At 40.8% G+C, this 72,089-nt stretch overlaps 2 protein-coding genes across 3 annotated transcripts; one reads left to right on the top strand and one right to left on the bottom strand.

Annotated features, from left to right (window-relative positions):
• Positions 1-12,695: 12,695 nt before the first annotated feature.
• kcns3a (potassium voltage-gated channel, delayed-rectifier, subfamily S, member 3a) lies at positions 12,696-34,590 on the bottom strand. 2 transcript variants are annotated; one of them, XM_080193262.1, is made up of 2 exons: positions 34,437-34,590; positions 12,696-14,675 (listed from the first exon to the last, which is right to left on the bottom strand). In XM_080193262.1, exon 2 carries the CDS (start codon positions 14,609-14,611, stop codon positions 13,136-13,138), a length of 1,476 nt encoding a protein of 491 aa, XP_080049388.1. In that variant the 5' UTR covers positions 14,612-14,675; positions 34,437-34,590; the 3' UTR covers positions 12,696-13,135. The 2 variants fall into 2 exon arrangements, with proteins under 2 accessions (XP_080049388.1, XP_080049389.1); XM_080193263.1 differs by lacking the exon at positions 34,437-34,590 and adding an exon at positions 18,552-18,627.
• An 18,297-nt stretch (positions 34,591-52,887) lies between these two features.
• On the top strand, positions 52,888-61,646 carry LOC145345585 (uncharacterized). Its single transcript, XM_080193422.1, has 19 exons — positions 52,888-52,910; positions 52,993-53,051; positions 53,145-53,237; positions 54,951-55,075; positions 55,842-55,982; positions 56,370-56,447; positions 57,607-57,774; positions 57,878-57,974; positions 58,227-58,444; positions 58,887-59,040; positions 59,554-59,765; positions 59,841-59,955; positions 60,037-60,242; positions 60,320-60,437; positions 60,518-60,684; positions 60,771-60,847; positions 60,921-61,048; positions 61,182-61,371; positions 61,451-61,646. The coding sequence occupies exons 1-19, from the start codon at positions 52,888-52,890 to the stop codon at positions 61,644-61,646; spliced, it is 2,565 nt and encodes an 854-aa protein (XP_080049548.1).
• The last annotated feature ends 10,443 nt before the right edge of the window (positions 61,647-72,089 follow it).

Below are 72,089 nucleotides of genomic sequence, written 5' to 3'. Positions count from 1 at the left end.
GTAAGAAGTCTCACAACACCAGGTTAAAGTACAACGGATTTATTTGATAGTAAACTCACAAGCTTTCGGGGTTTGCCCCTTTGTCAGGTGAATGGAGACTTCTGGCCTCAAACAGAGCATACAACAGCACACACAGTTTACAGAATACTGATTAGAACACACGTCTTTACAACTAACCTGCTATTCAAGTCTTAAAGAAGCAGACAATGTGAGTGGAAAGACATTAGGCAAAGGTTAAAGAGATGTGTATTGTCTCCAGGTAGTACAGTAAGTGAGCTTTTGCAAACCCAGGCAAGTTATGGGGTTACAGATAGTGCCAAGATCCCGGTTGAGACCGTCCTCATGTGTGTGGAACTTGGCTATCAGTCTCTGCTCAGCAACTCTGCGCTGTCATGTGTCGTGAAGGCTGCCTTGGAGAACACTTACCCGAAGGTCAGAGGCTGAATGCCCATGACCGCTGAAGTGTTCGCCAACAGGAAGGGAACAGTCTTGCCTGGAACGGTCTCAACCAGGTTCTTGGGTTCATGTCGCACTATCTGTAACCCCCATGACTTGCCTGGGTTTGCAAAACCTCACTTACTGTACTGTCTGGAGACAATACACATCCCTTTAACCTATGCCTAATGCTCTTTCCACTCACATTGTCTACATCTCACATTCTAATCAGTATTCTGTAAACTGTGTGCTGTAATATGCTCTGTCTGAGGCCAGAACTCTCCATTCACCTGACGAAGGGGCAAACTGTGTTTACCCCAGTCCAATGTCGGCATTTCCACATCACAGATTGGAACAGACAGACCAACAGGTCTGAAATATATCAAAGTACCTTTAATGCTGTTTTCACTATACTTCCAGTTATACTACTAATCGATTTTCAACACTGCTGCATAAAGATTTTAAAGTACAAAAGACAATGAAACCCTAAATATTAAAGTCCTGTTCTGTATTATTCACACTTAGGTCAGTTTTCCAGCCAATTCTTCATTTAAAGAGGCATTCTTTCATGAAATCATCTTTGGCAAGCTATTTCATTCATTGATTAAATAGATGGTATTGCAATGCATGATTTTGTCAATGTTCTGAATTTACTACTTCATCTTCCCCAAACAGTATTATTTAATTATGAAGATATGGGCCTGGATTTTTCCACAGTCGCGTTGGGTGGGTTCGGTAACGGGAATGGAAAATCTCGAGAAATCCCAAATCTCATTTCATGCCAACGTAAACACTGATACAATATTTGAATTTATTAGCATTTAATTATCATGCCTCTACGCCTGAATCTTCCCCCATTCCTCTCCACCCTCCTCCCCGCCACCTTTAGCAAATCCATTACATTGGCGTGAGGGTGGAACAGTGTGAATCACGACTGGTCTCCAAAGGTGTGCACCTGGCAAACTGACCTCCCGAGGAGCTCTGAGTGCATCATCACTTGCAGGGGGATTAGGGTCATGCCTTGGGCACTTCCTGGGTTCTGCTCCCTTTGACTGCAGCTAAGGCAAGGGAAGGAAGTGATGGAGGCAGTTGATCAGATTATGTCAATCATAATGAACCTTCCCCCCTTTCTGGAGGGGGATGTGGGGATGGGTGGTTAAACTATTAGCAGAGTCCACAGGGTCAGCAATGGGGATGCTGGGGGGGTGGGGGGGAGGTGGTGGGGGGATGGTGGGGGGATGGTGGTGAGTTGGGGAGAGGCAGAATGTCACCTATGACTGTACACTTAATGAACATCAAAGCTTTACTATTTTTTTCCCACTACTAGATAAATGGAAATATGAGGAAGTATATCTAAAGAGACTAAATGCACGCACTTGCAAGTGTGATGGAGAAGGATCGAAAAGGCAGAGTGAGAGGGTGGGGTGATACGCACAACAAGAAGTATGTGAAGGTGCAAAAATACTCACCATTCCTGATCTGGTTAGTCTGCTAAATCCAGAAACGTAACACAATGTTCCTGCTGCTAGTCCCTTCTGGCACGTGCCGCCACATCCTCTTTGTTGCAGCAGCGGGTTTCTTCATTCGTTGTGGGGGAAGATGATCTTTCTCTGACTCATCACTGCACTCAGTAGTGTATCAAAGAATACATTATTAAATATCGGTGTGGCCCGTGACCACTCTGAATCCATCACAATATTTCTCCCACACTTTGTTGCAATACCCAGCTCCACCAAATTCCATCCTTGGATTGACTTTTTAAATGCTGGAGTTGAGATTGCTTCTTGCAAGCCTGCACAATGCCTTCTGCTGTACTTTCAATGCCAAATGCAGAAATAATGTTAAGTGAGGTGACCCTGTGAAATTGCACAAACCGAGGCATTGAAACTTCATTGGGTTTCCGACCCAGTATCATTTCAAACATACTGTAGAGTTTTACTGTGACCAATATGAATATTTAACAGCCAAACCCTCATAATAATTTAACCTGATTTCAGACCTATTGAATGATGCCCATATAATTTTATGATTTAAATTCATATATCTAATCAAAGATGACCAATATTGTCATTGTCTATTTGAATGTCTAATGTTGAAGCTAAAATAACAAGGCACAGGAACTACAAAAAGTAATATTAGAGGATAATTACAGGCTGAAATGTTTTGATTAAACATGGTACTGAAAATTGCAAGGATACCTTAAAATTATCATAAAACCAATATGACCATAGTTTCTATGAAATACCTGGTGTTTCACATGAAAAATCGTAATTATGAAAAGCGTTGTGTTAATGTTACTGGGCTGGTAATCCAGAGGCCCAGGCTAGTGCGCTGGAGACACAAGTTCACGTCTCACCATAACAGCTTGTGGGATTTAAATTCAATTAATAAATCTTGCATTGCAAGCCCTTCAGTTGTATCAAATCACTACAAAAAATGGAATAACCAAACAGATGACATTGATCAATTACCTGGCATTAACATATTGGAAACAACAAAGGCACATCCTGTTCAGTAGACCCTGCAAAATCCTCCTCACTAATATCTGGGGACTTTGCAAACATTGGGAAAGCTGCCCCACAGTCATACTCATTGAAGCATAGCTCACAGCAGCAGATCCCAAAATGTAGAAATAGCATTTGGGGTTGTAGTCACTCCATTCTCCAATCAATAATGATGATTGTGGAAGGGAGACTCTGGATCCAATGGATCGATGGCACCAAACAGCAAAGGGGCAGTTGGTGAGCCCAAAGTGTTCTTTAGTCTTAGGAAACACTTTTAGCAGAGAGTGCCCTGTGGATCCAGGGTGCCAATGTACTGACTTGTCAGAGACAGAGGCATGTAAGTGTAACTTGGTGTGGAAATATCGGGGGGTAATGCGACTAAGCTGAGAAGGTGAGTGGCAGTTTCAAACTGTACTGTATTTCTGTTCTTGTTTGCTCGTTCTGCCGCTTGGACCACTGAGTTGCATACATCAGCAATTAGTTCAAACAAATGAAGAAATTAGCTTCCTGAGATATCTTGAAAGAGTAAAAGTGTTAATTAGTTAGAATGGAAGTGGGAATTTGGAATTCGTTACAGACCATTCACTGTTAAGTCTCTGTCAAAGGGCAGCACAGTGGCACACTGTTGCCTCACAGAGCCAGGCATCAAGGTTCAATTCCGGGCTTGGGTCACTTTCTGTGTGGAGTTTGCACGTTCTACCCATATCTGTGTGGGTTTCCTTCAGGTGCTCCGGTTGCCATCGTCCAAAAAATGTGCGGGTAAGGTGTGTTGGCCATACTAAATTGCCCCTTAATGTCAGGGGGGTTAGCTAGGGTAAATGCATGGGGTTATGGGGTAGAGCCTACGTGAGATTGTAGTCGGTGCAGACTCGATGGGCCAACTGGCTTCCTTCTGCACTGTAGGATTCTATGATTCAATGTACAGCTACCTCTGTGTACAAAGGTATTTCAGAATACATCTCAAGAACATTTGATTGTAGACCAAATCAAGCTATTTTGAGCTTATGTAGCTCAATGGAGCAGCCGATCTGAACTACTGTTCACAGTTTCCAGAACTCCTTGAAAGAACACTGATAACTTGGAAAGGATTGAGATAAGAGTGGCAAAGGTGATTAGAAATCTCTAAATTATAAAAAGAAATTTGAAGTTGAACTGGTTTCATTGAAGAAGAAAATTAGAGGCAATATATTGCAGATTTTTATTATTCTGGAAAAACAGCCAATGTGGAATATTGCCTGCAAGTGCATTATTAGATGTAAATATGAAGTGAACAAACATCAAATAAAATGAAGTTAGATTTTTTTTCCCAGAAAAGTAATATATATGTATGGGATATCGCCCCAGGAAAAACACTTGAGGTTTTGTAAATCAATAGCCATACAAATGAATGAAGAGCCAGGTAAATATTGAGTTGGTTATGCATGGAGATTATGGTGATAAGTACGAGGACTGAACACATCAGTTCAACAAAATGGTTTCCAAATAGTTTCTAGCCTGTGTCTTAGGATCTTAAAAAGAGTGGCTGTTGAGATAGCAGACTCATTGGTTATAATTTTCCAAAGTCCCTTAGACTGGAAAATAGCTAAAGTAACATTTGTATTCAAGAAGGGAGGGAGACAGAAGTCAGGAAACTCCAGGCCAGCCTATCATCTGTTAAAGGGAAATTGCTGGAATCCATTATCAAGGAGGTGAAAGCAGGATTCTTAGAAAATTACAATTTAATTGGTCAGAGTTAACACAGGTTTGTGAAAGAGAAGTTATGTTTAACTCATTTATTTTCTGAGGAAGTAACAAACAAGGTTAATTTCCAGAAAGCATTTCATAAGGTGCCATATCAAAGGCAACCACACAAGATCAGATTACATGGTGTCAGATGTAACATATTAGCATGGAGAAAGGATTAGTAACAGGAGGCAGAAAAGGATAAATTTATTTTTCAAGTTGGCAAGCTGCACAGGGTTCAGTGCTGGAGTCACAATTATTTATAATCTGCATCAATGAATTGGATAAGGGGACCAAATGTATGGTATATAAATTTGCTGTTGACATCAAGATGGGTAGGAAAGCAAATTGTCAAGAGGAGGTAGAGAGTCTGAAAATGAATTGGACAGGTTAGCAGGTGGGCTAGAATTTGGCAGATAAATTATACTGTGGGAAAATGTGAACTTGTCCATTTTGGCAAGAAGAATGGGAAAGCAAAATACTATTTAGGTTATGAGATTGCAGAACTTTGTGGCACAGATGAATCAGGGTGTCCTGGTACATGACTCACAAAAGGTTAGTGTGCAGGTATAGCAAGTGAATAAGAAGGTAAATGGAATGGGGATGCTGGCGAAGATTGTTTGGGGGTAGTGGAGTGGAGGTTTTTTTCCCTTTGTTCTCAGTGCATTTGGGCTTTGCTGATATGTTTAGACTCCACCTCTCAACATGACATCACAAAACAAGTGCTAATTTTTTTTGACGAACTGCCATAAGATCCGGAGAGAAAAACTGGCCCATTCATGCTAATTTTCAATCAGACCCTATCACTTTGATTTTTTGGTAAGATTCCACCACATGTCTGGAGTACTATGTACAGTTTTGGTTTCCTTACTTGCAAAATGAAAAAATTGCTTTAGAACAGTTCAGGGAAGGTTCACTTGACTAATTTCTGAGATGAAGAGCTTATTACATGAAGAAAGGTTGAAAAGGTTAAGCCTATACCCATTTGAGTTTATAACAATGAGGTGGTCAATTGAAACATATCCTAAGGGGATTTTACAGGATAGTTGCTGGGAAGACTTGTGAGAGAGACTAAAACTAGGGAGCTCAGTTCTGGGCATTAAATACCCTTAGGGATGGGCAGTAAAGAATTTGCTGTGGATCTTATGTCACTTAAACACCAGACCAGGTAAGGATGGCAAATTTCCTTCCCTTGGATGTTAGTGAAACAGATGGGTTTTTACAACAATCAACAATGGATTCATCATTAGGTTTTTATTTCCAGATTATCATTGAACTCAAATTTCATCACATGCCATGGTGGAATTCAAATTCAGACCCCAGAGCCTTACCTGTGTCTCTGAATTACTAGTCCAGCAACAATACCGCAGTGTCACTGCCTCACCCCATAGCATAATGTTATAACTTTTATATTAAGGAAAGTACTATAACAAGGATGAGCAAAAAGAACAGTGCTTCTTCTATAAAGGCTATAGAAGGAATAGACTTTTTATGTGCATGCTTAGGTAATATTCAAACACTTGATATGATTCTATTTTATCTTCTTCTGTGCAGTTGGCTTTGCTTTAAGGGGAATGTGGTGTTATTTCAGGGTATCTATTTAATTTATGCTAGTAAGCCATTTATGTCTATCACAGCATCCACTGTGATGAATGTCATGTACTTCAACAATGCAGTTTCTGCGAAATATATCAAGTAATAGAAATCACCCCCTTGCATCTACATGAACCGTACCCCTGCCAGCTGTATCAACTGTACTCTCTGCATCAACTGTCCTCTTCATGCTTCTCTGGTGTTAGTCTGAGTGGTTACACCCAACCCAGCTGCATTATCATTACAAAGACATACCAGTTGTGCCAGCTGGGATTCAGCACCCTGCTTTCTGTCAGCTATTCTTTACATTGAATATTTAAAAATACTTTAAAATATCATGTGGTATTCCATTATGAGTTTTCAGTTAACCTATCCAGAACAGCCAAAATACTGAATTGTTAAAAACTAAAATATTTGTTGATGGCATATTTGTTGCCTTACAATCCAATCTTTATATTAAAGAGAGTTTGCAATTCTCTCGTCAATTGTACATTAAAACAACATAAATATTACTTAACGGATGCATTCATTATAACATTTAACATTGGTAAAATAGAGAAAAAAATTGATATCAATTTCTTGGATACTGTAATTGAATTATATCAGTAAAAGAATTACAGAAAATTACTCAATATTAGAAGGGGAGGATTATGTAGGAGGGGTGGGGGTGTTGATGGAAGAAGTAATTTACTTTTGGATAGGACTTCAGAGGGTATTAACTGAAAGAGTGTGCATCTTTTGTCACCGACATGTTCCTGACCCAGAAGTCAGCCTGATTAGGAGCCTTCATTTCAGTTGAATAGAGAGGACACCAAAGCAAGCTGTAGGAGCAAGGCATAGAGCTAGGTATGTCCAATTCACAACCAGGGGATGAAGGGTGATGGTTTGGGAGGCTACTCCTCACTGAGGGTGGGATTTGATGCCTAGTTCAACGGAGATAGGGTAGTCTGGTCCCCGACAGCATGGGGGCACATTCGGCTTTGTGGCAGTGGGGAAGGAGAGAGGAGGGTGGTTCAATCTCCAGCCCTGGAGTAGAATGGATCTGGCTGGGCTCTGATCCTCAACGATTGGTGAGTACAATCACTGGCCCCAGAGTGAGTCTGATCCAAAAAGAGGTGGTCAAATCCCAAACCTTGATGGTCTTTGCACCTTGGTGTCGGGGGCAAGAGATCTGATAGTTTAGAGGAATTTGGGAGGGATCAAGGAAGTAATTCTGCATTAAAGGCACATATCTTTCACGCAAATTTCTCCTCACCTTCCTTCAAATGCCAAGGTTCATGAAGCACAGGAAGTGTGACCATTCACTATGAAACTTGCAAAGTTAAATCGCTGCTAAGAGTGAAATCTGTGGATGCTGGGAATCTAAACAAATTCAGCTCGTTTGGCAGCATCAATGGAGAGACAAACAGAGTTAACAGGTGGGATTTTATGACCGAGCTCTGGGGAGGCTCGTAAAATCCTACCCGAGACCAACGGAGAATTCCAATCTGCAAGCCGCGCATGCCACGATTTGGGGGCGAACGAAGCGGTAAAATTCCGGCCAAGGTTTCAAATCCATCTGATGCTGTTCCAGGAGAGTCATACGAATTCAAAATATCAACTCTGTTTCTCTCTCCACAGATGCTGCTGGACCAATAGTGTTTTTCAAACTTTTCTGTTCCTATTTTAAATCAGAGGCTACCAGTTTAATTAAAATATTTGAATTGCCAACCCGCCTCCTGGAAGCTTTTGGCAGCTCACCCTTTGCCCTGTTTTCATTAAACACAGAAGCAAGCAGATTGCAATCAAGGTTCAGATTTTTGAAATGTTACAGTTTGTTCGATTGCCATCCCACTCATCGAGGGATGAGTTTTCACCTAATTGTTTCTATCAACCAAAAAAGCAGAAAGAAGAAACTCACCCCAGCCATGTCAACCTGATTTGAGCCCAACACATGTTTATATTTGGGTCATTCCATCAGTGAACTGCTTATACATTTCCAAGTGGCAAATGTAGCAACTCCACCTTGCAAACTAGTTAGTCCAGGTGAGTTAAAACAGGAAGGAGACAATGTTGGGGGGGGTGGGCAGTGCAGAAGTTGGCTGGATGATAGGAAACAAAAGAGTGGGTAGTGAACTCTTGCTTTTTGAACTGGAGGTGGGGAGACACCATGGAGTCGACAGGACTCGGTACTCACTGCTTTTCTTGATCTATATCAGTGACTTGGAATTAATTGTGCAGGGCACAATTTCAAAATTTTCTGATGACTTGGAAGTCTTGTGAATTGTGAGGATAATGATTTCAAGAGATTGCAGCCTGGTTGACAGAACAGGCAGACATGTAGCAGATAAAATATAATGCAGAGAAGTGTGAAGTGACTAAGGAGAGACTTAAGGGATAATTTTACGTTTTCTTTTCCTAAGTGCTGGATGGACTTGAAACTGGGAGAGTTTCAGATCCGTCTTTTGGGCCTGTTTTCAGGCCCCACCCCCACGCCCGCTGCATACAGAATCAGCCTGCAAAATTTTGAGCAAGCCTGTTGCTTGCTGCAGAAGCTTGTGGGCGGGGCTTAATGCACCCAAAACCTTGCAGACAGAGGTACTGCACATGTGCAGGCCTCTGATGCAGCACATGCACATGAGCAGTAGCAGGGCCTGACAGAAAAGAGAGAGCTGTCAAGTCCCTTCTAGTGCAGGCAACCTGAAGCAGCTCCCTCCCTCTGGTATCACAGGGCTCTTGGTCCAGGATATAGTCCCCGCTGCCCTCCCCTGCCATCCAGGCTGATCACGGACACCGCCCACCCACTCCCTCCCCCCCCCCCCCCCCCCCCAGTAGCGATCGCTGCCCTTCCCTCACCAATCACATATCCTGCTGCCCTCTGCCCCACCAATCGATGCAGAGTAGCAGCAGGCCTCTCTTCCTCCATCTCTCCCTCCCACCCACCCCAACCGATTGATGCAGAGTGGCAGTGGGCCTCCTCTCCTTCCTTCCCTCCCTGCACCCCCCCCACAACCAGTCAATGCAGAGTAGCAGCAGGGCTCTCTCCTTCCCTCCCACCCTCCCCCCATCCGAACCGATCAATGCAGAGCAGCATCTTCTCCCTCCCTCCCTTCTCCCCACCAATAGCTGCAGAGTAGCAGCGGGCCCGTCTCCCTCCATCTCCCCCACTGATCCCTACAGAGTGACAGCAGGCCTCCTCTCTCCCATTAACCCCTCCCCCACTGGCCCCACCCCACTGACCCCTCCCCCTGGCACTGCCTGGTGAGCATTGCCCAGGTGTCAGGCTGGCATTGCCCAGGTGCCAGGGTGACACTGCCCAAAGGGCATCACCCCATGCCCCCCCGCACGGTTTTCTCGGGCGGGGCCTCAATGGCCTCCGGTTTCACTGGTGAGGCCAAGTCAACTGCTCCCTGTTCATGTGGAGCATGTCTATTTCTCGCTGGCGTGAACCTTTCTTGGTGAGGTCAGAAAGGGGGGTTGGGCCTGGACAATTGAGCACCGGGCTCACTAAGCAGATGTAAAACAACATTACAATAAATTTGAATGCATTAACCTGCCTCTCAGCCACTTCCTGCAAGAGGCTGACCACACCACAAATCCCTTGTAAAATGGCGCAGTTTGTGAAAACCAGCACCAATTATGCGAAGCTTTTAACACCCGACTTTATCACCACATTGCGCAATGCAATGGTAAAATCGCCCCTAGAGTACAAAAGCAAGGAGGTTATCATGAACCTTTACAGAACACTGGTTTGAACTCAGTTAAAGTATATAATCTTAAGGCTTGAGAGAGTATGCAGAATGTTTCAGAAGTGAGAGACGTCAGTCACGCTGATAGAGATAGCCAAAGCTGGGACTGGATTCCATTAGAGAAGGGAAGGTTGGTATATGTAAAAGAGGTATTCAAGATCATGGGGAGTCTGAACAGAATAGATATGGAAAAATTGTTCCCATTGGCAGAAGGGTCGAAAACCAAAGGGCACTGATTTAAGATGACCGAAAGACGAAATAAAGACAACGTAAGAAAAACCTTTTTATGCAGCAAGTGGTTAGGATCTGGAATGCACTGGCCAACAATGTGGCAAAGGCAGATTCAATTGTGGCTTTCAAAATTGAATTGGCTATTATCCAAGAGAAATAATTCCCAGGGTTACCGGGAAAGGGTAGGGGAGTGGGACCAGCTGGGTAGCACTGACAGAGAATTAGCACAGACATAATGGGACAAATGTATCCTTCTGTGCTGTAACCATTCCATGATTCTATGAATTGGGCTTCAACTCAGTGGCAGTGGAAATGGAGCATTTTCTTAGGACTTCCTACTCCCACATTTTTTACAAACCATTCCCCCCGCATCTTTTTTCCTAAGTGGGCTACAGGTCCTTTAACGCATGTGGATGAAATATGAAACATCAGATCACTCATTGAATGGTGGAGCAGACTTAATGGGCCAAATGGCCTATTTCTGCCCCTATATGTTATTTTCTTAATATGTGGGGCACACACTTCAACCATTGGTACTTCAAAATTACATTTGGGTCCTATTTACATCAAAGGATCCCGATTTCTATTTGCTAATGCATAGTTAATTTTGCACAAACACTAGGGTCACCCACTTCAAGGTCCTGGTCTAAATGATGGAGGCCTAACTATTGGCTAGGAATGGGGAGATACTGCTGTATCAATATTTTGGCCACAATACTGCCAAGTGGAGAATGTGAAAAATCTTCCTTATAAGTCATCTATGTTTTGGACTACTATTCTACTTGTTGCTTTTGGCTCTCAAAGTTGAAGGATTTCCTGTTTAAAACTATTTGCGTAGCTACTCAAATTTGAAGTTCATTCAGTACAGAAGGGGGTCATTCAGCCCTTCAAGTTTGTACCAACCACAATTCCACCCAAGCTCTATTCCTTTAACCCACACATTTACCCTGCTAATCCCCCTGATATTAGCATGGCCATTCTACCTAACCCAACCTAACAGTTTTAGACTGTTGGTCACAGAATTCTCAGTTGTATTTTGAGATTTTTTTTGCATTATTACCTAATTTTAACCTGGAAAATATGATGATGTACTGCATGTATGCAATATGACACTATTCTTCATTTTCTATTTTCCATTTAAAAATAAACTACTTGTTTAGTTTTATTAAAATGTTCTGGTTCAAATAGCATTTGCATTTTCATCTTTTCATGAAAAGAAATTATAATCCTTGTTTAGAGTAGGTTATAAGCTGCTTGTAGTTAATCCTACTCTCCATTTGCATGCTCTCTGTAGTTTAAACAGCTATTCAGGCACATAAGTTGTTGCATACCACAATACATTTGTTTAGGTGTGAAAGATGAAGCCATAAAAGCTCAGATGTTGTAAAATCTCTTTTTCAAATGCAATTTATTAATTAATGTTTTAAATTGCTGAGATTGAGCTAATAAATGACATACTAATCTCAGTCTTTGACCTTAGTTCTAATCAATCTAATAGTTGTAAACCAGGGTCAAAACATTGAGATAAATTGGCTAAGAAATCCCTATTTTTAATTGCAAAATTAAAAATGAAATATCTCCCAATTGGACCAAACTTATTTTACAAGGATTAAGCTTAATTCACTCTTTCATGCTTCCAGATACTGAGTTCCAATTGTCTTAGAATAGTCCAAATTTTAAGTGAATCCCAAGAGACTATACTAAGAAGATAGGAAAAGTTGATACATATTCCCAATTCTCAATTGCTTGCTCCAAATATGAACTAAGTTTTTGATTTTTTCCTGAATCTCTAGAAAATTTGTATTAAAAAAATGCACTTCTCTAGTATCTTTCATGACACTCCAAACACTTTACAGACATAGTCACTGTTGTAATGTAGGAAACTGCAGTAGCCAATTCATACACAGTGAAATCTCACAAGCAGCAATGAGATAATGATAAGAGAATTGTTACATTGATATTGGTGAGCAATAAATATTGGCCTGGACATCAGGACAATTCCCCCTTTTGTTTTCAAATAGTCTCTTGGGATGTTTTACATCCATCCAGGAGGTCATTATGGCATTGGTGCAATACATCAGTAGAAGGATGACGTTCTTTGCACTGTACTGAAGTGTTACCCTAATTATCTGTTCAAGTCTACAGGATTTGAGCTCTTGGCTTCTGCTTACCACTGAACCAACAATGGTAATCAGTTTTCTCCAAGTACCTTCCAAGTCCAAAGTCAAACTTTAGGTGAGTTGACTCTAAAGACAAAATAATCAATTAAGGTGAAATCAGCTGCAAATTTCAAATAAATGTAAAATTTCCTGAGTTAACTTTCAAATTATGATGATTACTTTTGTTCATTTTAACTGCCAATTTACAGTCTGCATTTTGAATAATTTCATTTTCATTATAAAAACTATTATTCTAGTAAAAACACTCTAGATATTTAAAATCAGTATTTGTTAAGTGCTTTATTACTTTAACCATTGTACAGAATATACGTATATTTTAAAATCCTATATTCTCTTTTTTCATGCAGTTTTATCTGCACACATATAAGAAATGGAAACTATTTCTAAACTGATGCAGTTATAATTTCTGCTGGTTTGCATCCCGTTCCTAAAATGAAAAATAAATCATATATTCCTGCAGGCATACAATCGGTGTCATATGTTTTCATTTTACTGAGTTTATTATTGCATTGTCATTTACTTTAGAAACAGACAAAACACTAACATGTATACTTGCATAAAGTAGAAGTCAGGAAATTAATTCACATGCTTCTTTCATTTCCATTTTGATACTACAATCATTTAAATAGCTATTGTATGTCAAACAAATAATACCCTGAGTATTTTAAAATGCAACAAATAAATAAATCATAGAACAGAACTTTGATTAAAAAGCAGTGAGACCAACCAACAAAATGATGTTTTATTTTGCTGAACAGTTCTCAAACGTTGTGGTGTTCTGAACAATTTCTAGATCTTGGATGCTAGAGGCATCTATGGTGCTATGGTCACTGGCATTGGTGCTAACCATGGAAGAGATACTAGCAATGAGGGAGTGCATATTTTTGGCATATATGTCTCGAATATTCATGTAAGGTAAATCAGAACAATCTTCTACAAGGTCTGCATTGCAACGGTCAATGTCCACCATTTTATGCTTCCTATAGTACTTGGAAAATTTATTGAAAATTATTGTAATGGGGAGAGCAACTACCAGAATCCCACATATAATGCAGATGCTTCCTACGAGTTTTCCTAATAAAGTGACAGGGTAAGTGTCCCCATACCCGACTGTGGTCATGCTGATGGTTGCCCACCACCAGCTCATAGGAATACTATGAAGCCCTGACTCAGTTTCATCTTTTTCAACAGAATAAGCAAGAACAGAAAATATGGAGATCCCAACTGTCAAGAACAACAGCAAGAGCCCAACTTCATGGTAGCTGTGCCTGAGTGTGGCTCCCAATGATCTTAGCCCCACTGAGTGCCTGGCCAGTTTCAGGATACGGAATATCCTCATTAGACGAAGGATTTGAATCACTTTACCCATGTTTTCTAACTCCTCGCTGTCTTCATCCATTGACTCCACACCCAGTGTGAAATAGAATGGTAGAATTGACACAAAATCAATTATGTTCAAAGGGCTTTTGAAGAATTTCTTTACACTTGGCGTGACCGAGAACCTTGCAATGAACTCCATGGTGAACCAAACTATGCATGCGATCTCTAGTCCTTCTAGTCCAGGATTAATTATCTCTTTGCCATCCTCATCAAATCGTTGGAACTCATGCATGCTGTGAACACACATAGCCACAATAGATGTAAGGACCACACTTAAAGATAAAATTGCCAAGACTTTGGCCAGGAGTGAGTGTCCAGGGTTTTCAAACCTGACCCAAACATTCTTTCTTATTTCTCCACACCACATATTGTTAAATTTATCCAAATCTTTATCGAAGGCTGACAGCTCTTCAAAGGAAGAATCAACACTTTCGTCACTTTTCTGCTCCCAATCTTTATCCACCTTCCTCTCTTGATACCTGTTGCTGCAGCAGGAATCAATGAAAAGTTCATTAATCCCCCAGTACTCGATCTCTTGGCTGAAAGAAAATGCACAAAGCTCTTCCATGACGTGCAGTTTCCCAGTGTAGTAGAAGTTCAAAATGTATCGAAACAAGCAGGGATTGCGATCAAAGTAATATTCTTTATCCACAACATTGTAATCATCACAAAGCTCTAAAATAGCTTCCTCAGTGTCACAGTTTAGTAGTTTTCCTAACCTGGTATGAGGAAACCGCAGCAGGGTACCCTGGTCGACTTTCTGTTTAAATCCTCCCACGTTTATGTTGATAAGTTCATGATCAGGCACTGTCCTCTCGAAAATCTGCCCATAAACCATGTCGACGAATCCTTATCGCTTTGTTGCTTCCATTTAATGTCTCCAAGTAATTGACACGTTACACCTAAAATACAACAATTGTTACTTAGCATCTTACAGTTGAAAACATAAAAGAACACTGCAAGAAATATCTGTTATCATTCTAAAACAGAGGTCATGGGGGACCCACAGTACAAAATAAGCACTAAATCATGCATGATACCAATAGCAATGACCTGTATTGTAATTTACAGTATTTACTGAAATTCCCTCAAAACATTTATTTTCACTGGTTATTTATGATGCATGACATGAAGATAGACTGCAAATTAACTATATATCCCAGAATCCAATGAATCAAGACCCACAAATCACACAGGGTCCAAAAGGTTCAAAAGCTTATCTTCTGGAACAGTCAGACTAACAGTGGAAATGAGAGCTCCAAAGTTTGAGCATTGTTTACAATATTTCAACAAGAGAAAATAAAATATGGATTTAAAAAGTATTTATTGGTTATATTAGCAACTGAAATTTGTGTTTTTTTAGTACAGAATTAACAGACATTAGATTTGTACAGAATTAACACTGACATTAAATTTGAGGAATGTCATTGAGTACACCAGGCATTTATCTACTGATATTACTAATTGAAGTTTCTAAACAATAATATTAATATATATCAAGCTGTGGTAGGAATAGATTCAGAATTCATCACAGGGTATGGTGATTTGTTAGAACGGACTGACCAAGGAGTCTTTGAAACGGAAAGCACGATAAATTTAAGAGGGTGCTAAATAAAACCTAAATTATGCATTCGAGAGTACATTGGGGTATTTTTCAAACTTTTAGGCTAGCCAGATAAAGCACACCAGCTTTCTCTAGTGTAAAAACAGAAATACATAGCAACTGGGGTGTGAGGAGAAACAGAGCTAACATTTCGAGTTGAATGTGGCTCATCGTCACAGTCTCTTCCATTTCTAACCCAATGCCCTTTCCAGTATCCCACAAGGTGCCTCATGCCCATGTGTGAGTGAAACAATCTTTGCTGGGATACAAAACCCAGCGAATGCCAGTGCAGAGCATCTCAACAGTCAGAGCAGGGGCCTGAGCTGCCTCTCTGTCTGTCATGAAGTCACAGGGATTGCACATGTGATAGGAAAAGAGTAAATGTTGGTAGTTGTAGAAAGGTATGCATGAGTCCTTCACTTATTGTTAGAATGTTAAGTTTCTGTTTTAGATGAGAGTCACATAAATACTATTGTCTTATGCCACTTTGCAATCTTGGTTACTGGCTGGAAAGTGGCTTTTTCAGTTGTGCAATAATGGAAAAATGTGAATTTACAGCGTGCTTTGACAGGGTGTTGCAAAAAAAAAGTTTAGTTGTTTGTAGTCGTTGCTTGGGAGGACAAAAGTGGCTTCTGCATGTGGCTGTTAAATGGCTGAATCGGTAGGACTATGTAAACCCCAGGATAATGTGAGCGTTTCTGACAGCAATGTGTGCCACTGGTGATGCGCTGCCCAAATCACTTTCTACTTCTTCCTCCTCATATTCCTTTCCTTCTTCAGAATCACTCATAAGAATCTGTGCTCTGCTGCATTTTCTTCTGACAGATCCTAACCTCACTGTTCTGCTGCAATGTTACACAAAGCATAGCACAGCATTATTATTCTGAACCTCCTGGCTGGCTCTATCCAGGCACCTGAACTGCACCTTCAGCTTGTCAATTGTTTGTTCAGAGATTCAGCTGGCAGTCATATGACTTTCACTGCGTCACGTTTTGGCCTCCCTTTTGCCTCAATCCTTGTCTCCAAGTACCCAATGGTAAATCTATTTTGATGTGTGAAGTGATTGCGGTGAGTGAACTATAACAGGATGAAGGAATCATGGCAGCCATCTTGGATTGTTGTGCATACCTACATAAATATCCTTTTCTAGTTGTACACCATCTGCACAATGATGGATTGAAGCCGCTGTGGTTGACAAACACTCCAGCGATCCATAGTTGCCTTAACTGCCACATATGAGAAGCCAGGCAGGGCGACAAATCCAAGCGCCCACTTATTCTGTCAGGTGTCATTGCAAGCAAAGTTCACATAAATTGCCAACCCCGACAAGGAGGCTACCAATCTCGTATCTTATCTATTTGTCGTGCCACCCAACGCAAGACGCTGCAGTATGACTAGATGAACCCTGGAAGGATCCAGAGCAAAGGAGTTGAGGGTGGTGGTGACTTTGACAATGACTGGTGTAACATGGCCAAGTGAAATTCTTGGCAGCAAGTCTTACTCTAGCAGGCTGCAAATGCCTGCCACGATCTGACGCAACATGCTGAGCCTCTTGGGACACTGACGTTCAAAGATGCTGAGGAAGATTATCCTCTGCTTGTAGACAGTATGCCAGCATGACTTCCAGCTCTCTGCCCTGCAGATCTGGAGGTCTGTGACCAATAACCTACTTGTGGTGTTGGTCCTCCAGCTGATGGTGATGATATTACTGGTGGTCGTTGTGATCCTCATTTGAGAAGCACATAGTGCAAACAGCATCCATGTTGATCAAACAAATCAGAAGTGCAGATTACACTGTCAAGTGTGTAGTCACCTTCAAAGGTGGGGGTTTTAAATCATCTCCAAAGTGTGTAAATTAACCTCTCAGGCCAAATATTGTGAATAAACTCTTTCACGTGAGAGGAATGGAAGCAGCTCAGTGTTAAATGGAATATTTCCTTTTCCATGGGGTAGAGTTTTCTGCTCCGGAGACTAAGTGCACTGGCTAGCAGGAAAAGTGATACATCTGGAATGGTGGCCTGAGCATCAAACCATTTGCTTTTCAGCTCATTACATATGTATAAGCAAGATGTAAATTTCGAGGTGGAGCAAGCTGCAACCTCATTGGATCATGTTTCCAGGAGCCATATGTAAGCCACATCCACAAACATCATTCACTCTCTGCAGCTCAGATTTGTCTCAGATGCCCCCCCCTCCACCCCCCAAAGTAAAGCAGCTGACTGCTCCCAAATTTAGTGATAAAGCACCAAGGGTACTTCTGGATTTGGTGGAGACACACCAGGACGTGCTTTACCCCAGCAATGCAAGGTGGATGTCCACCAATCTTGGGAGAAGGGCATCAGTGCTGTCAATGCCAATGCAGCTCACGAGAGAGCTGCAATCCTGTGCATGAAAAGGATGAATGATTTCATCACTCCACCAGGGTGCCAACTTTCTCTTGACTCTCAACTCCCACAAGCCCATCAGGCAATCTCAGGGATCTCACACACAGCCATTACAAGGCACATCATCACCAACTCTCACACATTTGATATCTTCATCTCTTCTCACATTTTGTGCAGTTGACATTCTCAGTACTTACACAGCACCACTCAGAACACACAGAAAACAGGCATCCTTATCATCGGCCTCAGCAACTGTTGACTTGGCCTGCCCATCCGTCTTTATGCAGAATAGGATTGCCCACAGCAACTGGGAGAGATCCCAGAGCAAAGGTAGGATGTTCAAGTTTGGGCCCCTCACAGAGTTTGAATATGAGACAGTGCTGGTCAGCGAAGAACAGATCCATGCCTGCACCAAGAGGGAGACTGGCATCTCCAACCCAGATGGCTGTGTAGTGAGGATATATGCAGCGCTGGGACAGATTAGAGTGAAGAGACCTAAACACTTGTCTTGCTGAAACGACTGTCTGTGCAGAGAAACCACTGGGCTGATTCACAATGTACCTGATACTTGAAGTAGATAACTAGTGATGATTGTCATCTTTGAGGCACCTTGTGTGAATGTAATACTATGAGAGCAATGAGATTGCAGTGCTGCTCCTGCCTGTCAAAGGCTGCCAATCGCAGTGGAATGTCACTGAGATGTTTACACTATCTGAAGTCTGCTAGTCAAACACCATGTTACAGTTATTATCTTATAAAAGAAAGGCCACATGCTCCCAAGGCTGCATTACCTTCCAATGACAAGGCCATCGTGTAACCATTCAGAGATTGATGTGCTGCAGCCGCATGATAAAAATTGCAATGAAGTTGGTTATGTGAACCCAGCATGGAGAGCACAGATCAGAATTACTGGTTAATCATCATCCTCCTCCTGAAACTCGGTAGCCATAAGCAGGTCATATGCATGCCTGCCTCATCTGTCTGTGCTATGGCTTCTTCCTCTGGAGCTGTCACTTCCTCATCCTCTTCCAGATCAGGCCTCTTGCCATTCTCCTCATTGGCAGAGATCTGCAACGCCTCCAACTCGCTTTCTGGCAAGTCATCCCCCTTTGGAATGCTAGATGCTGTATAATGCAAAAAACACATTATGTAGCTCAAGACTCTCTGGGGAGTGAAGTGTAGTGTGCCACCTAATCTGTCCAACCTTAGGAAACACATTTTTGGGATGCTAATAGTCTGCTCAACCAATGAGAGTGTTGCAGTGTGTACCCCTCCTCAAAGGCACTTCATGGGTGCAGAAGGGGCATCAACAGCTACATCTTCAGCAAGTAGCCTTTGACACTGAAGAGCCAACCGTGGATGCACTGAGGGGCCCCTCGAATATCTGTGGCAGCTGGGAATGCTCAAGAAGTATAACTATGGGAGCTTCCAAGGTGTCTTGCACACACCTGCATAATCTGCTTTTAATTATTACAGACCCACTGCACATTTAGTGAGGGGAACCCTTTCCAGGTAATAAATTGTACTGGCTGCTGCCAGAGAGCTCTTAAAGCCACATGAGTGCAGTCTATTGGCACCCTGCACCTGTGGGAATCTGAACATGGCTGCAAATATCACTTTTCTTGTAGCCTGGCTGGCCTCAAGGGAGAACTAGATGCAATTGTGTGCTTTGCTACACAACATCTGTAACCTCTTGGATGCACTTGTGTGCAGGAGCTGGAGAAATCCAGCAGAGGTTCCCAGTGGAGCCCTGGAAAGAGTTACTGGTAAAAAATTCAGAGCAGTTGGGAGCCATTGGCAATTGATAGCCTCCCTGTCCCTGCGGCATCAACTCCTTCTGGAGAATGTGACAGATATGAGGAACTACGCCTCCAAATATGCACAACGTGTCAACAGCATTGGCTCTTGATCATCTGGAGGCATTAGAAACATCTTCTGTACACCCTGGTCTTGCCAGATGCCCATGTACCATGCTTCTGTCAGCTCCCACTTCTGGGTGTTCAGTGGACCTCGCTAGCTCTTGATCATTAGAGGGAGAATCTTGCCTTTTCCCTCCCTGATGGTGATAGGCCCTCCTCCTCCACTTCCTTTGTTGCCTCATTGGCAGGATGAACTCAATGCTTCCTGATCCAACCATCATTCCCTTGTGTTCATCTCTGTGGAAGCAATTAACAGAAATGGGAATGAACATAAGGCTGCAATGATCACCTTACGTTCACTATCGAGGCTATCTGTATGGAGCCATGTGTTCTGATCATCCCAGCCATTACACACCTCAAGTGCAGTGGTCAATTCCTCCCACAAGTCCTGACAGCATGTTTTTCTGTACTTGTTTTTCAATAAAGCCATTAGATCAGCTTGAAAAATGGAGGTGTTAATGTTTTATGCCAGATCAGCTTCAACGCCCACTTCCACACCTGACAAGATCCATCCCAACATACTGGGAGAACAACATGTTCAGGTTTCCCTCCAATCACTCTGCTTCCTCAAGTGCAGTGTAATGAAAGGCAGGTGAACATACCTCACGGTCATATGTAAAGTGATAAATGTCAGTTTATGTCACTTACATCCAGTCGTGAATTCACTGATCTAATTAGCTGCTGGTGCAGCCCTATGATGTGGAGTGATTCTGATGAGCTGCCTTTAAGATGAGTATGTGATATTTAAATGAATGCAAATGTGATTCTCGATATGGCGTGATGGGCTGCCCTGCCCAACCCACTAAACCTACCATAAAAGTAGAGAGGAGACAACTGCAAACTTTTTTTATACACCAGTGGGAAACTGACTTTTGCCCCTCCTCCACATTCTCACTGGCAAATTCCAAGAAGCCCCAGAAACCTGTGAAGTCAAAACTGCAAAACCCAAACTAACTAACTGTCCGTTTCTCATATTGAAATTGGCAACCTTCCTGGACTGATGAGGTTGCATGCATGCAGGTGTAAGCTGCAGAAGTCAGTTTTCCAATGCATTCATTTTTTCTGGATTTCATCTGAACCAAAGCCACGCACCCACATTGCTAAACCGCACACACACACACATACACGCAGAAAGCTTTGGTAAAATATTGGAAGAATCCAGGAGAAACAGTGTAAATAGCAAATGGCTACTTACACCAATTTCCTGAGGTTTTTGCTGCTTTCACAAAAGGTGCCCTTGTGGAATTTCAGAGCCCATTAACCTTTGACATGATAAGATTCCCTTTACAGAAATTGATCAGATTTGTCTTTATCAAGAAAACAGCTACTAGGAAATGTGGATATATTGCTTGATTTGAAAGGCATTTAGTCCCTTCTGGCATCACTTTTGATTTGTTCATAAAAAAGTGGTTTGTCTTCAAACACTTTAAATATGCTAAAATTACAACATAAACCACTTAACGAGAATCAACCCACTCTTCATACACAGTGAGCATAATTTTTGTTTCCCCGATGGTTTTAACAACCAAAAGGCTGAACACAATTCCAGACAGCTCGTTGTTGTGGAGAATATTCCACTTTTGGGAACATAGGTGGCCAACGATGTGTGCCTGTAGCATCTAGGCAGGGTACGCCACTGGTTTAATCCACCCTGCTTTAACCTCATCATCAGTACCAGTGACTTCAGCCTTTCAGGCACACATTCTGGAATTCTCTTCCTGAACCCAGCCACTCCTCCTATAGGTGCAAAATACTGCAAATCCGAAATAAAGACAGAAAATGCTGGAAATACTTAGAGCCAGTCTAGGAGCATCTGTGGACAGAGGAACAGAATTAATATTTTATCAGAACTTCATTATCTCCTCTTATTTCTTCCACTAACTCCTTAAAACCTAGCTCTTTGACCATTCCTTCATCACCCACCTAATCAGTTTTCACCAACATCCATTATTTTGCTTTAGCCTCTGAGAGGTGCCTTGAAAATTTCTTGTGGTGTGTTTAAAGTAGCTTATATGTGACACTTCTGTCTGTCCTTGCTTTTCAGACCAGAAGGTCATTCTATGGCATTGAGTCATCTTGTGGATGACATTAACCGCAAAGTACTCAACTAGTGTGTAATGAGTCAATACAAGAGAGAGCAAGTTGACATCTGTGCACTACTTGACTGCCCCGATGAGATGCCAAAGATCATCGCAGATGCCATTATGGCCTGCCTTCTAATCAATGCCCGAAAACAAACAGAGGGAGAAAAAAACTGATCAAATTGTCTCTGCATTCGACTGCCCGGCAAATCATCTTTTCAGCAACCTTCATGTCTAAAGAGGTGGACACAGTGTTGCCATCACCAAATCTGCAAGGCCACTGGGATTGATGGTATATACTCAGAACTCCTCAAAAACTAGGACCCAATTGGATGGATGTTGTAGAATGTGTATTCATGTATATGTTTCCATGACCTGTACACAAGCGCAGGAGTTTGATTAGTGATTACAGGCATGGCTTGTAACAGCTGCAGAGCATCTTGTAGTAACTGTTTAAGTTTTCGTCCTTTGTCATAATTTCTACACCACACAGCAGCTTTACATGATGTCAGGAGTTGGCTGAGACGGCACAAGGACTTTAGTGCCTTTAGCCTGCTTATCTTTGATGAGAACATTGGCGACAATTGGAAAAAATTCAAAAAGAAATGGCACATATACTGCTGTGCTGGTTACTCTGATAAATCAAAGAAAGTACAAGCATACAAACTGCCGAACCAGAGGCTGTCAAAATAAAAATCTGAATCCTCTGCCTTCTGAGCTCAGGAAGCCCAAGAGAACATTGAGCTATAAAAAAAAATTGAACACTTATATGCGCCTGTAAAAAAGGTCAACATGGACAGACACATTTTTCACACCACTAACCAGAAACTCGTTGAATCAGTACAACCATCATATACCTCAACATTAAAATTCTGACAAAATGGTCATATTCAGTACTCTCACCAACTGAACTTGTAAGAGACTGTATAGTGTATAAAATACACAGCATGCAGCTTCTCCATGAAAAGACTCATGGGAAGCTACAGAATGTGTATTTATGTATATATCACCAAGATCTGTACACAGGAAATGATGTGTTGGTAGTGCAGGAGTTCTCAACAATGTGGCTACAGAGCTGCTGAAGATCTTGTAGTTAACTCTTTAAGGTTGTTATCACTCCTACACAACCCAGCAACTTTAAAGATGTGACTTGCCATGTTTACCTCCAGCATCCTTGACACTGCAGTAAGCCCAGATCTCTGCTGCAATTCCAAAATCATTGCCACTCCAAAGGTAGACAAACCAGCCAATGATACCAAAGGCCATTGTCCCATTGCCCTCTGTCAACAGTCTACAAGGTGGTCAAATGGCACAGCCTTAATCAATTAGAACTGGTTTTAGAAGCTACCCTCCCAAATCAGTAAGTTGGCTTCAGAGAAGGAAGATGCTGCTCTGACCAGTCCTTGGACTCAGTACCAATATTGGGGCAGGGTTCCATATGCTGCAGCTGACTGCAGCTGCATTCACAGACACGTCAATGTCATACAAGACTGCCTTTCGTAAAGGCCTGTTACCAAAGTTTTGAACAATCAATGCCCCAAACTTTTAGGCTTATCAACACCCTTTTCTATTCATGAGCTGTGGGTGTCACTGGTAAGACCAGCATTTATTTCTCATTTCCAATTACCATTGAGAAGGTAGTGGTGAGTCACCTTGGAAACCTGGTGGTTTTTAGACCCGTTCAGAAAGTAGTTAAGAATCAACCAGATTGTTGTGGGTTTATAGTAACACAGACGCCAGACTAGGTAAGGGCAGCAGACTTCCTTCCCTGGGCATCAGGCTTCCTTTCCTAAAGGACATTAATGCAACAGTTTTTTTTTAAACAACAATCCAAAACTGTCATGGTTACCATTGTAAGTTTAGCTTTTTATTCCTAATTTATTCAAACAAATTTAAATTCCACCAGTCGCTGTACTGAGATTTGTATGTTTCTGAAGCACTAGTCCAGGCTCGGGACGGCAAGGTAGCACAGTGGTTAGCACTGCTGCTTCACAGCTCCGGGGACCCAGTTCAATTCCTGGCTTGGGTCACTGTCTGTATGGAGTTCGCACATTGTCTCCGTGTCTGCATGGGTTTCCTCCAGGTGCTCCGGTTTCCTCCCACATTCTGAAAAATATGCTGGTCAGATTGATCCGAACAGGCGCTGGAGTGTGGCAACCAGCGGAATTTCACAGTAATTTCATTGCAATGTTAATGTAAGCCTTTCTTGTGGCTATTAAATAAACTTTTAGTCAAGTAACATGATCACTGTACTAACAAACTAATGAATAACTGTAAGTTCTGTATCTATCTTGATGACAAGACCAACCAAACACAGATGCTCAACAATGATTTGCCTCAAGGCACCGGGCTTTTTCCAAAATTTAGAAGGCAAATATGCCCTGCACCAAACCTGGTAGTTCATAGAGGTGGCATGGTGGCACAGTGGTTAGTGCTGCTGCCTCACAGCACCAGAGACTTGGGTTCAATTCCTAGCTTGGGTCACTGCCTGTGTGGAGTTTGCATGTTCCGCCTGTGTTTGCTTGGGTTTCCTCCCGTTTCCTCCCACGGTCCAAAGATGTGGAAGTTAGGTGGACTGGCCACACGAAATTGACCCTTAGTGTCCCAGGATGTGTAGGTTAGAGGAATTGGTGAGGTAAATATGTGGGGTTGTGGGATAGGACCTGGATGGGATTGTTGTCAGTGCAGACTCAATGGACCGAATGGCCTCCTTTTGCACTGCAGGGATTCTATGATCTGTGATTCATCTAAACCAATGGCATAGTAAATTAACATAGGCATCATTCTACAGAAAGCAAGTAAGATTCCCTCAGGCAACCTGGATCTACTTATATGCTACCTCTGAACCTGAAGCCTCCACCTCATTGAGAGAAGACCGTTGTGTCAGAATTCTATCCGAACAAAAATTCCACAGGGGCAGAGCATAACATTTCTTCCTCTGGAATGCAACTTGCCTGTGACCCCTACCCAAAATTCCTGTCCAGGTTGATGCCCAGATCTCAGGTCTCACTTCATCAACATTGGGCAAAAAAAAATAAAAACAACAGGGTCCAGAAACTAACTACCAAGGCATGAGGGTGCACAGCTAGACCACTTTGCACTGCAACATGGACCTTGTCTATATTGCAGTATAGTGCTCTGCCATACAAAGATTTGGATGTGCAACCCAATGGCACTATGAGGACGGTATCAGGGATGCCAAAGTCCATTCCAACTGAGTGGCTCATAGCGTTGTCTCATTGCCCCATCTACCATTCACCATAATTTTACAAGATGGGAACAGTCATGATGAACATCAACCTTCCCATTCACAAGAACTTAAATCTGTCATGACAGTGCTTCTGGGCAGCACGGTGGTACAGTGGTTAACTCTGCTGCTTCATAGTGCCAGGGACCCAGCTTCAATTCCAACCTCGAGTCACTGTCTTTGTGGAGTTTACACATCTTCCGTGTCTGCATGGGTTTCTTCTGGGTGTTCCGGTTTCCTCCCACAGGCCAAAAGTTGTGCGGGTCAGATTGGTCATGCTGAATTGCTCCTTAGTGTCAGAGGGACTAGCTAAGATAAATGGATGGGATTATGGGAATAGGGCCTGGGTGGGATTGTGGCCTCCTTCTGCACTGTAGGATTCAATTCTATGCCAATCAATCAATCATTCAGGTAAACAGTAACAGGTAGTCATGTAACTAGTAACAAAATCATGGAATGCATGTAGCATAAAGAACCAACATCTCACTGATCCAATCCTGGCCTCAATATCCCATGAAGACAGTGGACTATGTTCAACCAAATCTATATCGGACATTTATGATGCAGCCAATAGTTTGCAAGTGCAAGGTGAGAGATGACCCAAAGTGCAACTGTGACCATGAATTCAGGGCATGGAACACAAATCCTGCCCACTATAATCTGTTGCAGGAGGTATGTCATTTCCCCATTCAGCATCTAAGAAATAATCAAAATTGATTACCAACTAGACATTATCGTTCCTTTCAAAACTGATTTGGAAAATTTGGTAAAAAGTCTGACAACACCAGGTTTTAGTCCAACCTATTTATTTGATAATATACTCGCAAGCTTTCGGGTTAGCCCCTTTGTCAGGTGAATGGAGAGTTCTGGCCTCAGACAGAGCATATAAAGCACAGACAGTTTAGAGATGCTTTATATGCTCTGTCTGAGGCCAGAACTCTCCATTCACCTGACGAAGGGGCTAACCCGAAAGCTTGCGAGTATATTATCAAATAAATAGGTTGGACTAAAACCTGGTGTTGTCAGACTTTTTACTGTGTTTACACCAGTCCAACGCCGGCATACCCACATCATTTGGAAAATTTGATCAGATTACTTGCCCGCCCCTTTAAATGCCAGTTAAATATAACGCCAACTTTGCAAGAGGAAACGGGGTTTAATAAAAATAATTATTTACTTCTAGATTATACTTGAGTCCTGAAATTACACTGAAGGTTACTAACACACACGTCTTTCAACCATTTCAGTAGCATTGCCATCCCATGCTAAAGTAATGGACAGATGAACTTCAGACATCCCACAGCAACATTTCAAGCCCCAGCGCTAGTGAGCTCAACCGAAAGAAACATTTTAACATGATTGCAGTGATATCCAAGAGCTGATGAATAAAATAACTTTGGAAATTTGTAACTATATTCTGCTGTTCATTTCTGTGTTGTCTGTGTTTCTATGGTATTACAAGCACCCCAGTTGTAGGATGAAGTTATGGGGATCATCCTGTAAGATTTTGATAATTCTACTAATCTTTAGAATCTGTAATATATTTGGAATTTATTCCTTAGTCATTTTTTTTAAAACAAGGACCAGTTTGACTGATATTAGACAATTAACGGTGTCAAGGTACTTGGGGAACAGGAAAGCAGTTGTTTATGAAGAAACTAAACCATTTTATTGTTTTACAGTGGGGTTCGTTCGAGTGTTGAGCTGAAGCAGCTGTAAGTTATCTTTATGGCCACAATACAATTAGGTGTTTAAGTTAGATCAGTTTGAAGGAACAACAAAAAGCAGCCTGAACCTAAGGCACTGTTGAAACAAAATATGTATTGCTTTAATTGATCTGTATCAGACAGGAAACCTTAATTCTCTGGTATTGCGAAAGGAAATGGTCTTAAATGTTGATTTTAACAGTATTGCTGTGGAACTTGGGTTTACAGATGTTGATAAGAGAATGTAATGTTATTTATGGTTTCTCCTTACCTGGAAAGAAACATGCATTTGTTTGTGATGGAATGTAAACTTTTAATGGAGCTGTGTCTCCAACCTGATATCCTGAAGGTTTGAAAGGCACTAATTAAAAGTCAAGTTTTTCTTTACACCTCTTAGAATGCTGGCTTCCTAGTTCCACAATCAAGTTTACGATCCCCAAATACCATTTTAAATAGACTGCTGCCTTTATTTTCTTACTTTTACTGTTAAAATATAAGAGGCAATCTTGTACAATATAATCACCTAATTTTGAACTTTTGGTCACATTATACCCCAAGAAAATTTGGAATTAATAACAGCATGCTTGCCAAACTTTAAAGTTGAAATGTTTGGGAAATTTGCCAAACATGTTATCGTCCTGCACTTTAGTTTTTTTTAGTTTATTCATTCATCACAAGTAAGGCTTACATTAATACTGCAATGAAGTTATTGTGAAATTTACCTAGTCGCCACAGTCTGGCACTTGTTCGGGTCAATGCACCTAATCAGCACATCTTTCAGAATGTGGGAGGAAACTGGAGTACCTGGAGGAAACCCATGCAGACACAGGGAGAACATGCAAATTCCACACAGATAGTGACCCAAGCCAGAAATCGAACCCGGGTCTCTGGCGCTGTGAGGCAGCAATGCTAACCACTGCGCTACTAGCGAACTCAACTCTACCTGTTTCACTCTTCCAAAGTGAACATAACCTTCTAGATTTTCTGGATACTCCACTATGACTTTGGTGGAATATTCAAATTCAGTTACTCGTTTCACATCTCTGGAGAAATTATAGCAGGCAATTGGGAAAACTTGGAAAATATCCATGACTGAATTTGAACAATGATTACAAACTTCTCTAAAAGTGCATTATTAAATTACACTAACCTAGCACATGATGTGTACACACCTGGCCCACACATACAAATAACTACTTTGTCACTGATTTCAATAAAATCTGAGATAATCCATAGTCAGGGGTATAACTCTACCCTTGTCAACACATCACACTTCACAAATGGCAGCAATGCAACATAGTCACAGCCAGCATCTGGTGTTTTGAACGTGTTTAGCCTAATTGTCCTGCTCATGTAATCATTTCTGCAAGCACTATGTCACCAATCTGGCACCATTCCATGTTATATAATTTATTGTATTGTATTATCAATTAAAAGTTTGGTATTATTTATATTATGCACACTATGTACTGTTAGACAAAAAAGGTTGGTAATCCAAGATGATAGCATAGGAGGATTCATTGTGATTGATAGGCAGGGCACTCATGGAAAAGAAGTTCGGAAATTTCCAACCAGCATCATTTTTTTAAATTGTTGACATCAGAAAAATAGTGATCAAGTGACAAAAAAAATCACTTTTAAAGGAGAAATACTTTGTACTAGATTATTTAATTTTTAAGTTGTGATTAATTAGGCGTTTCAGCAATGTTAAATGATCATTGTTACTTACTTGAGTCTTCTGCTTCTTGAATACAGGATGTCTGTTCATCTTATAAGTAGATTGCACACCTTACATTGAGAGAGTTGCACTTTATTTGCAAGATAGCTTCATCTGGGAGTTTAACCACAGTATCCTTGAAACCTCAGCCAAATATTCATGGTGTTTTACATTGTACTTTTGTATTCTCTGATGGTGAATTAAGCCATCATTCATTGTAGCATCAGGAGAACAGGAGCTGGAGTCGTGGGAAGAGATTGCCAAAGATGTCACATCAGCGAACATTGCAACAAGAGTGTGACTACAATGCAGAAGTTAAAAGACCAGGATGCAGCGCAGTTGAGGTTCCAGGACCAGATGCATGAGAGAGACCCATGAATCCCTCATTCTGAGAAACCATCAGCTCTAGGACATATGCATGAGGCCTCTGCTGATTAAGGTTACAAGATGATCACAGGGAGCTCTGATCTCCACAGGTCAATAACCCATGCACTTATGAGAAGCAGGCAATGGCCTCAAAGCCCACAGATCTTTCAGCCTAGCTCACTGGATCAATGCTGAAGTGCACAATCTATCTGGCCCTTTTAGAAACAGCATTCATCACCTCTTTGATGAAGCAATGTGGGGCTGCCTGTAAGATGCCATGCATATTCCATGTGGAGCCAGGAAAGGAGCCACTGGCATGGAAGTTTAATTCTGACTTAACTTTTAAAGCCACTAACATTGAGTTTTTCCCATTCAAAGGTAACTCACATCATCCGGAAGGAGATTGCACATATCAGTAACTACCTGCTTTGACATCCTCAGACATTGCCTCTCTGATATCATCAGCGTGTAGTCGAGGCAGAAGCAGTAGACTCCTCATTGCTCTGCATCAAACATAGTTTTGGTTTTTCCTTCCTGACCACCCTCAGCCTCTCGTTTTGCCGTTAAGTAGTGTCTCTTGCTGATCTTCTGGCTGCTCTTCAACCACACGTAGTTCAAGTCTTGCTCTGCACCATTCCTCTTCCGCACGAGGTTCCAGGAGCACTGGATGGGTGAAACTCATTTTGGCTGCAGAAATTCAGCAGAGAGCAGAACCATGGTGAGGGGGTGGCCTTCAATGGTGATCTGACTTTCAAACAATTTGCACCTGTAATCAAATGATACTCAACTTTGTCTTAGCTGTATTCACTGGTCCTGGTCTTCCTTTAGGTGGCCCTGGACCTCCCCTCAATGATCCTTAATCTTTTCCATGTTGCTTCCCAGCCTCCTCTTCCAAGACAATCTCCAACTGTCACCTTCCACATAGAGGATTGCTTCACCTGCTCACCAGCATTTTTAACTAGTTATGAATGAAAGCCCATCACTCCCATACATCTTCAAATTGCTCAGGTAGCACTTAATTGCTAAAAGTTGCAATTTAATGAGTGTTCATTGCATGTAATGCCATTAAAATTACCTTCCCACCACATGCCACTGCCATCCTGCTTCGATAAATTGATTCTTCCATCCCAACATTAGGGTCTTGATACTGTGCTTCCCATACTATCCAAAGCACCCACAGCCTCCTTCCCCATTCCCTCAGCCAGCAGTCCTTTGTGGTGAATGAATTTTAAGTGAGTTAAAATCTCATCCTACACTTCAGAACACAACATTTATTTGGAATGTTTTTCTAACCCCTCTCTGGGAAATAATGTTCAAAAGATCCTCAAATGTGACAATTATTATGACATGTTCATTGCTCAGGCACTTAATGTTCTCCCACTATATCATCCATAGTAGATAAAAAAAAGTCAGGGAAATATTTCGGCGTCTTACAAGATGATCTGAAAGTGCATTGGGATGTCCTGAATTTCCAAAAGGCACGGTATAAATCCAAGTCTATTTTTTATGAAAGGACATTCTTAACACTTCTGCTGAAGCAAGTACTGGCTGAAATTAAGCAACAGAGGACTCACCAACTAGCTGAAGAACCTGCATCACCTCCATGGGGGAAGGCCCAACATAGTCAATTTCTATAAGCACCTAACTGGCCATCACTAGACCTTCCATGGTGTTAAGAGCCCCAAGGGGTGGAAATCCCTCTCCTGTGAGCCACACTTCTGGGCATCAGAGGACAGCAGCTCTCTACTGCATGCAACGCCAACAGGAGCAGCTGCAGATAATATACCCACCAGCAGTCTAGGATCATCAAAGGATCCAGGCCACAGGTGAGTGAGGTCAGGATAGGGGTCACAAGTTGGGGATTGTGGAAGAAGAGGGCAAACGGGATCAGAGAAAAGGGCATGGGGGTGAATTTCACTGTGGCCTCCCCCTTCCCCATGCCCATTCTCTTGATAAATCACTGAAAACAATGGTCCTCCCTGAGATACCTTAAGCAAACCTAACAGGTTTGCAGTACAGCAAACCCCACACCCACTCGTCACTGGTTGAATATCAGGTGGAGGGATGAAGCCCTTAAGTAGGCATTAGTTGTCACTCAACTTTGTTGCCCCCCCCCCCACCTGCCTAGTGCTTCATTGTACAGAGGCAGAAAGGTGGCTGAGCCCACAACCAGCAACCTTCATGGCTGATTAAATGACACCCTCTAAACCCACTGCTAGCATTGCATTAGTTTTCACCCAACAATTCTGCTTTTCCTTCCATAGATGTCTGACATGCTGAGAATTTAAAAGCCTTTAATTATTTTCTTATTTTAAAAATAATCAAAGGTTTATTCTAATCAATCCAATGAAGCAAACAAGACAAACTGCAATGTTGTATGCCTTGTTGGTTAATTAATTAGAAATTTGCATTATTTTTTAGCTGGTGGCTAATATTGATGACATAAATGTGTCAGAATTAAATCAAAAAAGGCTATTATACAATGTGAGAAAACATTTATTAGAAACTGTGTTCTTTGTTCAGTGTTTCTAAAACATTAATGTTACAGTGATAAATATACCTTTAACATCCCAATGGCATTATGACTAGAGTATTATTATTGCTTTAGAATCACAGTTGAAATCTCAAAACGTGACTAGCTCCGGCTGGGCAAGTTCAGTCGGTGAACAAATGAGCCATGCAGATTGGAGGCAGTCTGAATTACTGACTGTGAGTTAAATCTATTGGCTCGCACTGTCAACTCCCAAAACCCCTCCTTTTGGGCAACAATTAAAATTCAAAAGAAAACAATGTTTGCATTGGCACTTTGTAACCGATCCTAAAAAGTGGTAGATTGAAGCAACATCCTTAGAAGGCCCACAAAATTCTCTTAGATTTATTTTGTTTGATATGGTTCACACATGGTGCCATTTGCAGGCGGATCCGCAGACAATGTAATCTATCTCTATGTCACAAACAGCATCTTATGCATTGCTGCATCAAAGCAAAACGCTGGGGATGCTAATGAAATAAAACAGAAAATACTCGAGAAGGAAATATTCGGCATATCAAGCGTCATCAGTGGAGAGAGAAACACTTGGAAGTTTAGAGTCGACGCTCTTTTGTCAGAACTGACTTGTTTCATTGGCCCAAAATTTGCTGGAGCACGGCATGTGGCGATAAATACCGTGGACTGCAGTTTACCCTCCTATTGTTTCTGGAAGTGCGAGCTGAACAGAAAGGGGAGCTAAACTGAACTGGACATCTGGAACCCTGGTGAATAATGGTACCGCCAATGTATCTCCTTAAACTAATTAAATGTGAGGTCAGGCAGAGCAAATGATGGAGAAATAAAGAGTTAATCAAATTTAAAAACAGAAAAATAAATAGAGGGAAATAACAGTTACATTCAAAAAAGGGGGAAAGTTAGAAAAAATGTAAATGTTTCAATTGCGAAAGCTTGCTGCAAAAAAAATGCTACCTGCGAACATGAGAGTTCAGAAGTTTAATGTGTTCCCTTTCTGGGCCTCCAGGATTCAGTGGCCTATCAGACCCATAAATCACCCCTATTTCGCATGGAAAAATCAGCCCTAACTTTCTGCAATTAATTTAATTCATATTTACAGCGCAAATCCAGGAACTGATCGACACTTAAGGGGTGGCTAATGGTGTGCTCCTGTTTCTGGAAAGCAAACGGCAGAGTGGCGTTAACTGGAAAGCAATTTCTGATGAATCGGTTCCACACTCATCAGTCCACCGTGCATAAATTGCTGGGACAGCGGGACTTTTCACCTACTAATAATGGTATGCCCCGTGAATTGGTCGTTATACTTCCAGCAAATTCTGGGCCATTAGCTATTAATGGACTGAAGGTAGTTCTTACTACCCACCGTTCTAAAGTTGTGCAATATTAACCCTTAAGATACTTTCCAAATGATCTGGCTACCTTCCTTGACTGAAAATAATGGTAGAATGTGCACAACATTAGCACCCATTAAAAATCATATATTGGCTATTAAAATCAAAGACTGATGCGCGTTTTAATAACTAGTGATACCGAGTATTCAAAGGGGCAAGATTGCCTCTCCTCGAATCACTTGAAATAACTGCTGTCAAGATTACAAACAACGCCGTTTCGAAATTAAATGTTAAAGAGGCAGATTTGTACGCGGTTATAAATAGCTTGGTGGCAATAGTAAAACGGGAATTTTCCGCGGCTTGTTACAGAAATTGAGCATCCCCATGGAAAAAACTGGACAGGCAAATCAGAGAGAAAAAAATCAATAAACACCCATAAACCTCGCACTGAAAGCATCACGCCACTTTTACTATGGATCTACGCATGGAAATAATGGCTCTAATGAACCAAGGTCTAATAACTGAGCTCACGATTTAGCATCACAAACTTCAGCCCCATCTCGTCTCTTTCGATGACATGACCTCGAAATCCTATCGAATGCATTTGCTTAAAATTTGTATTGTTTTACAATAATAACGTGCGGGCGACCTCACTTTCCGCATATCTCTCATAGTACGGGTCATTGCCCGTTTATTAATGAACTTCCTTCTGCTCTGTCATGTTGCTGAAGAAACATGTGCTCATTCGGACATCGAAGCGAACTGTCTGTTCAAAGACACATTGAGCAGACATGATGTGAAAAAGAGTGCGAGTTCAAATGCTCCACTGTTGTGTCTCAAGATCACTTCCTCATACCTATTCTAAACTCGCCAAGTTAAGATTGTGACATTAGCAATAACCGAGACAGAGGACAATGGCTTAAAGGATAAACACCAAGACTTAACCAATTATTACGTTGCATTTACATTCAGTACCTGAGTTTTTAGCATGTATGAATATCTGAATAATTAAACGAAGCTGAACTTGAAATCTTTCATCAGGTGACTCACAACTGAGTGAATGTCAACATATTGGCTTTTTAGTTTACACAGCAACTGTACTGCAAGATCATTTTCGGTGCGTTCAAAGAGTTACAAGGCGACCTCCAAAACTGGAGAATGTGAAGGATCGAAAGAAGTACAAATATGAGGTATATACCAATTTAGAATATAAAGGAATAGTGCTTCAGGAGAAAAAGACACTTCAATGAAAAACGGACGGCGCCGCTCGAATGAGTGATTTAAAGAAAGTATGGTGAAGAGCTTGGAAGTTACTATTAACGTAACATGGGGGTTTTCATGACGTTATCTCCAAACACTTCTAATAGTTCCAAAAGTGATAGCGTTACATTATAAATGAGTTCCGGATAATGTACTCAGACTGTACACAGGTTTACTTTAAAAAGCCGAGGAAATAAGCCGTCCATCTAACATGTATAATACATTAAGTCATGGGTGTGTACCAAGTAGCGTAGGAAATGCATCAAGATTATAACTGCAAACCCAAGGCACTAAACGCGTGCGACAGTACAGGTGTGTGGATGTTGTTTATGACTTTTGATGTCTAGAATCTGGTGGAACCTATTCATAACCTTAAATCTGTACAGCAACATTCATTAGTTAGATTACGTTTAATGCCGCGAAAATTTACAAACAATTGCTGCTACAAAAAAATCCAAATGAACAAATGAAGCAGTTAGCTAAGGAGCATATACAGTCACTGATAACTTCTGAAGTATAATAATGCACGTGTGCGTTTATTACCTTTTTTTGTCTTTTGACATTATAGCTTTCGTCCAAAAGTACGCTTCTGCCATGCAGTGGCAAAAATACACAAAACCCTTCGAAGTCCATCCAAGCCGTTTAAATTGACATACAGCGTGTGTGACTTGAAGCTGCTCGCTGCCCATGTTCCGGTTCAGGCGTTGAGCGCTGCTGCTGTTTTGCGGTCCGGGCACCGGATTATATCTGGAGGCGGGACTTCTCTCATTCGCCCACTGGTTGGCTTGTCCTCACCTTGCTGCTCCGTTTGATTGGCGAATCGCTCTCTCCCTGCTCTCTCTCTCTCTCCTGATTAAAATTAAACGTCTAAAGTTCCTTTCAGCAAACTACTATTCATTGCAAGGATCCCAAAAGGGACTGCAAACTATCCCCCCGGAAGAAGCGCATTTCAATCAGTTTGCCCAGTAACAATTAACAGTGTGTCTGAAAGGCCTGCGATGCTCTTTGGATCAAACTGGATTAGAAAGTGTGGGAATTGTCCAACCCTGTGTGCCCTGGCAAACATCCAAACGTAGCCAGTTGACAGATCCATTAGGAAGTACACAATCCGTTTTCCATTTGTTTGTCCGTGCAAATGAATAGAATAACAAACACGATTGGACCACAAAAATAAACGACTATCCAATGGATAAGAATGAAAACACGCCGATTCCTACTTTAAAATAATTCATTAGGAAAAATCGAATAGATATCAAGTTATTGCATTCCGAACTACACATAAAGCTTTGGGCTTGTTGTGACTGGCACGCTTTTAGACTGCTGTCACTTTTGACCAATTTAAAAGCAGGCACTTACTTCAGAGCTTATGTGTTATTTGGTTTAATATTGCATGGGATTGTGACAGCGCAGTAGGAGACCATTCGGCCCAAGCTTTCCCCCCATAACCCTGCACATTGTTCCATTTAGATGACAGTGGAGTTATTTTCTGAATGCCTCAATTGAAGGTGTCTCCACCAAAATCTCAGGCAGTGCATTTCCTATTTTAATCGCTCCGTGTGAAAACATTTTTCCTCTTGTGGCCTATGCTATTTTGCCATTTACTTCAAAACTGATTCCGGTCATTCTTGAAACTTTCGCAACTGGGCTCAGTTTCTCCCCGGCACCTTTGTCCATACTCTTCATGATTTTTAATACCTCTACCAAGTCTCCACTCAACCTTCCCCTCTTCAAAGGAAACAGTCACCACTTCTCCAGTCTATCTTTATAACTGAAGTTCCTCAAGTTTCAACACCGCAGGAATAAAACTGAACAATATTGGCAAAAATGGCCTCACACAATTAAAGCAGAAAATACAGTGACTTAAAACAATAAAATGGAAATTATATTGTTTGCAAAATTAGCAAGCGATATCCAGCTATGGGGTACCGGAAAGTTAACCATTAAATATTATTGCATGCAATTAAATATAACATTTTGTTTTACTAATTTAGGGTGTAAGAAAATTGAAATGCTACTTTCCAGTTAGCCCACCAATAGATATTTGCTTCTGAGGTGTGTTTGATAAAGAGTATGTTACAATATTATTTATTATAATCACTGCTTTCTAACAATAATTTAGAAGTGTACCTAATCTTTTAGTTATTTCATTTGTGTGAAAATCACACTTCATAAAAAATGCAAAGACTTTAGGCAGTGTGTAGAAAGTATTTGCCAGCATGTTTTCACGTTTGAAGAAGCTGGGCCAGTTTTCCTTAGAGAACAGAAGATTGATTAGAAGCTTTCAAAATTATGACAAGTATAGGTGGACTAGAGAAATACTGTTCACATTCTCAGAAGAATTGAGAAACAGGGTACACCAATTGAAGATATTTGACAAGAGACCAATGGCAACATGAGAAGAAGCTTTTGCATGTAGAAAGTGATTAGGATCTGGAATGCACTGCCTGAATGTGTGGCAGAGGAAGATAAGATTGTGGCTTTCAAAAGAGAATTGGATAAGCAGCTGAAGATTAAAATAATGCAAGGCTTTGGGGATTGGGCAGGGTAGTAGAACTAGCTGAATAATTCTTGCAGAAAGCTGTCACGGACAAGTTGGGCCAAATGGCCTCCTTCCATGCTGTAACCATTCTGTGATTCTATCATACAAACAGCAAAATACATTTTTGTGCCCCTGTACTGGAAAGTTGTGAATGTTTTTGAGAATCACTGAAAAAAGGCACATATCAAAGTTTTTCATTCTGCACTCATCAGGACATTCACAAGAATATCAAATATAAAGGGAAAGACAACTTATACTTCACAAGAGGAGAGTGCTGATTAGGTGGCAAATGGACTCGAACTGATAGAGATGTGCCATGGAGAATGCACCAGTAAATGATGACTGAAAATTAACTGCCAAGATTTGTTTGAATTCAAACCAGACAGATTGACACTGATTTATCAAGAAATTACCATGGGGAATGAACCAGAGAATGGCTGTAACATTTTTCATTGAAACAAGCACAATGAGCGAATATGTTCTTTCTGTTTGCAGAGGACATGGCACTGTGTATTAATATATGTGATTTCTTGCACATGCAAGAGTGCCACACTATTGTGCCACACTATGAGTTTGACTGATAATCTTAAGTTAGTTGTAACTGTAATTCTTAGCACACTTGACATTGTTTAACAAATTTGTCTAATCACGGAATCACATCTAATGTTGGACACTGTGGGCAGGATTTTCTGGCTGCACTCGCCCCAATGTTGGAAAATCCTGCCTGAGGTCAACAGACCTTTCCATGGTCTGTGTCCTCCTGCAACAATTCCTGTGGTGGGCAGGACGCTAAAATTCTGCCCTGTTTTTGAGTTATGCAAGTATGAGTTGTTGGATATGGTCAGTGCCTTGCCTGTTGCAAACCTCTGAAGGGCCATGCTGTTTGATACACTGACAGTTTGCAACTAGTTGGCCTGGAACAACACAGTACAGAGGAGTATTTAATAAAACATATTATGAATTAATTTCTTGTGTAATTCCACTGTATTACACATAGGTATTTCTTATTTATCATATTTCTATAACCGAGAAAGCACCTGCCGTAATATGTTAATGTTTCCATCTGGTGATACTGGGGCAGCTCATAGGTCAACTAAAATACTCTAAACTCTTTAGCCTTCCTGCAGTCAGACGCTCCCCAACCTGACTGTTTTCAGTTGTTCCCTGGATACTCATGTTCTCAGGCAAAGAAAGTTCTGTTTCGAAAGAAGTAAAACATTAAAGGAACCTGGAGAAACTCCAGTGATGTGAAAAACAATTGCCGGAATTCTATCGCCCTGCTCACCACAGAATTGCAGGGGGGTGAGAGGCGGACAATGGAAATTTCCGTTGACCTAGGGTGGGGATTTCCAGTCTCGCTTGAGTGAGGCCATAAAGGGGTCTCAATGGGTCCCAGGATTGGTAGATTGAACAAGAGTTCACACATCTAAACCAAGTCTAATGTTAAGGTAAAAACACAGGCAACAAATTGCTTTAGAAATTGCTACCTACTCATTCCACTGGATTGTTTTCTGATGCTTGCCAGTTGCTCCTTAATAGCTTTTTAACTCTGAATAGCTGTTCATTGATACCCTTTTTTAACTGCTTGGTAGTCATTCATCGTTAGTATTTTTACCTATACAGTCACATTGCAAGTAGTCAGCATTATTAAGGTAATATTGCTTTCTAGATGTTTTTTATTTGAGTCAGTCTATGAGTGGGTATAAAGGTATTTTTGCATGACAGATACCTTGGATGTTTGAACGTGATGGGAACAAGATGACAGATTATTTTTATTTTGTTTAGTTAGTGATTGTGATATAATAATTGTCTGTTTGTTGACTGATAACCGACTGACTAAAAATGAACAGTTTTCTAGTTTCTTAGATATATATAATCAAGTATTTTTACAGGAAAATCAGGTATTAATAAACTAAAGGCTACTTGGGGTATACTGTAGCTAAACCATTACCTTAATGTATTCACATTTGTGACAACATATGTGTGCAGTACAGAGGATCCGCAGAGAATAGAAAAAGTTTCTCTTAAAATGTATCATTTTTCTTTTACCCCATCCATTCTTTATGTGCTTAGCCTTTTTTTCGACTTTGACTCACAGAGACACTTAGAAATGTACAATACAGGAGGAGGCCATTGAGCCCATTGTGGCTGTGCCAGTTCTTTGAAAGAGCTATTCAATTTGTCTCACTTTTATTCTTTCACCATAACCCTGCAAATTGTTTCCTTTTCCAGAATATATTGAATTCCATTCTGAAAGATATTGAATTCACTGTGCAAAACAAAATCTTCAGTTCCTCCTGTTGGTACTTTTGCAGATTACCTTAGACCATAAGACAATAGGATATAGGAGCAGAATTAGGCCATTCGACCTGTCAAATCTGTTCCACCATTCAATCATGGCTGATAAATTTCTCAACTCTATTCTCTTGCTTTTTCCCTGCAACTTTTGATCCTACTACCAATCAAGAACCTATCTATCTCAGTCTTAAATACACTCAATGACCTGGCCACCATAGCCTTCTGTGGCAATGAATTCGATAGAAGCACCACCCTCTGGCTGAAGAAATTCCTCCTCATCTCATTAGCCCTGGTTACTGACTCTTCCAACTTCCTTATCTACTCAAATCAAAACCCTTCATAATTTTGAATGCCTCTGGTAAGACTCTTGGTCACCTTCATGCTTTAGAAAACAATTTCAGCCTTTCTAGTCTCTCAAGGTAACTGAAGTCTCTCATTCCAAGTAAATCTCTTCAGTACCTTCTCCAGGGGCTTCACATTTTTCCTACTGTGTGGTACCCAAAACTGGCCTCTTTATTCCAGCTAGGGCCAAATTAGTGAATTATAAAGGTTTTGGCATAACTTCCTTGTTTCTGTACTCTATGCTTTTATGTAGAAAGGCCTGTTTGAATTCCACATGTTCTTTTCAGCAATTTTATCAACTTGGCCTTCAAGAGGTGTATATGTAAATCCCCAAGTCTCTCTGTTCCTAAACCCTTTTAAAATTGTGCCATTTTGTTCATATTGCTTTACTTTTTCCCTTCCAAAATGCATCATTTTACATTCCTTTGAATTAACCTCCTACTGTCACATGATTGCCCATTTTACCTGTTTGTTTATGTGCTGCTATCATCTTCACTCTTTAATGCATCTCTAAACTTTGAAATTTTGCCTCAAATCCAATGCCAAGACCATGCCAGCCCATTGTGATGAGTTTACCCAAAGCATCAAATCATTTAAATCCACATTGACTTCACCAGGAATGGAAGATCCTGCCCATGGGAGAGGCTGGAAAATCTTGTCCTAAATCATTTACAGAAAGAGAAGTGGGAACTCTCTTCAGGCTTCGAATTGCAGATAAAAAATTCTTCACTACTACTTTGCTTCCTCTCTCACAGCCAATTTCCTTTCCACATTGCCACTGCCCCTTTAATACCATAAGCTTCTATTTTGTTAACACAATGTTTATGTGGCACTTTATTTAACACCTTCTAAAAGTCCTTTTTCACAAGATCAACTGAACTACCTCCATCAGCCCATTCCATCATTCACTCGAGGAACACAATCAAGTTTGTCATACATGATTTCCTTCAACAAATTCAAGTTGCTGTTTTTACTTAACCCATATTCTTCCAAACGGCAAAATCCTCGTTTCTTCCCCTTAGTGCTTTTGTGGACCATCTTAGATCCATGTCCTTGGTTACTGACCCTATGTAATTTAATTTTGCCCCTGATTACATATTTGCAAAATTACTTCACCACCAAAGTTAAGCTGACAGGTCTATATTTACCAGGCCCTACCCTCTCACAATTTTTGAACAGGGATGTTATATTTTCAATCCAACTGTGTTTTGGCACCATTCCTATTTCCAAGAGTGAAAAATAGTGGCCAGAATCTACATGAAATCCACTTTCAATTCAAATCATAGATTCCCTTCAGTGCAGAAGAAAGCCATTTGGCCCACTGAGCCTGCACTGACAACAATCCCCATCCAGGCCATATCTCTTCAACTCCACATATTTACCTTGCTAATCCCTTTGACACTAAGGGTCAATTTGGCATGGTCAATCCACCTAACTTGCACATCTTTGGACTGTGGGAGAAAATCAGAGCACCTGGAGGAAACCCACACAGATATGGCAAGAAAGTGCAAATTCCGCAAAGACAGTCACCCATGGCCGGAATCGAACCCAGGTCTCTGGCACAATGAGGAGGCAACGCTAACTACTCTGCCACCAGATCACCCATCTACCTCCCATCTAGACCAAGTAAATTTTATACCTTTGAATACTACCCAGATTATTAGTGCATCATCTTTATCTATATGTATCTTATTTAATTTTGCTAACCCCTCTTCCCCACCTCATCCCCCTTCACTGAATGAATCCTCCATTCCTGTGAAAACAGATGCAATGTTCTCATTCGTGTCTCCTCATCATGTCTTCTGCCTCCACAAGATTTTTCGTTAACTGATTATTCTTTCACTTTCTGCATGTTTAGAAATATTTTGTTGGTCATTGCCAAAATGAGAGACGTGTTGCCAAAACCTATGGTCATGCACTTAAATGGGCAAACACAAGAGTGCCAAATTTCAAACAATCGCAACAAATAATAACCAGCACCCTTTTCTCCTGTAGTATAAATTGTTTTGATTGAAATTTGGCATTCTTATATTTGTCTCGAGTGCAAGACAAAAGCTTTCAGCGATATTCAAGTTCTGTCCTACTAAGTGATTTTAGTGTTCTATTTTGTATTATCTAATAATCTTTTGTCCTTCGCTCTCTTAGCCACTCTTACTTTGTTCTTTAGGTCAGTTTTGCACATTCCCAATTTTACTTAATTTTCTATCACATTCTACAGTTGACATTTATCAGAAGCATCTTTTTAATCTCATTTTAATCACAATTTCTTCAATCTCCCAAGGTGTTCTTGCTTTGGATGCCACATCTTTCCCCATCATGAGTATGATTCTCCCAGCTCGCTTCACTGCTGTAGCATGCAACAGGCCAGTAGACATCAGCAGAGGTTTTTCCACAGGTTCCCCGCTGGGTGCCATGGCCTCTGCATATCTCTATGGCAAAGATTTTTTGCGTAATCAGCTCCAAACCGGAAATCAGCGTGGAGCTGACTTCAATATTTAAATCGCAATTGACATCCCATTAATGGGCCCAGGATTGAAGTCTCCAGGCCAGCTAGCGTCTCCCCGCCACTGCCAGGGGTGGTTCCGCTCCAACAGAGTTTACCACAGCTCTCATGAATGGGGAGCAGGTGGGCCAACCCCGCTGAAGGGAACAGAGGCCTTGGAGGCCACCCCAAGAGGTTAGGGGTAAGGGTGGGTGCCAGCCTGGCCCCTGACACTGCCCAAGGGGCAAACTGGCAATGCTGAGGAGACTATCCCCTTGAGGAAATGGATAAAACACAAGAAATAAAACATAATTTCCCAGCATGTTCTGGGGATAGGAATGTAGTATATCAGGTAGCAAGCACCACTTGGTCTGAAGATTGGATTTATAGGACTCCAAGATGGAGACCCAATAAATATCAGGGCCCTAGAAAAATAATAGCTTTGAACCAGAAGGTAAATTCAAACGAGATTTTAGTGATTTTTTTTCAGAATTGGGTAGATTTTGGAAAGTTAGTGACTTCTTGTTGACCACATTTGTGGTGAATGGAAAAATAGAGACAAACTTATACAGATAAAGGCCTCAAATTCTTGCATGCATTCCAGCCAAGAAATGACTTCAGCTGTATAAGATCAAATGAAATAGCAGAAAAAATGCTGAATTTTATGTATAACCAAGTTGCATCTATGACTATTTTACACTTGAGTACCTGTACCCTTTTATGCTATGTCAAACAGTCCTTTACCTAAAACCTGCTCCTGCCCACAAATGTGGTCTTGCCACCTGATTATAAAGATAGGTTTCTGCCAATTGCACTAATTTGAGAGTGCTATCACATTCCACCAGATTATCAAGGACACAGAAACTCATTGTCCCATGAATCCAACATTAGATCGCAGGGAAGAACAGATAATTCAAGCCACATATCTTTTTTCATATGTTCTTTCATGAGATGTGCACATTGCTGACCAGGCCCACATTTATTTCACATCCTTAATTCCCCTCAAGAAGGTTGTGGTGCACTGCCTCCTTGAAATCCTGCAGTCCATGGTTTCAACAACAAATTAATGGAGACACTGGTGGAATTGGGCAATGTTACAGAGGTAGAAATAAAAGATCTTGGTAAACATGAGATTGGAAGTTCATCTCAAATGATCATGCTGACAGCAAGGTCACAATTAGATTGCCTTAATCTCAGACCGTTGTCAGGAAAGGGTTGGAGCAGTCACAAGATAATCAAGTTCAGCACAGGGACTGAAAACAAAGGCTTCAGTCTTCCCAATATCTAATTTGGCTAAATTTCTACTCAATCATACTGGATGTCTGATAATCTAGCAATGGTGCAGGATTTGGCAGAGGCGATGGCAGAATAGAGCTCGTGACATCAGTGTACATGTGAAAACTAAAACTCTGCTTTCGGATGATGACTACTCCTGAGGCTGTTTGATTATATTGATTCATGGGAGACTAATCATTCAGGCTTTCACTGTTGAGTTGTGTGTGCAAATGTAATTTCACCTTGGCAAAACTAACAAACTGTTCAGCACATTCTAGATGCAATCTGCTAATTGATCCCAGAGGAAACTCTAGGCTAGGATACTTTTTAGTCAATGAAATGATACCTAAGCCAATCAGTCTTCTGTGTGCCCTTGGGTAAATTTTTGTGGATAATGGACAAATAGACAGATTGATAATTGACAGATGAGGGAAAGATCAGAAACATTGTAATGAGGGCAAATGACACATCATTTTGATCTTAAAGAACACAGATGCGCAAAAGGAGTGGGAGAAATGATTTAAAATACCATATGACCATATCAGCTTTCCTGTAATCTTGTTCAAGTAGGTCTGGTTCAACAAATGAGAGCTCCACAAACCAGGAGAGAATATCAAAACTAGAAACGTTTTGCCTCCCTCTTGAGGTTTGTAAGGAAATCACAAAAACAAATTAACAAGCCGACTCCATTTCACTAAAAATAATCTGAGCTGAAATACATATCTTAAATGTAAATTACAGTTAATCACTTTGATATTTAATTTCTAATGCTGAAAAAAATTAAATAATAAATGTAACTAATACAAATATAAACTACAAAATCATTAAAAGAAAGAAATTAAGCAGAAAATAAACAAATAGAGGAGAAGGACAAGCATAATATTTCAAAAATATCTAGATCAAACTCGATGTACTGAAATAAACTAAATATTTTACAACATTAGATGAAATTATCTCTGGCACAATCTGAATGGGTTTCCTCCAGGTGCCCCAGTATCTTTCCACATTCCAAAAATGCATTCGATTGATTAGCCATGCTAAATTTCATCTTTGTGTCAAGGGGATTAGCAGGGTAACTATGTAGGATAACGGAGATAAGGCCTGGGTGGGATTGCTGTCAGTGCAGTTTTGATGGGCCAAATGGCCTCCTTCTGCATTGTAAGGGTTCTGTGATTCCATAGTTGTTTTTTAATGCCAGGAGCCTGTAAACCTTATTCTACAGGCATGATTCAATTTGAACTAGTATATCTTCCTGCTTACTACAGTATCACATCTGAATCAGTCAGTTTAAGGCTGGAAATGTCAGGGTTTTTCCAGTGCTTCTTTATAACTCAGTTTCCCAACAATTGGGAATTCTTTTCTGAAGTATCTACAAACTGTGAATGTCATAGAGGTTTAAAGCATGGAAACAGGCCCTTCAGCCCAACTTGTCCATGCCACCCTGTTTTTAACCACTAAGCTCATCCCAATTGCCCACATTTGGCCATATTGCTATATACCCATCTTACCCATGTAACTGTCTAAATGCTTTTTAATAGAATCCCTACAGTACAGAAGGAGGCCATTCAGCCCATCAATTCTGTACCGACCACAAATCCCACCCAAGCCCTATTCCCATAAATCCACACATTTACCCTGCTAATTCCCCTGACACTAGAGTCAATTTAGCATGGCCAATCAACCTAACCTGCACATCTTTGGACTGTGGGAGGAAACCGGAGTGCCAGAGCACCTGAAATGTCTTCCTTTCACCTTGATGACCATTTGTCAGTATACTCAAAGTGAAATTTTCCAAGGCAATGACAACTTTATTTATATCAGACTCTAAAATGTCTACACTATTTTGGTCACATAGTTCAACATTTTACCTTCTTTGTTAATTGCTACTCTGCATGATGGGACATACCGGGCATACGGTCTACTAAATCCCTGTGATCTCTTTTAATGTTACCCTTGAAACTAATTCAATACCATCACAATTATATCCTTCATTTGTTTTCCTATGTCAAGGGTTCCCAAACTGGAATCTGGGGATCCTGGGAGTTTCTAAAGTGGGTCCGTGGAGCTGGTGGCTGCTACATGACTGGCAATCCATGGTTCAAAGGAAACAACTGACCAATTTCAAAAATAATTCCACCAATGGAAAAGGCCAACCAAAGCAAGACTTCTTGAAGCACTGGATGCTGATTGGTAGACTAGTTAGCATATAAGCATTCAGTGATCCAAGAGGCTATTCTCTGATTGGTCCATTTCCATCTTGCTGTTGTGGGAGTGGAAAAACCTTCAGCCAATAGGGGGGAACTGGAGACAAAAAGATTGCTGCCTTACAGTGTCAGGGACCCAGGTTTAATTCTTGCCTTGGGTGACTGTCAATGTGGAGTTTGCATATTCGCCCTGAGTCTGCATGAATTTCCTCCAGGTACTCCACTTTCCTCCCATACGCCAAAGGTATGTGGATTAGATTGATTGGCCATGCTAAATTGCCCCTTAGTATCAGGGGGGTTAATAGGGTAAATCATAGAATCCCTACAGAGCAGAAGGAGGCCATTCGGCCCATGAGCCTGCACCGACAACAATCCCACCAGACTCTTTCCTCGAAACCCCACATATTTAGCCTTACTATGTCCACCTGACACTAAGGGGCAATTTAGCATGGCCAGTCAACCTAACCTGCGCATATTTGGATTGGGGGAGGAAATCAGAGCACCCTGAGTAAACACATGCAGACATGGGGAGTTTGTGCAAATTCCACACAGACAATGACCCAAGGCTGGAATTGAACCTGGATTCTTGGTGCTGTGAGGCAACAGTGCTAACTACTGTGCCACCCTGAAATCAATATGTGGGGTTATGGGATAGGGCCTGGGTGGCGCAGGCTCGATGGGCCAAATGGCCTCCTTCTGAACTGTAGGGATTCTATGATTCTAATACGCTTTGGTGTAAGAGTAGAAAGTGTAACCAATTCTTTTAATGTATCAGAAAGTCTAAATATTGATGTTCAGTGGTAATAGGTGTGAACATACAAAGATCACAAAAGGTGGGTATCTGAGCACAACTAGACAAATGGTGTGTCAACATTTATTTCAAGGGCTTTGGCAAAATGTTCCTGAAATCTTATCTAGCTTCAGTGACCACCCCTGGAAAATTGTGCACACTCTTTTAAAAAATATTTTGAAGCAGTGATGTACTTGTCGTTGAGGGATTATTAGCATAGGGTTACCATATCAGTTTACAGTGATCAGAGAGGTGTTCTTTGATGAAAGGTGGAATATATTGGCCTACATTTATCTCAAAATTAGGGAAAACTCTGAGGTTGTTTCATTGATACATATACAACTATGAAAGGTATTGAAAGATTTGGGTAGTTATTCCCCTCGCTCTGAAATATAGAAAGGGGAGGGTGCGGGGAGATTATTGCTGTGCAGATTCAAGATAGTCAATTCAATGGGACCGAGATCAGATGAAATTATTTTACTCAAATCCTTGGAATATGTTTTAATTCTCTGCTACTGTAGCTTTTGGATGTTTAATTGCTGAATTATTCAAGGCTAATTTTATTGTTATTATTATTCAGTGTTGGGATGTGGGCTTTATTGGTTGAGTCAGTATTTATGGCCTATACATAATTGTCCTTGTGTATTGTTTATTTGAAGGTAATATTGTCCCCTTAATAATAGATGATGGGATAATTATTCTAATAGCAGATCAGTAGTTGGATATCAGTAATAAGGTCAGTATTGGTTTAGTGGTACTGTCACTGGACTAGTAGTCCAGAATCTGGGGCAATGCTCTGAGTTTGAATCCCACTCTGGCAAATGTTGAATTTTGAATACAATAAAAACTCTGGAATTAAAAGCCTAATAATGACTGTGAAGCCATTGTCTATTGTTGCAAAAACTTTTCTGATTCAATTTCGGAAAGGCTGTACCACCTTTATTTGGTCTGGCCTACCTGTGACTCCAGATCCACACAAATGTGGTTCAGTCTTAAATGCCCTTTGAAATAGCTGATGGGGCTGTGTGCGTGAGAGAGAGAAAGGTGTGTGTCTATGTATTAAAGTGGGTAAGAAATATGAGTGTGTGGGAGGGAGGCATGTGTGTTGGAAAGAGAGGCATGTGTGTGAGAGAAAGGGGTGAGTGTGAGAGATGTGTGCTAATGTGAAACAGAGAGAAACGTGAGTGTTTGTGGAAGGCAGAGGTCTGATAAGAGAATCAGCTTTCCAGCATTGTTCCTCCTATTAAAAATGACCAAAGGCAAGACTTGGATATCTTTTTTCATAACTTTTTAATTGTCACTGGATTACCCACTCCTAAACTGGGTACTACTTCTGGGGTAAACACTGAGTGGCCATGGGAGGATGTTTTGATCAGAGATTAATGTGAGGTGGGCATGTAGTTGGAGAATTTGTTTGTGACTGTGTGCCTTTACTTTATTCCTAATATATGCAGAAATAAACTAAAAAAGCCTTGTTTATGTTTGATTTCTATGTTCACATCTATTTTATGGCAAAAAGTTGTGTGAACATTATGAGAGTGCTTGGAGATCCCTGATGCTCTTCAGAGATCACTTAGGGTTCCATGGCTCAAAAGGTTTGGGCCAGCTACTCACATAATTTGTTTAACATAATGTGGAGTCCTGAGCTGTTTCCTCAGATTCAACTGGGCATTCTAATTTGGAATCAGATGTAAATACAATGAATCTAAGTGTTTAATGGTTAGTAGAAACAGTGAAATAAGACAGAAAATCATTCTCAGTTGTGGCTAAGCATTCGACTTCTGGGTTACAAGGTTGTGGGTTCAAGCACCAGTCCAGAGAACATAAAACAGATTGGCACTCCAGTACAGTATTGATGGAATGCCATCTTTCCAATGGGAATTGCTACGGCTGTAATTGCAGCAACGCAAGTTCCACTCCAGGAATTTGAGCATAAAAGTTTAGACTGGCCTCTCACTGCAGCCCTGAAGGAGAACTACACTGTCAGAAGTGCCATTTGTTAAATGAGACATTAAACCAAGGTCCCATCCATTGTAATGTGGCTTTAAAGGAATGCAGAATGACATCACTGGAAATGAAATTATCTAGTTCTTGATTGACTTTTGTTTGAACAGAACACATACAAAAAGAGACTTCTCTGTTGCTGGTGTCTTCACAATGAATACTCTCATCCCATGTGCCTATTCTCAACAAATGAACACACAATACGTTTACCCAATTCACCATTAGTGACTGGTGCCTTTATGTCATTATAAAACACAACGTGGTTTGCAGCAGTTGTTCCTTTAAAACAACATGATGCTCATCTTAGCAGCAAAATTAAGCACAAATGCAACATGGTGAACAGTCTTAGGTCATGCTACATAACATAAGATGACCCTTAATGTTCAGGTCAGAACACAACAAAGTTGCAGCATGGAAGAGTGTTGAAATCATAGTGTAGTGACTGCACAGAGAAGCTTTGAAGACACAGTGCTCAAATGAAGAGCTGGTAAGCAGACAATCACTCATGATGAGACAGCAATATATAACCTGCCAGTTCAGTGAGTGGGGATTATATGTCAAGAGGAACAACACAAGGTTAGCACAGTCAGGAAAGGCAAGTGACCTGGATATGGACCAGATTAATAATGAGAGAGGGAGAATCAAACCAACAAAAAATCATAAAAATCAGGCCAGAGATTATAACGGGTGAGCCTTCAGAGAAGTGTGTGAATATGGCAACAGCAGCACTCATTTAGGTACTATAGAAGAAAGAAGGTCCAAGAGATATTGTCAGAGTGTCTACAAAATTTCCAGTCTGAAGATACAACTGACTTATTCACCTAATTCAAAATGGTTAAACCACCTAAACAGTCACGTTTATTGGTCACTCACCTGGTGAAGGAGCAGCACTCTGAAATACCAAAAAAACCTGTTGGACTTTAACCTGGTGTTGAGAGACTTCTTACTGTGCCCAGCCAAATCCAACGCCAGCATCTCCACATCATGGTTTATTCAGGTGTATCTGAATTAGACAAGCAAGCCATAGATTTTCACCTAGCAATGGATGCTGAAAATCTAACAGAAAATGCTGGAAGAGCCTTGAAACATTAATTCTGTTTCTCTTTTCACAGATGCTGCCAGATTGTTGCATTTTTATCAGCATTTTCAGTTTTAGCTGGGAATGAAGTTCTGCATAGGCCAAACAAATCAATATTAACAGCAGAAAAGCTAATCGCTCCCTAAAAGATATGTTACTCCCAAAAGGTACATTAGAAAACTGGTTCAAGTTCAGGTTAAACTTTTGTGTTCATTGACTAAATTTCATGTTATTTCAACAGCAGCCTACAGCATTCATAGCAGATGCAGAAAAGGGTACATACTGTAATTTTGCACGTACAAAACTAGCAGACAGAGTTGAGTTAGTAGTTGCATCCATCTCCATGAAGCCATCCAGAAAGGTCTGCTAGACAAGCCTGAAATTAAAGACCTACTCAAAGTTGGATGCAAGCACAAAGCGATCCTCACATGCCAACAGAGCTTACAAATCCTAAGTGCAAACCCAATTATTGTACAAATACACTTAGTAGATGATACACTAAGTAGAACACCCAAACCTAGCAAGACACGTGGAAGTTGTGACTTTCCAAAGTTTTCATCAATTCTGCAAAGTATGTGGCAGAAAACACCAGTAGCACCAATAGTGCAATACAGCAAAGACTGATGCAGCTATAAACAGTGCAATGATCCAAACAGACCATACATAATGGGTATCTTCAAACACTTGAAATGACAATCTTGTATCCTGTCAGAAACATATATAGGAGGTGATTCACAAACCAGAAAATGATAATGATGTGCACAATTGGATAAAAAGGGTGAACACATGTTTTACATCGCTAATCTAATGGAAAACATAGATGTTGTCAAATTATCTGAATTGCTTGCCAAGATTAAAATTACCTCTCCTGAGAAAGCTGGCAACTATTTGTTATTGGCCAAGATTAACAACATACCACTATGGCAATTTTACAAAATATTTATTCACAAACATAGAGGCCCATGTCACAACCTGTTACTTTCAAAGTACAATTCTTCACTAATTCCATGAACAGGTTCTGTAGTCCTCAATTGCAAGTATAATCAAACTCCTGGATGTCACAGAGGTTAATATAAGATTGATAGAACATATTGTGAATTTAAAAATAATTTTGATCTAAAAAATATATAAAAATGAAGATGATCAGAATTTGCCAAGAGATTGGAAATATTTTCATTGTGAATAAAAATATGCTCAAGTCAAATGAAGTTACGTTAAGAACAATAGGTTCTCCAGCCATATATTGCATAATATTTGCCTTAACAAAGTAGTCACAATAGGTGGAAAACGTTCCTCCAAATGTTATACTTCTGGTAAGTTTAACACTTACAATGCCAGCAGTTACAGGAATTCTGTTCTGGGTGAGCTTCTTAATATAAAAAAAAGGTAAAGTTGCCATAGTCCCAGATGACCATAGGCTGCTCTCCCCTTTGAGGGAGAGAGCTGACTGGTGGTAATTTCAATCTGAGGATCACCACGCCTCAGGCGAGGAGCAAGATTGAGAAGGTAGGTCTTCATGAATAACCTCAAATGGTATGGGAATACCAATGACAGGTGGCAAGTAACATTCACGCCACACAAATGCCAGGCAATGACCATCACCAATAAGGGACGCTATAACCACCACCTCTTGACATTCAATAGTGTAACAATCACTGAATCCCCCACTGTCAAGATCCTTGGGGTTACCATTGACCAGAAACTCAACTGGATTCACCACATAAACATAGTGGCTGGAAGAGCGGGTCAGAGGCTAGGAATACTGCAGTGAGTAACTTACATCCTGATTATCCAGAGCCTATCCACCATCTACAAGGCACAAGTCAGGAGTGTGATGAAATACTCCCCACTTGCCTGGATAGATCCAGCTCCGACAACACTCAAGAAGCTTGACACCATCTAGGACAAAGCAGCCCTCTTGATTGGCACCACATCTACAAACATTCAATCCCTCCACCACCAACATTCAGTAGCAGCAGTATGTACTATCTACAAGATGCACTGCAGCAATTCACCAACGATCCTTAGACAGCACCTTCCAAACCCACAACCACTTTCATCTAGAAGGACAAGGGCAGCAGATAAATGAGAACACCCTGACCTGCAAGTTCCCCTCCATGACACTCACCATCCTGACTTGAAAATATGTCACCCATTCCTTTGCAATCGCTGGATCAATATCCTGGAATTCCCTTCCTAACAGTATTGTGGGTCAACCCACAGAACATGGACTGTGGCGATTCAAGAAGGCAGCTCACTACCACCTTCTCAAGGGCAACTAGGGATGGGCAATAAATGCTGGCCAGCCAGCAATGCCCATATCTCATGAATGAATAAAAATAAATAAAGCTGCACAGCTGGTATCACTCTGCATCATGAACCAGCTGTCCAGCCAACTGAGCTAACCAATTCTCTGATTTTAAAATAAGTATGCACACAGAAACCAATAAATTTAATAACTATTGTTATTGTAATATACAAAACATGTTTTTAAGCTTACATCTACATCCAATGCATAACAATAAGTGAATAGGCAAAAAATATTGAATTGGCACAGAACTGCAAAAACTGCATTTCAACTGTTTACATAAATAATAGCTTCTAATACTACACCTGAAGTTGTGCATGGCTGGAGGAAAGGAAAAAAGCAGGATTGAGAACTTCTACCTATGAGAATGAAGCCCAAAACATTAAAGCCTGAATATCACTCAAGTGGGTGCACCTAAGTTACAATGTGGAAATAAGCTCAGATAGTGTATACTCTGTCATTTACTTCATATAATTTAGATTTGTATTATGTTTATAGTTGGATAACTAGCAAAGGTGACTTCAATTTGTGAAGGAGAAGATATTAAATGCTTGACAGAGATTCCTTTGATGTGAATGCTGAGGAGTTAGGACTTTCAAAATTGAGACGTTATTGTCTAAGTTTTAAATTGGGTATGCTTTGTCTTGTTCACCCTTCAAAATATAGTGGACAGTTTGGGGTGAGTACTGTCCACTCATTTCATCTTACATGCACTCACCTTCAAATGTTCCAGTGGGGATGGAAGGGCTGTAAATTCTGGGTAGATTGTCAGGACTGAAAGAGGGATTTAATTATAATGAGATGAAATAAACAGGAAAGTGTGTCCAAGGTTGGGTCCATTTTATTAATATCAGGTTACACAAGTATCTTCCTGGTATCATAAGGACATATTCAAACTTAAAATGTATATAAATCAACAATGGGGATGAGAAAAATATCAGGCATGATTGAATGACGGAGCAGACTCGATGGTCGGAGTGGCCTAATTCTGCACCTATGTCTTATGGCCTTAACACGAATGATGAAATCCTAAACAAACCATTAACTTCTAAGTATGGAAATTTTAGTTTGAACTCATACACATGAGGTACACAATCTTTAGAAATCTCAATCAGAGATTTTGTTTTCAAAGTTTTATTGTGATAATGACCAGATAATCTGTTTTTGTGATGTTGATTGAGGCATAAATATTGGGCCAAGATACCAGGATAAATCCTCAATTTTTCTTTCAAGATAGTACCGTGAATCTTTCATGCACACCTGACAGGGCAGACTGTTGTAAAGCGCTGCAGATGCTGAAACAAACAAAAATCTTAGCAATACTCAGCAGATCAGGCAGCATTTGTGGAGTTCACACTTCAAGTCCATGACTTTTCTGCACAAGAGTTTAGAGGTCTCATCCGAATATCGGCACTGGGGCAGTCCAGGATCCCTCAGTACTGCCCTAGAGGATCAGACTTGATCTTTTAACCATAACTGAGACCCAGCAAAAGGGTGAAGATTGAGCAGTGACTCTTTGATGAAATGCCCAGGTGCTGCTGATGAGCGCGTGACTCTGAGCTCGGAGCCCGGGTTAAATAGCGCGCCTTCTCTCTCACTGGGAGTGTGTCTCTATTTCATTTCTGTCGTGAGTGAAGTAGCTTAACCTAGTGGACTGGGCATAGAATTTGGACTATGGCGTCTGCCCTGTTATTTCGGTAAGTTTTTTTTTCGCAATGTGAAGGGAGTTGAAAGGAGTTTCCCATCTTTGTGTTCACGGTTGCCGTGTTTGTTTAACAGATTGATATTATCGGTGGTTGTGATAACGCCTGTGGTATGGATGCAAACTGCGCCTCCAGGTCAGTGTTGCTGCTAAACCGGGTGTCCTTCTGTCCTCCTTCTATGATTTTAGAGTTTAATATTGAAAGAATTCCTGTGGTTCACTTCTGCAGGTTTCCTGAAGACTGAATGCCGCGACAGTGTCTTTTGGGTTGGACTCAATAAGCACTTTCTTGCTGGGAGATTTTGGCAGATTAGTGTTATTGGTAAGGTGTCTTCCTCACCGCGCTGTTCGGTTGGTTTTAATACTAGTGGGTTGGAGTCATAGACTTGTACTGTATTCCAGTCCCAAGTTTTAGATCTAATCTAGAGATCTTCTCCCGCGTCGTGCAATAATGGTACAAACGTCTTAAACCTCCGATACAAAACTTCACAACTACGTGAATTGGGTAGCGTTTTTATCTGTGACTTAATATGTGCTATTGACAACTATTTATATATTAATTTGTTCCTCCTTAACACTCCCTCCACTTGTGACACCGAGGTAAAGTAAATTGCATTTCAAGGCGCGGCATCAAAAGTTGCGCCAGGCTGAGCGATGTTCTACCCTGAAATTTTATATTGTACTCATCAAGAAGGCAGTTCGTCGGCAATTAGTGATTGGAAAATAAGTTGTCCGAGCCAATGATGCTCATATCCCATGAATGGTCTTTAAATAAAATTTACCCATGTGGAATTCTAGAAATTTAAATTCTGGTTGTCATGCATGGCTTCGTGGATTTGGGTTGCCTGACACCCTTAGAGCCCAACCAAGGCTATATAAAGAAGTGTATTCTAGCTGAATATAACCAATAGTATAACTTTAAATCCTGCTGTGGACTAAGAATTGAGCTCAGGAACATTATTCACTGAAGAGAATTTTTAAATGTTTCTTCTAGTAAAACTAAGCAGTTCATCATACTATGACTATTACAATAGTCACATCCATCTTGATCAACTCAGGCTTATCAAATGGGAATGACTTTCTTCAAGAAATCCTAACCATAGCCCTCTGACACTAGGCATTGTCCACCTTCAACATCATTGAACTGGAATAGGCATACCATTAAAAACAAATGGGTCACACTTAAAAAGCCTGCAGTGAATAACTCTCTTCCACCTGATTTCTACAAGACACAGGTAAGGTGTGTGATGGAATATCTGGCCCTTGCCTGGATGAGTGAAGCTTAACAACACCCTCCAGGACCAAGCCACCCATTTGGCACCCTTCTACAACCACCCACTCCAATACATTGGCAGTAGAGTACCATCTCTCCTGGCCTTAAACCCATGACTGCTAGCATCCAGAAGAGCAAGATCAGCAAACACCAGCTGGAAGATTCCCCCCCCCCCCCTCCCAAGTCACTTGCCATTATACTATTTCTTCACTATCACCCTGGTTCAGAATCCCCTCTAATTGCACTGAGTGGGCTTGCAGCTCACCAGCACCTTACAATTAACTAGGAATGGTTAGCAAATGCTGCCCTAGCCAGTGATGCCCAGATCCTGTAGACTAAGTCACTGACAATATTACAGATATTCATGATTGGTGATATCTGATCCAATGGCTCAGTTGGGAAATGTGCATTTCTCCTTGCCACCTTTTAAGAGGACCTATCAATTACAACATTGTGAACCAGATTGTTAATTCATTCCTTTAATTGTAGCTTGATTCATGAATATTTAGCCCATCCCTTGTATGGAAAGATTGTATTGACTGTAACAATCTTGTAACTTGAGCAACTATGCCACTTTCAATAGCCTAGGGGAAAAACTAATGGGTGAACCTTCCCCCGCCCCCCCTTTGTGCCACTGCCACCATACAAATGGTCCTGCAACACAGATTCTTGGGAAATGTTTGACCTTAAGTTCACTCTCTTTGTAGAGAAATATCAAGAATTGTAATTGATTCAGCTTGCATAACTGTTTTACTTTCTCAGATCAGTCTGGTTATATTTTTCCCATTACACCAAAGTTTGCATCACAATGTGGTTATACAATTGTAGTGGATCGCCAGAATGTGGAATTCCGTGCTTCTGTTCTCAGCTGTTTTGTCCATAATTTGGTAAGTAGATCTGAGTATCCAGTGCAAAGACACTATTTTTACACACTTGCCTTGACCAGAGTTGTGACTATTGCTTGTTTCAATATTCAGGATACACTTAACATAGAACACTACAGTGCAGAACAGGCCCTTTGGCCCACGATGTTGCACTGACCAGTTAAAAAAATGACCCTCTAACCTAAACCAAACCCTTTCCATCCATAAACCTATCCACATCTCTTAAATGCCCCCAAACTAGGTGCACTTACAACTGCAGCAGGCAGGGCATTCCAATCCCTCACCACCCTCTGGGTAAAGAACCTACTCCTGACATCCATCCTATAACTGCCACCCCTTAATTTAAAGCTATGCCCCCTTGTGCTAGCTTTCTTCACCCAAGGAAAAAGGCATCACTGTCCACCCTATCTAAACCTCTAATCATATGTTTCAATAAGGTCCCCTTGTAGCCGCTTTCTTTCTAACAAAAACAACCTCAAATCCCTCAGTCTCTCCTCATAGGACCTCCCCCTCCATACCAGGCAACATGGTCCAAATGTTCTAATTTTGTTTGGAGCATGGCTCCTTGGAACAGTAGCAATGGATGAGTGTGTTGGAGGGATAACTAACTGGCTTTTATAGGGCATCCATGATAGATGGAAGTGCACAAGATTATAGCTCAGTCCTTGGTGCCTGAGTGATCAAATATCATCAACTTCATTGTAAATCCTATTACTTGAATGTGTTTTTATTACTAGAGTTTTCTTATTCTACTTCAATTTTTCTGTAGAATGATGAGCAATTCAGTATCACTATACAAATAAAAGTATCAGAAACTGACACAGAAGCTTCAACATATATTGAAACCATGGCTTGCATGTACTCACCATGGGCTGCAAGGGAAATCTACTGTGAAGAAAACTATATGCAGGTAAAACATGCTAACTATAACTGCTCAGTCAAATGAAACAAACCATTTTACCTGAATAGTTGAGGAATCTGTTAATCAGCATTATTTAATTTAAATATCAAGTGTAACTGTACCATATACAGATCATCAAATGCTTGGTGCCTTTCCACTAGTGTATCCAGTAGGTTATTTTGCATTTCTTAAAGATGTGCCTTGATTGCTTGTGTCCTTGTAATTTCCCTGTGGTCCTAGTTAAATTAACAAATGTCAGTCTGACAGCATCTGTGGGTAGAACATAGCTAGTGCTTCAAGTCTGATTCATCAACAAATAGTTTGGCTCAGTGCCCAATAGTACAAAGATGTGTACTAGTAATGCACTAACTGCATCTTGTAATCAATCATGCACAGGTCTCTGTACAAAGAAATATACCACCCATTGAAGATTATGCCCAAGATGCTGAAGATTGGGCTTTAGTATTTCCAGAAGTAAGTTCTCCTCTTAAAGCCATCATTTGTAAAAAAATTTTCCAACACAAACTGAAAGGGATTGTTTGATACAAGGTGCAGGGTTGTTTGCCCAAAAAGGCAAAAATGAACACCTTGTAACCCTGGTATTATAAATGGCTATATCCACAAAATAATGGAAACCCTCATACTAAATTGTAGTGATGTTAATAAATCATAATTATACACTACCCAGATTTGGGTATTCTGCCAGATTTCTATCTGGCAATAGTCATTATTAGTGACCAACAATAGACTACTAAATTTGTTAAAATATTGGCCAACAAGCATTCCATGCATGACTTTCTTCTGGGTAGCTGACTAAATCATCATAACCACTGCAAGGAAGATTTTTTGGTCTAGCCTTGTATCATAAACCTATTAACTGGTCTAGAATTGCTTCACTATCCTTTTTCAATACAAGTCATAGTTCCACCAAGACCACCTGGTTGAGTTACTTGCAGGAATCCAAGGGCCACACAATAGTGCCAATTTGACTCTTAACATCCCGTTTGGATACTTTTTTTTAAAGGATGTTGTCTGTCTTTTTCCTGATGTGAAGAAAAAACTCATCATGCCATTCTCCTGCACATTACAGTTTTTGGTCTGGGTTCTCTCTTGACAGACCTTTTTTGCACAGCACAATTCATCCAAATTATCAGTTACCTAAAGCATGTTAACTAACTAATTTTTGGGCTCAATTGAAGTAAGATGTAATGCAGTGCAGATTGTGGACAATGACTTGGCATTGCAAGAAGATTTATGAATCATATCATGCATTAAAGTCACATGCACATCTTGGTTTTAAAGGGGTTTTCATGTTAATACAAAATAAAATTTTTGTCTGTGGGCAGAGGGGGGGTAGAACTCTAAACAAAGGGATGCTGAGGTGTTCTTTACCAAGGCAATCCATAGTACTGGAGAGCCTAGTTTTTAGTCCTAGAGTATGCTGAGTCAGTGTAGATCTAATTTGACTCCACTTGAATATCTCTTGATCCATGAGTTAGTTTTTTAAAAAATATACTGCACCTGTTAGCATTTTTTTGACTTCTCAATTTGGATAGGAAAGGAAAATTTAACATGGGACACTTTCCTACTTCATAAAGACTCATCTGACCTTTTTTTGCCTTTATTCATCAAGGCAACTAGTGCAGAAAGTGGAATATGGCAAATTGTATTCCATGTGCCTGGTGGCAAAAAGAGGATGACTGTGAAAGAAGCACGTCAAATGAACTATGGAATCATGACGACAATGTCCCAGATATTACTCCGGGCTCCATATCATACAAATGAAGCTCAAATAGTTTTGGTGAGTTCACTAAACACTCACTCCAAGATAGTATTCTTGGGTCCAATAAAAATGATTTAGATTTTAATTGTGCAAGTAAACTGCCTACTTTTCAACCAACCAGGTACAAAATATTCCTTTGACTGTAATCCGATCAACAAGCTTTTACACAGAGCAATGGATGGCTTTACTAATTGACACTGCAATGGCTTGTCCTCTTGGTAAGAAATTAAATGTTCCCTCAACAGCACTACCATCTTTGTTTCCCTTTTCCCTATTGAAATAATAGCATACTATTGTAAAACTTGAAGCATGTGTTTATTCCTTGTCTGGCCTAACTGGACACTGAACTATAGGTAAGCTAACTATTTTCAATTATCCAAAGTCTATCCTTTATATTCCCCTAGAAGGTACCATTGTCTCCATGATTACACACAACATCATAAAATCAGCATGTTTTGGTTCCCATTTAGATGGTGTTACAGTCACTGATGACATTATCATGTGGACTGTGCCAAGAATCTTCACTCCAATTGTGACCAGTCCAGTTCATCAAGACAACACTTCCATGGGAGTCAATGGCATAAAGTTGAACCTCACACAAATGGCAGAAAGAAACTATACACTTGTTCAAAATGATACAGTTATTGCTATTAATGTCCCAATTGGAGCACAGGATGGATACTATAAGGTAAATGCTAATTTTTTGCATGGTAGTTTCTCAACCATATTGAGATGAAGCCATGATATTCCTAAACAAACCCAGTAAATCAAATCTTCTGTCATGGTAATGGCTTCTGGTTTTTCAAAGCAAGTTCATTCCAAAATCACTTTGTTTTATCCAACTAGTAGAGTCTGGATGTAAACAATCCACTTTGGTTTAGCTTGGCTCATGTGCAATACCACCATCTGATTTGAATTATTTGTCCCATTCTATTTTGGTTGCTGTCTCCTACACTATCTGCCAATTGGAACTATAGCACTTTCAACCTGACAAATGTATAAAGCTAAAGTTTACTCTTTGTTTTGGACCCATTTGGCTCTATACAAATTGCCACAAAGTACATTGCTGAACCTGCAGAAACTAAACACCATTTTTAAATAGTGTTCTAATAGCTGAACTTTCCTTTCAGAGCTATGTGTTGGATGGACAGTATGGCATAACATACAGCATCAATCTGTTCATGGAACATCAGTGGAAAGATGAGGCATGGGGACTGAATAAAATCAGCATGATCCATCCAGTTACTACACCATTTATTCCTGAACCCTTAGTTCTCATTGATGGTATGCACTAATAGTGAGAATTTTTTCCATTTTTGGGATACTTGTAGTGAAATCAGTCAAGAGTTGACCATAATGGTTTCTGCCCTTGAACCACTGAAGTTCTTTGCAGTTGAAACAATCCAATTATAGGATTGTATTTGTGTTCCCTTGCACCTGCTGCCCTCCAACTTTTTGGGTTTGCATGGGTATAGGAGGTGCTTCAAATAATCCTTGGGATGGTCTACAAAGATCATAAGAGACAACCCAAGAATCAAAAGTTTGAGCTCATTGTTTTGGAGACAATGCCTTATTTAACAAATCTGTTACTGGCAAGTAATTCTCATGACAAACTAAGGGCTTTGGGTTGGTGCTCCTTGAGTTGTTAAAGAATTTTCTTTGGTTTCTAGCCAGCAGATCAAATTGAAATGACTTTTTTGCTCTAACAACTAGTCCCACATGGATAAGTAACATGTGGAAAAATCAATTCTCTTATCTATCATATTAGGCCAGTGAACAATTTTAGCTTTTTTTCAGATACCAATCCTGAGCAATGGCTATTCAATGTCACACTGGGCAACTTTCTTCCTGATGTTGAACTAAAAAAACTCACTCTGGACACTCAATCCTACCCTGTGGATGAAGAAAACCAGATGTTTAATGTATACAATGGGACTAACAATGAGATTGTCCTAAATAGAATCTTCATTCTTGAAGTTCCAATGGAGTCACCAGTTGTACACAGAAAGGTAATGAAAATATCTGCACTATTTCCACACCACTACTGCTTGGCCATATTACTAACTCTACTTTCCTTTCCTCAGTATATAGGGGATGGCATTGAACAATATACCCTTGATGTCATCTACACACTGACTGTGGTACCAGAGAATCTAACATTTGTATATGTAGCTCATTTAATACACAAGCACAAAATAGGTAAGGGCCTTTTTTCTCCATGTGCAGATTAAAAGGCAATTTCAATGTTCTGAAATAACAAAATAAAAATGTTCCCATCAGCACTTCCTGTGGCAAATGGCTTTTGTGACAAAGAGAACATCACACTGGTGGTGACACATGAAACATCAGATTATTACTGGATTCCTTTCATTGGAAATGCACAGCTAACCCCTCGTTATGCTGAGCAGCACGGTTATACCTTGAGCAAGAACAGTACCCACTCAGTAATCACAATTCCACATGATGCAGCTCCAGTTGTCCATGAAGTAAGTTGCTACTTATCCAGTATCCTGCTTGATGTAACTTCAGATGAGCTTAACTAATTGTGGTTTTTTAATTGCAGGCATTAAACAATCAAGGCCTTCGCAATAGATTTGACTTCAAGCTCAGGGATAATAAAACCCTGGATGTGCTAGTCAACTTCTCTATTTCTTGCAGCTTTTCAATAGGCAACCTTCTAAGTAAGCTCTTGACTTGCATACTCCCTGATATGTCAATCTTTTTAGTAGGAATGACACACTGACCAGTTTCTTTTCCTTAGCTTGTTTCCCAGATGGAAGAATTGTCATTACTGCTCTAAAACTCGAAGCATTGTTGGGAATAGATGGCAGAATGATGCTGAAAGATAAAGCCTGTAAGCCAAAGGAGAGTACAGAATTCCAGGCCACCTTTGAATTTACTGCAGCCTCATGTGGAACAAGCAGACGGGTAAGCCAGTAACTGGCTTTCTATTTAAAATACAAGCTTGCATTTTTAGGGCTCAACAGGCATCTAATAATTGACTTCTCTAATAGTTTGAGCAGGATTACATGATCTATGAGAATGAAGTGGCATACTTCAAAAAGTCAGCACCTGGCAATCCCATATATAGGTAAGAATCTGAGCAAGGGCATTTTCCTTTTTAGGTATGTGGAAATAGTAAGTAACTGTTTGTTCCTCCCTAGGCTTGCAATATCATGTCATTACCATGTAAATGACACACTGCATCACCAGTTTGAACACCAGGTTAATCCTCAGCCAGTAGTCTCTCCTGGATATGGGCCTCTAGTCTTGACTATGCAGCTTGCCAAAGGTAAAAGTAGCTAGTATAAAAGTCACTTGCATAAAATGGCTCTAAAGCAAATATCAGTACGTTATTTGTTTTAATAGCCAAGGTCAATTTGAAATGAAGTTCATGACACGATTTTCATGTGCTTGTTTTGCAGAAGTGTCATACTCTAACCTGTATGAAGACAGTGACTATCCAGTGGTGAAATATTTGGCTGACCCCCTCTACTTTGAAGTGCAACTGTTGCACAATGAAGACCCACAAATTGAATTGTTCCTGCAAGATTGCTGGGCAACTGCATCACAAGACCAACATGGCATTCCACAGTGGCCAGTTGTTGTCAACAGGCAAGAAATGAGCTGCTTCTCTCATTGGAAGTTCAATGATTTGAATTTGGGTAACCAATTGCCTTTTTTATTTTCACAGCTGTGAGAACAAGGCTGACATGCATGTGACTATCTTCCATCCAGTAAGCAGGAGTGAGAGGGTCAGATATCCCACTCACTTCAAAAGGTTTGAAGTCAAGATGTTTGCCTTTACCTTGGGAAATGTTAATATCTTGGAGCAGGTGAGGATTGCTTCAGCACATTGTTTGTTTGTTTGTTTGTTTGTTTGTTTGTAACAATGCATTTTCTACATGTCCTTGCTAACAATGCTACCTTTCTCTTTAGGTATATTTTCATTGCAGTGTAGTCTTGTGCAGGACAGAACCAGTAAACAAGCTCCTCTGTCCTGGTCTCTGTGTACCAGGAAAACAACGAATGGGTAAGGCACTTGAGATTAGTGTATTATTGTGCCTCGTGACACTTGTACTGACCTAACTGTGCACAACTGCAGGTCGGAGTGCTGATGCAGAACACCATCTACAAGGATATGTATCATCAGGACCAGTGGTCATCTTGACAGAATTCCATACTATGGAAAATCAGATTATGAAAGGTGAAGAGTTTTATTTCAAGAGTCCTCCTTGAGCTATTAGCTATCAAATCATCACTGATACTGAAATGGTGTTTTTTTTGTTTTAGATAGCCAAGTGAAGTCCTATTGGCCACTGATACTATTTGGAGGTTCAACAATCATTGTTTCCATAGTGTTTGGAATGTTTTTGATTACAAAAGCCAAATGAAGATTTTGATTAAAGAAGAAAATTGATTACTCAACTATATATCTGTCTGTAACTTGATTTCTCACATCAAGTCCTGAGCTATAATTGACATGACCATTAGTGGGTAGTCAGGATTGAGATGCTAGGACTTGCAAGCATTTTGGCAGTCTCTTGGGCTTGCTGAGCATCCAAATTGTTTATCAAGCATTTTGGATTAATGTTGGCTTAATGCAAGGCAACAATTGCCCTGTTGGTCCAATTAGTAGCTGCCTAAGTTTGCTTGCCCACTAAGTGTTTTACTTTCAAGGGCAGGCATTTCTTGGCAACTGACATTTTGTTTTGGCTGCAAATATTCAGACCACTAACCCTTCAGATCTATACTTCAACTTATCTACAACCTTTTTTTCTGGAGACTCATGCAAAGGATTTTTAGGATGCATGAATTGTCTGCATTTTCACCTTCCTGCTTTGAATCCTAACTTTTTTCACTTTGGCTAGACTCAAATTTGTATTTATCTTTAAAACTTATTGGCCTAACCTCTAATTTGCAGTAATGTAACTTCTGTTTAGCATACTTCAATTTTTATTTGGACCCTGACCATTTATCTTGGGTAACTGTCCAATAACATCCTAATTGCACTGAAGATAACTATTCTATCTGAACAACCTTGGTTCTGTAACTTTTCTCTCCAACCATACTATCTGCAATAACTTTTGGGTTCATGAAGCAGGTGAATGGTAAAGGGTTTCTAGTCAAGCTGGCTGCTTTGTCCTGCTATTGAGTTTCTTGCATATAGATTGATAAATGCTGGATAGTTTTTGGTGGGGTGGGTAGAAAGCCAAATGTTACTTAACTCCCAGAACTTGTAGTTTTTTTTTTGACTGGTTCAGGTTTTTCAGTCAGTGGTTACCCCCCCCCCCCACCAAGATGTTGGTGGTAATTTTTGGCATCTTAAGAATCTCAATCATCTTCCTCACACTTGGTGAGAAGTAACATTAACCAAGGTCAGGCTGCATGTGGACATGGGCTGATTAATAATGAAACTCAATGGTTGTGAACATCCCACTCCCCCTGACCTTGATGGAAGGATGACTTTTGAAGCAGCTGTAAATTGTTCTGGTCTAGCTCATTGTCCTAATGAGCTCCTGAGATCACTGACATCTAACAACAACCTTTTTTGCTAAGTACAACACCAGCTAATGGAGAATTTTCCTCCCTTTTGTTGTGCAAAAACATGCTGTGCAAGTTTTGTCCATGTTTGGCATGAGATTAAATGAGTGACTTCTGAGTCAGCTAATCTTAATATTCAGCCTCAGTTTCTGAACAAGTTTCTAACAATTAGGTTATTAGCAGGAAACGTTACAAAACTCAACCCTGATCTGTTTTGATACATATATGGGGAAACTCAATGAAAACTGCTGGGGGGACAAACTCAGGTCAGGCAGCACCAGTGTAGAGTAACCTTTTCAGTTTGTATATTGGAATGTTGACTCAGTCTCAGTTTTCCAGGATTTTCTATTTCAAATTTCCAGCATAGTTTGTGTTTAAGTTGCCAGGGCAGCACAGTAGCTTTAGTGCCAGAGAGCCAGGTTTGATTCCTAGCTTGCATAACTGTCTGTGGGGATTTTGCACATTCTTCCTGTGTCTGGGGTTCCCCTCATTCTGAAAGATGTGGTGATTGGGTCCATTGACCAGAATAGACCCTAGACTATGGTGACTAGGGGAATTTTCACTAACTTCATTGCAGTATTAATGAAGCTTTGCATGTAACAAAGCCTGACTATTCAGCAGTGCTACCTGGCAGTATTAATCTGCATGCAGTTTGGTTCATACGTGCAGGAATTGACGACAGGTGTCTGTTAAAACTGAACAGACCTCAGCTACCATATGACAAGGAATATAAGTTTTTGTTAATTAATGTTAATCCTTTACATCTTGAGTGGTTTTGCATTGATATGCTAAGACCACAAGCAAACACCAGGATGAAGAGGCAAAAGGATAATATCAAGAGCAATTATATTTGTTGTAAAAGGCTCCAGTGCCATGGAGTCAAATCCCACCATGGCAGCTGGTCATTAGTTTAAAAACTAATGACAAATGTACTTTAGGGTAGTTGAGCCTTTGACTCCAGAACTGCCTTGCCCTTGGAATTGGGGATGGAGGAATGGACAAATACTGACTTTGGTTATATCCATATCCAATGGAATAAAGGGAGGCACTTCCATGCATGCTGTAGTGGGTGAGATATTCCTAGCTCTGAGCTTCTACATTAGAGTACCTAAATTTTGCATCTCAACCCATTTATCAAATTTTTCAATGTAATGCTGTCTTATGGCAGTTTTTACTTCTGACAGGTCTCAGTCTAAAACAAGTTTCTTTGTATAAGTAACAAACTCAGTGCTGTGAAAAAGTATTTTTGCATGTTATACAATAGTCAGAGGTCATGTATCTTCCCAAATGTTCTGGGTGCAGGGGGATTATGCTAGCCTCTTTACTGAGGCAGTGAGATGTGAAGACAGAATTGATGGATGGAAAGCTGGTTTTGTATAATGTCCTAGGCTTCATTCACAGCCCTCTTTGTCACTTGCAGTCAAAGCTTATGGCTCCTGCTATAACCAGAAAGGATGCTTTGTGATGCATGAGTCATAGTGGACATACCAAATTTCTTTAGCTGCTTGAGACAGACATGGACTTTTGAATATAGTGTCAGCTTGGAGGGAGCATGATTGGTGATTTGGACACAATTGAAACTATCAACCATTTCCACTTCATCCCACTGTGGACAGGGACATCTCCTTCACTAAACTTCCTGAAGTTGATGGCTATCTTGACCATTTAAAGCAGCATTTGCATGGCAGACCTGAAACATACACCATGTGCTGCTTCCTCTGCTGAGCATATTAACACACAAATGTATTTCTAGGTACTAACAACAAAAGAATGGGTGCCTATGCTAATCAGGTAGATAAGCCACAGCATGCAGGCTTGAGGGGTTGAATAGCCTATACTTGCTCCTATATTCCAGCATTTTGTAGTTTTTATTTCACATTTCTAATAATACTATTGCTTTTGGACTTCAATTTAGTATTGTCACATGTATTTGTGTAATAAGTATAGTTTCTTGTCTGTTATACAGAGACAATAAGTCTGACAACAAAGAGTAAACTCAAGCTTTCAGGGTTTGCCATCAAATAAATTGGTTGGAGTTAAACCTGGCATTGCCAGACTACTTACTGTGTTTACCTCAGTCCAATGCTGGTATCTCCATTATACAGACAAAGCATACTGTTCATAGAGAAGGAAAGGAGAGTGCACAGAATGTGGTGTTAGTCATAGGATGTATTGAAGTTTTAGCATAGAACAAGAGTAAAAGATAAAATTTAGAAGGTATGCTGTGCCCACCTTGCAAGAAGTCACCTTCCTCTGGCACCATTGGGGTGGTGGTGAGAGGGGAACCATTTAGGGTTTCCTAAACTAGCAATGTTGGTTATATGTAAGTCATCTTTTCAAAATGTTTCCCTGTTAAATCTCTGAATGCTAGTCTTGAGTTCATCAGACTACTTTTTTGGGTCTCCCTTTTTTTTTGCTGTTAACCCAGAATAAGGTTATTTTTCAGCAGGCAAAAGCAGGGCTTTAATCCTTTTCAAAGGACTGGCTTAATATTTCCTATATGCATACAAACATGATCATAACTGATCAATACCCTGATCCCAATCCACCCCCTCATATCTCTTGATCTTGAGCTACCAGAGGTCATGGTGGAAGCAGAGGCATCTTCAGATAAGGAATGAATAGATATGGACCACAGATGAAAGCTGTCAGTGCAGCTGTGGTGGGCCAAAGGGCCTGCTGTTTGTTCACATGTTGGCCTCCACTGAATTCTGGGGGAAGAAATTTCTCCCCAGGCCTAAAAAAAAAACCTATACCTCACCACCCATTCTCAAACTATAACCACACCTCTGGATTCCATCCCTGAACAAGTTAACAGTAGGGCATTGGGGAGAGTTAAACAACACAGTTCTAGGGGTACATGTTCATAGTGCCTTGAAAGTGTCATAAGTGGATAGAGTGGTGAAAAAAAGGCATTCATGCTTGGTTTCATCAGTTAGAACATTGTATACAGGAGTTGGGACATCTTGTCGAAGTTGTACAAGACATTAAGGCCATGCTTGGAATACTGTGTGCAATTCAGGTTACCCTATTATAGAAAGGATATTATTAAACTAGAGTGCGGTAAAGACTTACTAGGACGCTACCCAGACTTGATGGTTTGAGCTATGAGGAGAGGCTGGATAGCCTGGGACTTTGAGTGTGGAAGGCTGAGGGGTGATCTCTGAGGTCTATAAAATGGGCACAGATCAGCTTGATAGTCAATATCTTTTCCCAAAGCTAGGAGAGTTTAAAATTTAGAGGGCATAGGCTTAAGGGGAGAGATATAAAAGTGTCTCAAGGAGCAATTTTTTTCCAGAGGTTGGTGAGTGGAACAAGCTTCCAGAGGTGGTAATAGAAGCAGGTATAATTTGTCTTTTTAAAAAACATTAAATAGTTACATAGGTAAAATGGGTATAGAGGGATATGGACCAAATGCAGGCAATTGGGATTAGCTTAAGGTCTTTTTCTTTATATAAAAAGAAAAAGGGGTGGCATGGACAAATTGGGTCAAAGGGGCCCATTTCCATGTTGTGACTCTGACTCTTTACTTCCATTAAAATAATCTGCCTTCCTATCTTTGTTACTGAAGTGGATAATCTCTCATTTATTCATCCGTTATAATGCATCTGCCCAAAACACACAAGCATCTCTGCATCCTCAAACGCCTTCTGAAGTGTAAATAGACCATGAGTTCTCCCTGGTCCACTATCAGTTACATCCTCAAGGAATTCCAATATATTTGTTGAGCATGATTTTAGCTTTCGTAAATCCATGCTGACTTTGATTTTATGCTACTGATTTCCAAATGCAGTGCTAGGAAATTCTTGATTATGGACTTTAGCAACCTCCCACTACCAATATTTGGTTGCTGATCTATAATTCCATATTTTCTCACTACATCCCTTTTTGAAAAGCAAATTTTATATTAGCTAACTCTTGACAACTGTCTTGTTCCCACGCACCCCCCCCCCCCCCCCCCCCCCCCCAAAAAACTTTATATGGTCTTGCAACTGCTTTGAGGTATCCTTAATCCTAGCATCAGGCAGCTAACATACCATCATGGAATCTCTCTTGCGGCCACAGAAAAGTCTGCTTGCAATTTAATCTATGACTATTGTATTTCCATGCATTGCTCCTCCCCTATGCAGCAAGGCCAATTGTAGTGCTATAACACTAGCTGTTAGTGTTATGCCCTGAGGCTATTCACCTCAACAGTATCCAAAATTGTATATCTGTTTTGCAGGGGAATAACCATAGGAGATTGCTGCACTGTGTGCCTAGTCCACAGTCCCCCATTCTCTCTGATGGTGGAGGCTGACCCTGCAGTGTGACCACTTCTCTATCTGTGCTATCCACAATACTTTCTGCCCTCTGGATGCTCCACCACATCCCTAAATACCATTCCAGAAGCTGCAAATATATGACAATAATATATATATCTACCTCGCTACTTGAATAAAAATAATCATTGTGAATTTCAACTTGGACCTTGGTATTATTAAAATATCTTCTTTTGCATAATGGTAACCCACACTGAACATTTTGAATGTATATACAAATATTCATTACAACCCACTGCTGAAAATATAGAAAACCTTGTACAGCTACTAAATTGGTTGGCTGAATCATGATTTAATGTAAAACAAATTATAACTGGCAGTTTAAATCTAGTTCACATACTGTAATATTTCACATGCTAAACTGAGAATTACCCAGGGTGCCAATGGGAAAAGACAAATATAATAAAGACTGCAAGCTGCATCTTTCTGAACCAGTTACTTGTTGAATATTCAATACCCTCATGGTGTTGCTCACATATCTGCAATGAGGCTGTCACTAGTTTACAACAATGAAGTGAAATCGCAATTTCATGACAGAGTATTCCAGGATTTCATCAGTATTTTGAGAATCGAATATTGCAATACAATATGTCCACTTGTCCTTACTTGAGAAAGGATGTACTGGCACTGGAGGGGGTGCAGAGGAAATTGATTCCAGAGCTGAGAGTGCTGGCTTATGAGGAAAGACTGAGTAGACTGGGACTATACTCATTGGAATTCAGAAGAGTGAGGGGAGATCCTATAGAAACATATAATGTTATGAAGGGAATAGATACAATAGAAGTGCAGAAGTTGTTTCCACTGGCAGGTGAAACAAGAACTAGGGGGCATAGCCTCAAAATGAGAGAAAGCAGATTTAGGACTGACTTGAGGAGGAACTTCTTCACACAAAGGACTTTGAATCCGTGGCATTTCCTACCTAATGAAGCAGTTGAAGCTACCTCATTGAATGTTTTTAAGGGTAGATAAATTTTGGACACTAAAGGAATTAAGGGTTATGGTGAGTAAGTGGAGCTGAGTCCACAAGAAGATCAGCCATGATCTTATTGAATGGCAGATCAGGCTCTAGGGGCCAGAAGGCCTAATCCTGATCCTAGTTTTTATGTTCACTATTCCCTGACAATGAAAGCAGTGCCCCTGTTTATTTATGAAAATTTATTTCAAGATTGCTGATATTGTTTCACGTAAACAAAACACAGTGATAACTTACATCGATCTGCAATGGTGTCAAATTCACATGAAGAAATCAATAAGTGGCAACCTGTGCTGAGGGCATGAGAGGTTGAACCAGGTCCGTGAATTGCGTCATCTTGGTTCAGTAGACGTACCTTCACTTCTGCTTTGTAAGGTTGCGGATACTCGTCCCATTTTGAGACTTGAGGAAATAATGTGAGGTGCTGTTAGTGTGGGATACAAAGCGAATTAGAGGCATTCATTGTCAAAGGCGTCATCATTTATGAGACGTTGGAGTAATCTTTCCTGAATATAACTTTTTTTTTGCATCGTATTTTCGATGCCAAGGGCGTTTTTTGAGTTCCTGGTAAAACTCGCGACAGAATATTGGACGGAGATCCCCTGCAGAAATGTTACACTGAGGAATTGAATGTTCACCCGCCTGTTGAGCGGGACGCAAACGATTTCTGACATTATTCAAGGAACGGAGAGTGTGGTTCCGTTCAACAAGATATTTCTTTTAGCCAGATTAACATGTTCAATGTTACCTGTGGAATAAAATACGTAGAATTTGATTGCTGCAGACTATATCTCACAGGGAGACAGAATGGTTACAGCCCCATTCGTTCTGCCTAAGGAGCAGTTTGCCTAGTGCCACTCTCCTGTGTTCTTCCCATAGTCTGAAGATGCCGGTGTTGGACTGGGGTAAACGCAGTAAGAAGTCTCACAACACCAGGTTAAAGCCCAACAGGTTTATTTGATAGTAAACACCACAAACTTTCTGAATGCTGTTCCTTCCTCAGGTGAGTGGAGAGTTCTGGTCAGAAACAGGACATACAAAGGCACACTCAGTTTACAGAATACTGATTAGAATGTGAATCTTTACAGCTAACCTGCTATTCAAGTCTTAAAGGTGCAGACAGTGTGAGTGGAGATAACGCTAAGCATAGGTTAAAGAGATGCGTATTATCTCCAGACAGGACAGTAAGTGAGGCGTTGCAAGTTCAGGCAAGTCATGGGGGTTACAGATAGTGTGTGTGCCTAATTATGCCCTGTTTCTTATCAGAACTCTCCTCTCACCCGACGAAGGAACAGTATTCCAAAAGCTTGCGGCATTTACTATCGAATAAACATATACTATTGATGGTAATATACTATCAATGGTAAAGAAGGAATGTAGGAAAAGGGATAATCAGCTGTGGTTACCGAAGGAAATAAAGGAGAGTATTAAATTAAAAGCTGATGCGTTTAGAGTGGCTAAACTTAGTGGGCAAGTAGAAGATTGGGAGAGGTTTAAAAATCAACAAAGATTGACTAAGAAGTTGATAAAGAAAGGAAGGATAGACTATGAAGCTAAACTAGCACTAAATATAAAAAAGGACAGTAAGAGTTTTTATAAATATATAAAGAGGAGGAGGCTGGCTAGAGTGAATGTTGGACCTTTAAAGGATGAGAGGGGGGATTTAGTGGTGGGGGATGAGGAAATGGCTGAGGCCTTAAATAAGTTTTTTGCCTCAGCCTTCACAGAGGAGGACGCAAATAATTTGCCGGGTATTAAAGATAGAAGGATGGTAGGAGTTGAGGGCCTGAATGCGATTACTGTCACTAGAGAGGTAGTGCTTGATCAACTAGCGGGACTGATGGTGGACAAATCCCCAGGACCGGATGGAATGCATCCAAGGGTTCTGAAGGAAATGGCAGAGGTGATAGTGGATGCCTTGGTGATTATTTTCCAAACCTCACTGGATTCCGGGGAAGTGCCGGAAGATTGGAAAACGGCTAATGTTACGCCGCTGTTTAAAAAAGGTAGCAGGCAAAAGGCAGGGAATTATAGGCCAGTTAGTTTAACATCTGTTGTTGGAAAAATGCTTGAATCCATCATCAAAGAAGAAATAGCGAAGCACCTTGAGAAGAATTGTTTGTTAGAGCAGACGCAGCACGGATTCGTTAAGGGAAGTCGAGTCTGACAAATTTATTGGAATTCTATGAGGATGTGACTAGTGTGGTAGACAGAGGGGAACCGGTGGATGTGGTGTTTCTCGATTTTCAGAAGGTGTTTGATAAGGTGCCGCACAAAAGGTTGCTTCAGAAGGTTAGGGGGCATGGAGTTGGGGGTAAGGTGTTAGCGTGGATAGAGAATTGGTTGTCTAATATGAGGCAGAGAGTTGGTATCAATGGGTGCTATTCTGATTGGTGGTTGGTGACTAGTGGAGTGCTGGGGCCTCAGCTATTTACCATTTATATAGATGATCTGGAGGAGGGGGCTGAGTGTAGGGTGTCGAAATTTGCTGATGACACGAAGATAAGTGGAAAAGCAAATTGTGCGGAGGGTGTGGAAAGTCTGCAGAGGGGCCTAGATAGGCTGAGCGACTGGGCAAGGACCTGGCAGATGGAGTACAATGTTAGCAAGTGTGAGGTTATCCACTTTGGCAGGAATAATAGTAGGAGGGATTACTATTTAAAGGGCGAAAAGTTGCAGCATGCTACGGTGCGGAGGGACCTGGGGATCCTTGTGCATGAGTCGCAAAAACCCAGTCTGCAGGTGCAGCAGGTGGTCAAGAAGGTGAATGGGATGCTGGCCTCCATAGCGAGGGGGATAGGATATAAAAGCAGGGAGGTCTTGCTGCGACTGTACAGGGCACTGGTGAGGCCGCAGCTGGAGTACTGTGTGCAGTTTTGGTCGCCGCACTTGCGCAAGGATATTTTGGCCTTGGAGGGAGTGCAGAGGAGGTTCACTAGGCTGATACCGGAGATGACGGGTTGGACTATGAAGAGAGGCTGAATAGACTGGGTCTGTACTCGTTGGAGTTTAGAAGGATGAGGGGGGATCTTATAGAGACGTATAAGATAATGAAGGGGATGGATAGGTTAGAGGTAGAGAGATTCTTCCCACTTAGAAAGGACAGCAGGACTAGAGGGCACAGCCTCAAGATAAGGGGGGGGGGGGCGCAGTTTAGAACGGAGTTGAGGAGGAACTTCTTCACTCAAAGGGTGGTGAATCGCTGGAATTCTCTGCCCGTTGAAGTGGTGGAGGCTGCCTCGCTAAATATATTTAAGGCACGGGTAGATAGGTTTTTGGTAGGCAAGGAAATTAAGGGTTATGGGGAGAAAGCGGGAAAGTGGAACTGAGCCACTACAGATCAGCCATGATCTTATTGAATGGCGGGGCAGGCTCAAAGGGCTAGATGGCCTACTCCTGCTCCTATTTCTTATGTTCTTATGTAAACCTGTTGGACTTTATCCTGGTGTTGTGAGACTTCTTATTGTGTTCTCCCCATAGTACATTCTTCCTTT

Source organism: Carcharhinus amblyrhynchos, chromosome 7 (genome assembly GCF_965287045.1).
Source record: "Carcharhinus amblyrhynchos chromosome 7, sCarAmb.v2.hapA, whole genome shotgun sequence".
Lineage (NCBI taxonomy): Eukaryota > Metazoa > Chordata > Chondrichthyes > Carcharhiniformes > Carcharhinidae > Carcharhinus > Carcharhinus amblyrhynchos.
Note: the sequence above shows the minus strand (reverse complement) of the source record. Positions and strands in the feature narration are given on the sequence as shown.

What these genes read in the sequence shown, in the direction of transcription:
- LOC145345585 (XM_080193422.1), top strand. Translation starts at nt 52,888, where the DNA reads ATGGCGTCTGCCCTGTTATTTCG. An exon ending in TGCAATGGCTTGTCCTCTTG is followed by an intron (nt 57,975 to 58,226) that starts GTAAGAAATTAA and finishes GTTCCCATTTAG; the next exon opens with ATGGTGTTACAGTCACTGAT. An exon ending in CAGCTCCAGTTGTCCATGAA is followed by an intron (nt 60,243 to 60,319) that starts GTAAGTTGCTAC and finishes TTTTAATTGCAG; the next exon opens with GCATTAAACAATCAAGGCCT.
- kcns3a (XM_080193262.1), bottom strand. Translation starts at nt 14,611, where the DNA reads ATGGTTTATGGGCAGATTTTCGAGAGGACAGTGCCTGATCATGAACTT.